General features: G+C 42.6%; 3 protein-coding genes and 1 long non-coding RNA gene across 8 annotated transcripts in view; 3 read left to right on the top strand and 1 right to left on the bottom strand.

Moving 5' to 3' along the window:
• The window catches only part of LOC139564253 (fucolectin-1-like), a 28,631-nt gene extending 4,398 nt beyond the window's left edge, over positions 1 to 24,233 (top strand). For 2 of the 5 annotated variants that reach the window (XM_071383624.1, XM_071383627.1), the window contains exons 2-7: positions 1 to 64; positions 661 to 737; positions 15,742 to 16,036; positions 16,359 to 16,513; positions 23,101 to 23,383; positions 23,973 to 24,233. The exon at positions 1 to 64 is cut by the window's left edge. In XM_071383624.1, the coding sequence (XP_071239725.1) occupies positions 662 to 737; positions 15,742 to 16,036; positions 16,359 to 16,513; positions 23,101 to 23,383; positions 23,973 to 24,144 (981 nt within the window). In that variant the 5' untranslated portion in view covers positions 1 to 64; position 661 and the 3' untranslated portion in view covers positions 24,145 to 24,233. Of the gene's footprint in view, positions 65 to 592; positions 738 to 15,741; positions 16,037 to 16,358; positions 16,514 to 23,100; positions 23,384 to 23,972 lie in introns of those variants that run through there. The other 3 variants (XM_071383625.1, XM_071383623.1, XM_071383622.1) reach the window with 3 other exon arrangements.
• An 8,759-nt stretch (positions 24,234 to 32,992) lies between these two features.
• On the top strand, positions 32,993 to 36,674 carry LOC139564257 (uncharacterized). The gene is made up of 4 exons (XR_011672713.1): positions 32,993 to 33,665; positions 33,777 to 33,925; positions 34,089 to 34,329; positions 36,107 to 36,674. It is a non-coding gene; the product is annotated as an uncharacterized lncRNA (long non-coding RNA).
• A 224-nt stretch (positions 36,675 to 36,898) lies between these two features.
• LOC139564256 (uncharacterized) lies at positions 36,899 to 41,514 on the top strand (the record flags this gene model as incomplete). Its single annotated transcript, XM_071383631.1, has 4 exons — positions 36,899 to 37,130; positions 37,251 to 37,355; positions 37,482 to 37,761; positions 38,020 to 41,514. Coding segments are annotated over 4 exons (738 nt in total), but the record flags the coding sequence as incomplete, so codon positions are not given.
• Positions 41,515 to 43,234: 1,720 nt separating this feature from the next.
• LOC139564003 (protein C-mannosyl-transferase DPY19L1-like) lies at positions 43,235 to 69,957 on the bottom strand. Its single transcript, XM_071383121.1, has 22 exons — positions 69,449 to 69,957; positions 69,084 to 69,108; positions 68,860 to 68,947; positions 68,529 to 68,666; positions 68,312 to 68,432; positions 66,954 to 67,047; positions 66,772 to 66,829; positions 66,226 to 66,317; positions 63,776 to 63,875; positions 63,141 to 63,218; positions 49,064 to 49,150; positions 48,887 to 48,946; positions 48,503 to 48,583; positions 48,195 to 48,296; positions 47,949 to 48,020; positions 46,985 to 47,064; positions 46,817 to 46,841; positions 46,373 to 46,492; positions 45,820 to 45,994; positions 45,458 to 45,557; positions 45,240 to 45,365; positions 43,235 to 44,947 (listed from the first exon to the last, which is right to left on the bottom strand). Exons 1-22 carry the CDS (start codon positions 69,690 to 69,692, stop codon positions 44,776 to 44,778), a joined length of 2,238 nt encoding a protein of 745 aa, XP_071239222.1. The 5' UTR covers positions 69,693 to 69,957; the 3' UTR covers positions 43,235 to 44,775.
• Between the last annotated feature and the right edge of the window lie 2,132 nt (positions 69,958 to 72,089).

The raw sequence follows: 72,089 nt of genomic DNA, 5'->3' as shown, positions 1-72,089 counted from the left end.
GTATATCCTCCCCCTCGGGCTCGTCAGAGTCATGAAAGAAGAAAAAGGATTCTGCTAGTCCGTGGTGAGTAATCGCAGTCCTGATGTTTAGAAGTTATTTTGGGTCAAAAGAGAGGGGAGCAGCTACATTATGTACAAAAATAGTAAAAAAATAAGTTACAAACAACGCAGATAAACAAACAAAAAACACAATCAGTTGGGGGCACGTAAAACGTCTGCCTTCTGCTCCGGCGCCATTTCGTTTTAATATGGTGATTACTTTTGATTAATAAAAACATGGTGGAAAACTGAGAGGGTTGAGCAAAACACATCAGCCCTGTTACACATAGATGATAGGCTAGAAATGTAAAAATATTATATAAATTATGAAGTTGAACATTTGCTCTTTATGACAGTGTTAAAATGAGTTTAAAAGAACAGTAAAAAATAAATAAATGACACTACCCAAAATGCACTCTCTTGGTGTTTATTGTTCTTCTTATTCTTCTTATTATTACAATATTTGAAATGTTTTTCTTTGTTCATGTGAGCTGAATTGATAAAAAATATAAATTATGATTGAATTGCAGCCTAACGGATTGTTTCAGTGTTTGTGTCAATGTTTCTGTGGACTGGTTCCTATCAGACCCATTGTTGACTTGCTCTGGGCTTTTTCTCCAGGATGATGAGATCGACCACGATGTTCCTCTTGTTGACTCTCCTTGGACTGGCATGCTCTATTGGCCCGACCGTCCCAAGTAATCACATTTTTTATTCCCTTTCCTCCTGTTAACTCGAGAGATACAGAGCCTGGTCTCAGAGCATTTCGTATTATTCTGTACATAAATCTGAGACACTTCATTTAGTATGATATGTTATGTTTGGTATGGTTGCATAAGACACAGTTATGTATCGCAAAAACTAAAGTAGGGTGGTTGGTTGTGGTGGATGGATGGGTGGGTGGGTGTATAACATGAACGTCTAACAAGCCAAAGCTTGCGCGTTCGAATCTCTTCATGGACAACTCTAGCATTTTAGCTAATTAGCAACTTTTCAACTTACTACTTTTTAGTAACTTTGCAAATACTTGGCACGTTAGCTAACCCTTCTCCAAACCTAACCTTTTAGCTAACCCAACCCGTAACCCTAACCTTAACCCTTTAACCTAACTCCTAAACTTTACCCTTAACCCTAACACCTAGCCTAGCTAACGTCAGCGAGCTAGCTAATGTTAGCCACCTAGCTAGAATTTGAAAACGTATCATATGTTTAGGAAATTCGTAACAAATCATACATTTTGCAAATTTGTAACATATCATATACATTTATCAAATTTGTAACATATAATACGTTTTGCAAATTTGTAACGTATTGTACGTTTTGCAAATCCGTAACATACAGTGGGGAGAACAAGTATTTGATACACTGGCGATTTTGCAGGTTTTCCTACTTACAAAGCATGTAGAGGTCTGTAATTTTTATCATAGGTACACTTCAACTGTGAGAGACGCAATCTAAAACAAACATCCAGAAAATCACATTATATGATTTTTAAGTAATTCATTTGCATTTTATTGCATGACATAAGTATTTGATGCATCAGAGAAGCAGACCTTAATATTTGGTACAGAAACCTTTGTTTGCAATTACAGAGATCATACGTTTCCTGTAGTTCTTGACCAGGTTTGCACACACTGCAGCAGGGATTTTGGCCCACTCCTCCATACAGACCTTCTCCAGATCCTTCAGGTTTCGGGGCTGTCGCTGGGCAATACGGACTTTCAGCTCCCTCCAAAGATTTTCTATTGGGTTCAGGTCTGGAGACTGGCTAGGCCACTCCAGGACCTTGAGATGCTTCTTACGGAGCCACTCCTTAGTTGCCCTGGCTGTGTGTTTTGGGTCATTGTCATGCTGGAAGACCCAGCCACGACCCATCTACAATGCTCTTACTGAGGGAAGGAGGTTGTTGGCCAAGATCTCGCGATACATGGCCCCATCCATCCTCCCCTCAATACGGTGCAGTCGTCCTGTCCCCTTTGCAGAAAAGCATCCCCAAAGAATTATGTTTCCACCTCCATGCTTCACGGTTGGGATGGTGTTCTTGGGGTTGTACTCATCCTTCTTCTTCCTCCAAACACGGTGAGTGGAGTTTAGACCAAAAAGCTCAATTTTTGTCTCATCAGACCACATGACCTTCTCCCATTCCCTCCTCTGGATCATCCAGATGGTCATTGGCAAACTTCAGACGGGCCTGGACATGCGCTGGCTTGAGCAGGGGGACCTTGCGTGCACTGCAGGATTTTAATCCATGACGGCGTAGTGTGTTACTAATGGTTTTCTTTGAGACTGTGGTCCCAGCTCTCTTCAGGTCATTGACCAGGTCCTGCCGTGTAATTCTGGGCTGATCCCTCACCTTCCTCATGATCATTGATGCCCCACGAGGTGAGACCTTGCATGGAGCCCCAGACCGAGGTTGATTGACCGTCATCTTGAACTTCTTCCATTTTCTAATAATTGCGCCAACAGTTGTTGCCTTCTCACCAAGCTGCTTGCCTATTGTCCTGTAGCCCATCCCAGCCTTGTGCAGGTCTACAATTTTACCCCTGATGTCCTTACACAGCTCTCTGGTCTTGGCCATTGCGGAGAGGTTGGAGTCTGTTTGATTGAGTGTGTGGACAGGTGTCTTTTATACAGGTAACGAGTTCAAACAGGTGCAGTTAATACAGGTAATGAGTGGAGAACAGGAGGGCTTCTTAAAGAAAAACTAACAGGTCTGTGAGAGACGGAATTCTTACTGGTTGGTAGGTGATCAAATACTTATGTCATGCAATAAAATGCAAATGAATTATTTAAAAATCATACAATGTGATTTTCTGGATTTTTGTTTTATATTCCGTCTCTCACAGTTGAAGTGTACCTATGATAAAAATGACCTCTACATGCTTTGTAAGTAGGAAAACCTGCAAAATCGGCAGTGTATCAAATACTTGTTCTCCCCACTGTATATAATATGAATTGTAACATATCATATGAAATGGGTGATCGACATCCACAAATTAATACATACCATACGAAACGTAACATATCATACTAAACTAATTGTCACGAATTTACATACAGAATAATACGAAATGCTCTGAGATTATGTTGAGATATTATGCCCTTTAGATTAACAGGGCTAGATCTCTTACTATGAAAAGTGAGGCTATATTATATCTCAATGTATTTATGACACAAACAGGCAGATTTACAGAGCCTTCGGAAAGTATTCAGACCTCTTTTTCCACATTTTGTTATGTTACAGCCTTGTTCTAAAATTGATTAAATTCATCTACACACAATACCCCATAATGACAAAGCACAAACAGGTTTTTAGACATTTGTGCAAATGTTTTAAACTTAAGAAACTGAAATATTACAATTACATACGTTTTCAGACCCTTTACTCAGTACTTTGTTGAAGCACGTTTGGCATCGATTACAGCCTCAAATCTTCTTGGATATGACGCTACAGTACAAGTTTGGCGCACCTGTATTTGGGGAGTTTCTCCCATTCTTCTCTGCAGATCCTCTCAAGCTCTGTCAGGTTGGATGGGGAGCGTCGCTGCACATCTATTTTCAGGTCTCTCCAGAGAACTTCGATCAGGTTCAAGTCCGGGCTCTGGCTGGGCCAGTCAAGGACATTCAGACTCCTGTGTTGTCTTGGCTGTGTGCTTCCTTGTCCTGTTGGAAGTTAACCTTCGCCCCAGTCTGAGGGCCTGAGTGCTCTGGAGCAGGTTTTCATCAATGATCTCTCTGTACTTCGCTCCGTTCATCTTTTCCTCGATCCTGACTGGTGTCCCAGTCCCTGCCTCTGAAAAACATCCCCACAGCATGATGCTGCCACCACCATGCGTCACCGTAGGGATGGTATTGGCAAGGTGATGAGCAGTGCCTGGTTTACTCCAGAAGTTCAATCTTGGTTTCATCAGACCAGCGAATCTTGTTTCTCATGGGCTGAGAGGCCTTTAGTTGCCTTTTGGCAAACTCCAAGCGGGCTGTCATGTGCCTTTTACTGAGGAGTGGCTTCTATCTGGCCACTCAACCATAAAGGCCTGATAGTTGTAGTGCTGCAGAGATGGTTGTCTTTCTGGAAGGTTCTCCCGTCTCCACAGAGCAATCCTTGAGCTCTGTCAGAGTGACCATCAGTTTCATGGTCACCTCCCTGACCAAGGCCCTTCTCACCCGATTGCTCAGTTTGGCCGGGTGGCCAGCTTTAGGAAGAGTCTTGGTGGTTCCAAACTTCTTCCACTTAAGAATGATGGAGGCCATTGTGTTCTTGGGGCCCTTTGATGTTTTGATACCCTTCTCCAGATCTGTGCCTCGACACATTCCTGTCTCAGAGCTCTACGGACAATTCCTTCGACCTCATGGCTTGATTTTTGCTCTAACATGCATTGTCAACTGTACAGACAGGTGTGTGCCTTTCCAAATCATGTCCAATCAATTTAATTTACCACAGGTGGATTCCAAACAAGTTGAAGAAACATCTGAAGGATGATCAATGGAAACAGGATGCACCTGAACTCAATTTCGAGTCTCATAGCAAAGGGGTTTGAATACTTATGTAAATAAGGTATTTCTGTTTTTTGTTTTTGTCATTATGGGGTATTGTGTGTAGATTGATGATGAAAAAATGTAATTTTATAAATTTTTGTCTGTAATGTAACAAAAAGTGGAAAAAGTGAAGGGGTCTGAATACTTCCCGAATGCACTGTATGTACTAGGATCATAGTCCAGGGCCTTACCGTCAGAAAGTGATGAACGCGTTACAGAGCCGATTAAAGCGTCAAATTTAATAGAGAAGCTCATTGGGATGTATTAATTGTCCCTCACAATGAAATCGGGGAGGGGACTGTGGATCGGTCTCCGTCTGTCCGTCCATCTGTCCTTATCTCAGAGACATTGGGACGATTTAGACGAAACTTTGGTGAATGATGCGTCATGCCATAGAGATCATTGGCCCAAGGAGGGAGATATAGTCATTGAGAGCAAAATGAGGGGGATAAATGGGACCAAAATCATTCTTCTGCAGCAGGTGTTTTTTTTTCTTTGGCACATGAAATGGAGTACAGGGAGTTGATTAGTTAAAGATACTGGTATGAAAGCTAACGGCCTTCCATTTTTGAAGACAGTAATTTTCATAGGGGTCACTTGACTATCTGGTCAATATAATGGATAATCTGTGGTCACACAAGATAAATTAAATTTGTTTGTCACACACGATATCTCAATTTGCTCAATTTGCACTGCATCCTTTGTGGGGGAAGAATATTAGAAGAGGTGCCCAAAAATTGGGGCACAAAACCCCAATGTATTTATTTTTTACATAATCCAATATGGCCGCCAATACTGAATCAGATTTTGTAAATGTGATATTACTGTTGACTTTTTGTAGCCAAATCTTGTGTATTAGTAAGTAGTGGACTAGTCTTCAACAATGTGCCATTATATTTCATAACCCACCTGCCTAAAGTGGCAGAAATGGCCTGGAAACACCTCAAATCAACCTGGAGACCACTCAAATGTTGTTGAACTACTACAAGAATCACTTTAACAAATGTCAAAATGTTTTTTTTTAAATATAGTGTTATCAGCTTAAAAAATTGCCAATACACCCTAGGAGTTACATTATGTAGCTAATTGATATAGCTAAAATAATTTCTCACAGCACTGCAGAAATCTGTACCTCTACCTTTATGAGAGAAAAAAAGTTTCCCACACTGCAGAGGGCTATACTGGTCCGTTAATAAATCAAATCAAAATCAAATCAAATTGTATTTGTCACATACACATGGTTAGCAGATGTTAATGAGAGTGTAGCAAAAAGCTTGTGCTTCTGGTTCCGACAGTGCAGTAATATCTAACAAGTAATCTAACAGTTGCCCAACAACTACCTAACACACACAAATCTAAAAGGGGGTGAATGAGAATATGTACATGATGAGCGATGGCCGAGCGGCAAAGGCAAGGTGCAATAGATGGTATAAAATACAGTATATACATATGATATGAGTAATGTAAGATATGTATACATATGATATGAGTAATGTAAGATGTGTAAACATTATTAAAGTGGCATTATTTAAAGTGGCATTGTTTAAAGTGACTAGTGATCGATTTGTTAAAGTGGCCAGCGATTGGGTTTCCATGTAGGCAGCAGCCTCTCTGAGTTAGTGTTTGCTGTTTAGCAGTCTGATGGCCCTGAGATAGAAGCTGTTCTTCAGTCTCTTGGTTCCAGCTTGTACAGACCTCGCCTTCTGGATGGTAGCGGTGTGAACAGGCAGTGGCTCGGGTGGTTGTTGTCTTTGATGATCTTTTTTGCCTTCCTGTGACATCGGGTGCTATAGGTGTCATGGAGGGCAGGTACTTTGCCCCCGGTGATGCGTTGTGCAGACTGCACCACTCTCTGGAGAGCCTTGCGGTTGAGGGCGGAGCAGTTGCCGTACCATGCTCTCGATTGTGGATCTGTAAAGTTAGTCAGGGTTTTGGGTGACAAGACACATTTCTTCAGCCTCCTGAGGTTTAAGAGGCACTGTTGCGCCTTCTTCACCACACTGTCTGTGTGGGTGGACCATTTCAGTTTGTTGTTGATGTGTACGCAGAGGAACTTAAAACTTTCCACTTTCTCCACTGCTGCCCCTTCGATGTGGATAGGGGGGGGGGGGGTGCTCCCTCTGCTGTTTCCTGAAGTCCACGATCATCTCCTTTGTTTTGTTGACATTGAATGAGAGGTTGTTTTCCTGACACCACACTCCGAGTGCCCTCACCTCCTCCCTGTAGGTTGTCTCGTCATTGTTGGTAATCAAGCCCACTACTGTTGTGTCATCTGCAAACTTGATGATTGAGTTGGAGGCGTGTATGGCCACACAGTCGTGGGTGAACAGGGAGTACATGAGGGGACTGAGCACGCACCCTTGTGGGGCCCCAGTGTTGATGGTCAGCGAGGTGGAGATGTTGTTGTTTCCTACCTTCACCACCTGGGGGTGCCCCGTCAGAAAGTCCCGGACACAATTGCACAGGGCGGGGTTGAGGCCAGGGCCTTCAGCTTGATGATGAGCTTGGAGGGTACTATGGTGTTGAATGCTGAGCTGTAGTCAATGAACAGCATTCTTACATAAGTACAACCTCTTGTCCAGATGGGATAGGGCAGTGTGCAGTGTGATGGCGATTGCATCGTCTGTGGACCTGTTAGGGTGGTATGCAAACTGAAGTGGGTCTAGAGTGGCCGCTAAGGTGGAGGTGATATGATCCTTGACTAGTCTCTCAAAACACTTCATGATGACAGAAGTGAGTGCTACGGGGCAGTAGTCATTTAGTTCAGTTATCTTTGTCTTCTTTGGTACAGGAACAATGGTGGCAATCTTGAAGCATGTGGGGACAGCAGACTGGGATAGGGAGCGATTGAATATGTCCGTAAACACACCCTCAGCTGGTCTGCGCATGCTCTGAGGACGCGGCCAGGGATGCCGTCTAGGCCAGCAGCCTTGCGAGGGTTAACACGTTTAAATGTTTTACTCACGTCGGCCACGGAGAAGGGGGGGGGGGCGCAGTTCTTGTTAGCGGGCTGTGACGTTGGCACTGTATTATCCTCAAAGCGGTTAAAGGTGGTGTTTAAATTGTCTGGAAGCGTGAAGTCGGTGTCAGTGACATTGCTGGTTTTCTTTTTGTAGTCCATGATTTCCTGTAGACCCTGCCACATACGTCTCGTGTCTGAGCCGTTGAATTGCGACTCCACTTTGTCCTTGTACCGGCATTTCACTTGTTTGATTGCCTTGCGGAGGGAATAACTACACTGTTTATATTCAGCAATATCCCCAGACCTCTTTCCATGGTTAAATGCGGTGGTTCGCGCTTTCTGTTTTGTGCGAAAGCCGCCATCCATCCCCGGTTTCTGGTTAGGGTAGGTTTTAATAGTCACAGTGGGTAAAACATCTCCAATGCACTTCCTTATAAATTAAATCACAGAGTTAGCGTATAGGTCGATGTTGTTCTCTGAGGCTGACCGGAACATATCCCAGTCTGCGTCATCAAAACAATCTTGAAGCATTGATTCCGATTGGTCAGACCAGCGCTGAATGGTTCTAGTCACTGGTACATCCTGTTTGAGTTTCTGCCTAGAAGACAGTAGGAGCAAGATGGCGTCGTGGTCAGATTAGCCGAAGGGAGGGCGGGGGAGGGCTTTGTATGCATTGCAGAAGTTAGAGTAGCAGTAGTCGAGTGTATCACCCCCGCGCGTTGTGCAATCAATATGCTGATAGAATTTAGGTAGCCTTGTTCTCAAATTTGCTTTGTTAAAATCCCCAGCTACAATAAATGCAGACTCAGGATATATGGTTTCCAGTTTACATAGAGTCCAGTGAAGTTCCTTTACGGCCATCTTGGTGTCTGCTTGAGTGGGATTGTACACAGTTGTTACGATAACTGACAAGAATTCTCTTGGAAGGTAATATGGCCACATTTGATTATGAGGAATTCTAGGTCGGGTGAGCAGAAGGACTTGAGTTCCTGTATGTTGTTATGATTACACCATGAGTCGTTAATCATGAAGCATACACCCCCGCCCTTCCTCTTCCCAGAGAGGTGTTTATCTCTGTCGACACGATGCATGGAGAAGCCCGGTGGCTGAACCGATTCCGACAACATATTCCGAGAGAGCCATGTTTCCGTGAAACACTGAATGTTACAATCTCTGATGTCTCTCTGGAAGGCAACCCTTGCCCGAATTTCGCCTACCTTGTTGTCCAGAGACTGGACATTGGCAAGTAGTATACTCGGAAGCGGTGGGCAATGTCCATGTCTATGGAACCTGACAAGGAGGCCGCTCCATCTGTCCCTTCTGCGGTACTGTTGTCTTGGGATCAGGCAAGGTCGGCCCGCTCATTAGGCAGGATTAGGTGGCCACCTATGGTAGCAGATTAAAGATGGCGGAATTTTCTGAGCTGAAGTCACCAAGACGCACCTCCAACAAGAGTGTACTATGTACTTATACTATAATAAACTCTGAGACTCGTACTATCCGCCTCCTGTGTCTGCATCTGGGTCTTAGCCTGAGCCGTGATAGTATGACAATGTAATGAGACAGACACTTTTTAGATCATGCAGGTTTCTCCAATCAAATAGCCTAAGCTAAATGGCGCCAAATCAAATGAAAAATGTGCTGACATGTTATCAATGTGGCAGACCAGGGGGTTTGGTCAAGACGTTTACACAGATCAGAAACGGACAAAGTTGGATTAAATCGGTTTCAAGTGTGTTTATTTAAATAACAACCGGAAATAAAAGAATAAGTCTCCTCCAGGAGACCTTCTCCGGGATACCGTGTTCTGAATGAAAGCTGGTGCCGAAGAGGATGGCTGATGTTTTACATGCCCGTAACCAATTGTGCTATTTTGTTCGTTTTTTGCGTTGTTTGTAACTTGTTTTTTTAACTTATTTTGTACATAATGTTGCTGCTACCGTCTCTTATCCTGTTTGGGCTAGGGGGCAGCATTTTCACATTTGGATGAAAAGCGTGCCCAGAGTAAACTGCCTGCTACTCAGTCCCAGTTGCTAATATATGCATATTATTAGTAGATTTGGATAGAAAACACTCTGAAGTTTCTAAAACTGTTTGATGATGTCTGTGAGTATAACAGAACTCATATGGCAGGCGAAAACCTGAGAAAAATCCAACCAGGAAGTGGGAAATCTGAGGTTTGTAGTTTTTCAACTCTTGGCCTTTCGAATACACAGTGTCTATGGGGTCATATTGCTCTAAGGCTTCCACTATCCTAAGGCTTCCACTACATGTCAACAGTCTTTAGAACCTTGTTTGATGCTTCTACTATGAAGTGGGGGCGAATGAGAGGGGATTGAGTAAGTGTCACGGCCGTTAAAGGAAGAGGACCAAGGTGCAGGTTGTGAGCGTACATTTTCTCTTTATTTGGAAAAAGACGCTGAACAAAACAACAAACACTACAAAAACAAACCGTGAAGCTAAAGGCTATGTTCCCTAAACAAAAGTCAACTTCCCACAAAGACAGGTGGAAAAAAGGGCTACCTAAGTATCGTTCTCAATCACAGACAACGATAGACAGCTGCCTCTGATTGAGAACCACACCCGGGCCAAACACAAAGAAATAGAAAACATAGAACATAGAATATCCACCCAAACTCACGCCCTGACCAAACCAAAATAGAGACATAAACAGGATCTCTAAGGTCAGGGCGTGACAGTAAGGTCTCTCCCAGAGTGCCATGAGCTGACCATGCTCGTTCACGTGAGAGTTAGCTTGAGTTCCATTGCATTTCTGAAGACAAAGGAATTCTCTGGTTGGAACATTATTGAAGATTTATGTTAAAAACATCCTAAAGATTGATTCTATACTTCGTTTGACATGTTTCTACGGACTGTAACGGAACTTTTTGTCTGCTCCTAGTGATCGCGCGTCATGAATTTGGAATACTGGGCTAAACGCGCAAACAAAAAGGAGGTATTTGGACATAAATTATTAACTTTATGGAACAAATCAAACATTTATTGTGGAACTGGGATTCCTGGAAGTGCATTCTGATGAAGATCATCAAAGGTAAGTGAATATTTATAATGCTATTTCTGACTTCTGTTGACTCCAACATGGCGGATATCTGTTTGAGTTGTTTTGGTCTCTGAGCGCCGTACTCAGATTATTGCATGGTTTGCTTTTTTCGTAAAGTTTTTTTGAAATCTGACACAGCGGTTACATTAGGAGAAGTATATCTTTAATTCTGTGAATAACACTTGTATCTTTTATCAATGTTTATTATGAGTATTTCTGTAAATTGATGTGGCTCTGTGCAAATTCACGGGATGTTTTGGAGGCAAAGCCAAATGTAAACTGAGGTTTTTGGATATAAATATGAACTTGATCGAACAAAGCATACATGTATTGTGTAACATGTTGTCCCGGGAGTGTCATCTGATGAAGATCATCAAAGGTTAGTGATTAATTTTATCTCTATTTCTGCTTTTTGTGACTCCTCTCTTTGGAGGAAATCGCTGTATGCTTTCTGTGACTAGTTGCTGACCTAACATAATGATATGTTCTGCTTTCGCCGAAAAGCCTTTTTGAAATCGGACACTGTGGTTGGATTAACGAGAATCTTATCTTTAAAATGGTGTCTAATACTTGTATGTTTGAGAAATTTCCCAGTCAAATTTCCGCTAGCGGAACCCCGTTCCCAGACAGGTTATGACAGAAAATAACTTCTGGACATCAGAACTGGGATTACTCACCACGAACTGGAAGAAGCTTTTTCCTTTAACGAGTCCGATGAGAAAGATATACTGCTCTCCCAGAAACAAGCCCAGATCCACGTCATTTGCATGAAAAAAAGACAGAGGAAGAGATGACACAGATCGGGCTGCCTTTTGAGACTCCGTAGGCGAGCGAGTAAACTCCCACTGCCATCAATTCTACTTACTAAAGTAATCATTGTAAAATAAAATTGATTATCTACGATTATGATTATCCTACCAACGGGACATTAAAAACTTAAAAACGACGACACGGATAATATAGAGCTGTCATTTTCAATGCACTGGCAGAACAGAGAAGCTACGTCTGGTAAGACGAGGGGTGGGGGTGGGGGTGTGAGTCTTTTTGTCAATAACAGCTGGTGAGTAATGTCTAATATTAAAGAAGTCTTGAGGTATTGCGCGCCTGAGGTAGAGTACCTTATGATAAGCTGTAGACCACACTATCTACCAAGAGAGTTCTCAACTGTTATTCTTAGCCGCCTATTTACCAACACGGACCGCAGGCACTAAGAACGCATTCAACCAACTCTATAAGGCCTTAAGCAAACAAGAAAATGCTCATCCAGAAGCGGCGCTCTTAGTGGCTGGGGACTTTAATGCAGGCAAACTTAAATCAGTTCTACCACATTTTCCAGCATGTCACATGTGCAACCAGAGGAAAAAAAACTCTAGACCACCTTTATTCCACATAGAGATGCATACAAAGCTCTCCCCCGCCCTCCATTTGGCAAATCTGACCATAATTCTATCCTCCTGATTCCTGCATACAAGCAAAAACTAAAGCAGGAAGCACCATAGACTCGCTCAATACGGAAGTGGTCATGCTACACTACAGGACTGGAATGCTACACTACAGGACTGTTTTGCTAGCACAGACTGGAATATGATCCGGGATTCATCCAATGGCATTGAGGAGTATACCACCTCAGTCATCGGCTCCATCAATAAGGGCATCGACGACGTCGTCCCCACAGTGACCATGCGTACATGTCCCAACCAGAAGCCGTCGATTACAGGCAACATCCGCATCGAGCAAAAGTCTAGAGCTGCCGCTTTCAAGGAGCGGACACCTATATATAATCCGGATGCCTATAAGAAATCCCGCTATGGCCTTAGACGAACCATCAAACAAGCAAAGCATCAATACTGGATTAAGACTGAATCCTACTACACCGGCTCTGACACTCGTCGGATGTGGCAGGGCTTGTGTGTGACTACAAAGGGAAATCCAGACGAGAGCCGCCCAGTGATGCGAGCCTACTAGACGAGCGAAATGCCTTTTACGCTCGCTTCGAGGCATGCAACACTGAAGCACCAGCTGTTCTGGATGACTGTGTGATAACGCTCTCGGTAGCCGATGTGAGCAGACCTTTAAACAGGTCAACATTCACAAAGCCGCGGGGCCAGATGGATTACCAGGACGTGTACTCAAAGCATGCACGGACCAACTGGCAAGTGTCTTCACTGACATTTTCAACCTCTCCCTGACTGAGTCTGTAATACCTACATGTTTCAAGCAGACCACCATAGTCCCTGTGCCCAAGGAAGCGAAGGTAACATGCCTAAATTATTACCTCCCCGTAGCACTCACGTCGGTGGCCATGAAGTGCTTTGAAAGGCTGGTCATGGCTCACATCAACAGCATCCTCCCAGATACTCTAGACCCACTCCAATTCACATACCGCACCAACAGATCCACAGATGATGCAATCTCAATCGCACTCCACAATGCGCTTTCCCACCTGGACAAATGGAACACCTATGTGAGAATGCTGTTCATTGACTATAGCTCAGCGTTCAACACCATAGTGCCCACGAAGCTCATCACTAAGCTAAGGACCCTGGGACTAAACACCTCCCTCTGCAACTGGATCCTGGACTTCCTGACAGGCCACTCCCAGGTAGTAAGTGTAGGCAACAACACATCTGCCACGCTGATCCTCAACACTGGGGCCCCTCAGGGGTGTGTCCTTAGTCCCCTCCTGTAATCTCTGTTCACCCACGACTGCGTGGCCAAACACAACTCCAACACCATCATTAAGTTTGCTTACAACACAACAGTGGTAGGCCTGACCACCTACAACAATGAGACAGCCTACAGGGAGGAGGTCAGAGAACTGGCAGTGTGGTGCCAGGACAGCAACCTCGCCCTCAATGTGAGCAAGACAAAGGAGCTGATCATGGACTACAGGAAAAGGCAGGACGAACAGGCCCCCATTAACATCAACGGGGCTGTAGTGGAGCGGGTCGAGAGATTCAAGTTCCTTGGTGTCCACATCACCAATGATCTATCATGGTCCAAACACACTAAGACAGTCGTGAAGAGGGCACGACAAAACCTTTTCCCCCTCAGGAGACTGAAAAGATTTGGCATGGGTCCCCAGATCCTCAAAAAGTTTTACAGCTGCACCATCGAGAGCATCTCGCCTGGTATGGCAACTGCTCACCATCTGACCGTAAGGCGCTACAGAGCGTAATGCGTACGGCCCAGTGCATCACTGGGGCCAAGCTTCCTGCAATCCAGGACCTATATAATAGGCGGTGTCAGAGGAAAGCCCATAAAATTGTCAGACTCCAGTCACCCTGTCCAGTCACCCTAGACTGTTTTCTCTGCTACCGCACAGCAAGCGGTACCGGAGCACCAAGTCTAGGACCAAAAGGCTCCTTAACAGCTTCTACCCCCAAGCCATAAGACCACTGAACAACTAATCAAATGGCCTACACTGCTGCTACTCGCTGTTTATTATCTATGAACAGTCACTTCACCCATACCGACATGTTCAAATTACCTCAATCAGTCAATTAAATGTATTTATAAAGCCCTTTTTACATCAGCCGATGTCACAAAGTGCTATACAAAAACCCAGCCTAAAACCACAAACATCAAGCAATGCAGATGTAGATTGTTATTGTTATGTTGTTACTTTTATTATTTTTAACTTTAGTTTATTTGGTAAATGTTTTCTTAACTCTTCTTGAACTGCACTGTTTGTTAAGGGGTTGTAAGTAAGCATTTCACGGTAAGGTCTACACTTGTATTCGGCGCATGTAACAAATAAAGTTTGATTTGATGGGTGCCGGGGTCTTGCTGTATCCTGGGGGGAACAAAACTGAGCTCCCTCCATTACCTCTAGGACTGCGCACGACTATACGGGAGTAACCTCTCTTCCCCCAGTCACCTTCCCCGTGTGCTGCTCTCCTGGCAGCTTTATGGGACTCGTCCACCTGGTGAGCAATCAGCCCCTTGATTACTCACAAAGCACAATCAGCACCAATTAGTCCTGGCCGGTGAGCTCGTCGAGACCTGGCACGTCCAGCAGAGGGAGCCATCACCTCGTGATGTAGACTCCATCTGTCACCAGGCCTCGACAATTCTCCCCTTTGTGGCTGACCTGCTTGTAAGCCACAACAAACAACATTTCCTAAAAACAGGACAGCAGTCTTTTTTTGGTACAGGCCAGACTGGCTTTGATTTCAACGTCCATGGACGTAGATTTTTGGTCTGGTCCGGAAATCTAAACCAATCATAGATTACTGTTTGGTTCAGATTTTGTCCAGTCTGGACCAGCCTTGATTTGGTCCAAACATAGACGTCTATAAACTACATATTTTCAACTTTAATTTAGAACTAAAAATGAACCTGATTTCATTGTCCGGAAAATACATATTTCCACCTTTCATTCAGAACCGAAATTTAACCTAACTTCAATGTCTGGAAAATATTATTTTAGACATCTTTTCCATGTCATTTTGATTACAGGGACAATTTTAGTTTTGTGTTGCTGCAATATTAAATACAAGAGTTGTAAAGGCCCAGTGCCCTACTTTTGTGAAAAAAATACATCTTTATATATATTTTATTCAGATTTTTCAGGGGCTGCTGCAGCACCCCCAGGACCCCTTCTTCCCGCGGCTATGTACAACAGCCTACATTCAATATTAATTATATCTAGCTATTCAGATAAAAAAGATGTCCTGAGGAAAAATGGTAAGGGACCAACAGGGAAAGTTGTAAGATGCTGGGTACAGTATGCCCATGCTGGGGTTGCCAACTTCAGAAACAGCAGACTCATTCTTGAAGGCAGCACGCTTGACCAAAACCAGGCACAGTCATCAAGTTACTCTGCTTTCATTGTCATTATGAAAGCAGAGTCAGAACCATTACTACAGTGAAAACAGATTGTTTCTAGCACAAACAGATAAAAAGATATGACTCATATTACCGAGCATACTGTCGGGCATTTGTTTACACCTTGTTCAGTCATGTAACCGCATTAGCTAGTTAGCTAACAATCTGGTTACTGAATTAACAGTATATCCAAACATTTGTTTTTTTTGCTAAAGCCCCGGACTATCAGCAGATTAGAACACGTGTTTATTCTGTTTTGACAGCATCATTAAATTGCTCCTCTATACTCACTCAATGATATGTTTCCCTGCAGGAAATCTTGCCTTGCGTGGAAAAGCTACACAGTCAGACCTCATTGAGAGCATATGGCACGGTTACAGTCATGCCTCCAATGCCATTGATGGGAACCGCGATTCACATTTTCATCATGGGTCCTGCACTGCCACTGAGGAATCCACTAACCCCTGGTGGAGAGTGGACCTGCTTGATACCTACATAGTCACCTCCATCACCGTCACCAACAGAGGGGATGCTGTTCCTGAGAGACTTAACGGGGCTGAGATACGAATAGGAAATTCTTTAGTGGACAATGGCATTCATAACCCTCTGTGAGTCAAGATACTGTGGTTTTTTAAGTTGCATTTACAATGTGTTGTTACTGTTTATGTCCATGAAGAACTCAATTAGAGTGACCAGAATATACATAGTGGACATACTGTAGATAAAAACCCATGCAGGCAGGACAGATAGAATCAAGCAATGCTGGTGAAAAGTTTCAACCCCACTCACAGGTTACCACCAGAACACAGGCACAGTTGTAGATATCAGCATATCATCTCCTGTGTCTTGTTTATTTAGTTTAAATAAAGTTATATAGCATATGATGCAGTATCTTGACAGAGGTCAGTAAAAACCCATTTCTGTCTCCAGGGCTCAAACAATTTCCTCCGTTCCAGCCGGCAGTTCTCTCACCCTGGCTTTTGACCCAAGTTTCGAAGGACGTTATGTGATTGTGGTTCTACCAGGCCAGCATAGACTTCTGACACTCTGTGAAGTGGAGGTTTACGGCTACCTTGCCCCAACTGGTCAGAACTTATATTCATATACACTGCTCAAAAAAATAAAGGGAACACTTAAACAACACAATGTAACTCCAAGTCAATCACACTTCTTTGAAATCAAACTGTCCACTTAGGAAGCAACACTGATTGACAATAAATTTCACATGCTGTTGTGCAAATGGAATAGACAAAAGGTGGAAATTATAGGCAATTAGCAAGACACCCCCAATAAAGGAATGGTTCTGCAGGTGGTGACCACAGACCACTTCTCAGTTCCTATGCTTCCTGGCTGATGTTTTGGTCACTTTTGAATGCTGGCGGTGCTTTCACTCTAGTGGTAGCATGAGACGGAGTCTACAACCCACACAAGTGGCTCAGGTAGTGCAGTTCATCCAGGATGGCACATCAATGCGAGCTGTGGCAAAAAGGTTTGCTGTGTCTGTCAGCGTAGTGTCCAGAGCATGGAGGCGCTACCAGGAGACAGGCCAGTACATCAGGAGACGTGGAGGAGGCCGTAGGAGGGCAACAACCCAGCAGCAGGACCGCTACCTCCGCCTTTGTGCAAGGAGGTGCACTGCCAGAGCCCTGCAAAATGACCTCCAGCAGGCCACAAATGTGCATGTGTCTGCTCAAACGGTCAGAAACAGACTCCATGAGGGTGGTATGAGGGCCCGACGTCCACAGGTGGGGGTTGTGCTTACAGCCCAACACCGTGCAGGATGTTTGGCATTTGCCAGAGAACACCAAGATTGGCAAATTTGCCACTGGTGCCCTGTGCTCTTCACAGATGAAAGCAGGTTCACACTGAGCACATGAGAACATGTGACAGACGTGACAGAGTCTGGAGACGCCGTGGAGAACGTTCTGCTGCCTGCAACATCCTCCAGCATGACCGGTTTGGCGGTGGGTCAGTCATGGTGTGGGGTGGCATTTCTTTGTGGGGCCGCACAGCCCTCCATGTGCTCGCCAGAGGTAGCCTGACTGCCATTAGGTACCGAGATGAGATCCTCAGAACCCTTGTGAGACCATATGCTGACACATGCAAATTTGTGGCCTGCTGGAGGTCATTTTGCAGGGCTCTGGCAGTGCACCTCCTTGCACAAAGGCGGAGGTAGCGGTCCTGCTGCTGGGTTGTTGCCCTCCTACGGCCTCCTCCACGTCTCCTGATGTACTGGCCTGTCTCCTGGTAGCGCCTCCATGCTCTGGACACTACGCTGACAGACACAGCAAACCTTTTTGCCACAGCTCGCATTGATGTGCCATCCTGGATGAACTGCACTACCTGAGCCACTTGTGTGGGTTGTAGACTCCGTCTCATGCTACCACTAGAGTGAAAGCACCGCCAGCATTCAAAAGTGACCAAAACATCAGCCAGGAAGCATAGGAACTGAGAAGTGGTCTGTGGTCACCACCTGCAGAACCATTCCTTTATTGGGGGTGTCTTGCTAATTGCCTATAATTTCCACCTTTTGTCTATTCCATTTGCACAACAGCATGTGAAATTTATTGTCAATCAGTGTTGCTTCCTAAGTGGACAGTTTGATTTCACAGAAGTGTGATTGACTTGGAGTTACATTGTGTTGTTTAAGTGTTCCCTTTATTTTTTTGAGCAGTGTATTTTACTTATACTGTACCAACAGTGGCGGTTCTAGCTTGTATGGCTCCCTGGGCGAACCTCCCCTTCAGCGCCCCTTAACTGTCATTTTTATTCAGACATTTGGAACAACACAAAATAAATAATCATAAAATATATCAAAAAGAAGCAACAAAGACAAATATAAACAAATTGTAGTATATAAATAAAAAAGAGAATCGAATTATTACACTATTATCCTATTGCTAACAAAAACCACACAAATAAAACTAAATTGCACAAATCCTATATCACACAAATACACAAATAGAATAACACACTTATGAAGAAGAGAACCTGATTATTACACTAATGCACTTCAAACAAGAAACACACAAACTAAATTGCACAACTGCCATCTAAACCCTGACCTTTCTTGCCTTCCTTGATGCAAAGTCATTAATTACATCCTCATAAGAAATCTGCCCAACAATTGCATGGTTAATACTGATGACAGCAAGGCCACTAAGGCGTTCCTGTGGCATGGTGGACCTCAGGTAGGATTTGATGAGCTTCAGCTTTGACAAGCTCCTCTCTGCTTCAGCTACGGTCACTGGAAGAGTAAGACAAAATATGAGAGCAGTCCACAAATTTGGATACATTTCTGAGAACTCCCTTTCGTGTATAAATATCAGCAGCTCAAGCAGGGTCATGGTCTTCGAAGGCAAGTCAGGCAAGTTCTTCAGTTCCTGTGCAAGCTCTCTGCCGTCCAAGTCTGAGTGTTCTTTATAGTGCAGTGTTACACTGAGGGCCTCACATTGTTCTGTCAGCTCCTCATTTGAGAGACTTTGGAAGGTTGACAGCACTTCTCTCCCACATTTTCCAATGTGGAAAATCTTTCCTGAAGGGCTGAGGTTGCAGCATCAACAACGACGTTGAACAATGTCACCTCCAGCTTCTTCAGGGCATCACTCAAAGGCTCATCAAAAGATTTGTATGAAAAGTGCCGTTTTGTGGACCTCTGCCTTTTTTGTGGTAGAACGGCCTTTACATTCATACCCTCGCAAATATCCTTGGCTGACGTTTGTGCAGTCATAAAGCCTGTGGCCCTGTAGTCGCTGAGACCTCTCTCTGTCTTTCTGAGAAGACTGCAACATCCACATGCATACTGGGAGACTGCATCAGCTTGCTCACATGTTGGATCTGGCTAAAGATGTCATACCACACCACTGTACAGATGCTGAAGCGGTATGATCCCACCTCCTCTGACAAGGACTGGGCATCAATCTTTATCATAGGGTCTTTGGTTTGATCCCTCACCTAAATCAGTGCCTCTCTCACCACTGCTGCCTGATACCTCAGTGGCTCGACACGTATGATAACAATAGCCTAATATATTCAATATGCTATAAACAATTGTTTTTTAACAGTTTCACTCAATTCATTCTAATAAACATAATAATTATGACACACCCCTCACTATTGTCACTGGTTGCATTAATTGCACTGTTTGTCTACATAACCTGGTTCAAGCATTCATAACATTACTCTGAAGAAGGCACAGTGATGCCGAAACGTTGGTGATTTACCCCAAAAATGACTGGGAGTTTATACAGTATATGGAGTGTGTGGCTCTCTTTATTATTTTTTAGAGCTTATAGTTTATTCGCCGTTAGTCAGCACCTCTTCATATAATCATTTCTCTGGGTGTTCGCCAGCTCATGACACACCTACTCATTCCAGGGTTTTTCTTTATTTGTTCTATTTTCTACATTGTAGAATAATAGAGAAGACATCAAAACTATGAAATAACACATATGGAATCATGTAGTAACCAAAAAGGTGTTAAACAAAAATAGATTTTATATTTGATATTCTTCAAAGTAGCAACCGTTTGCCTTGATGACAGCTTTGCACACTCTTGGCATTCTCTCAACCAGCTTCATGAGGTAGTCACCAGGTGTGCCTTGTTAAAAGTTATTTTGTGGAATTTCTTTCCTTCTTAATGCATTTGAGCCAATCAGTTGTGTTGTGACAAGTTAGGGGTGGTATACAGAAGATAGCCCTATTTGGTTAAATACCAAGTCCATATTATGGCAATAACAGCTCAAATAAGTAAAGAGAAACGACAATCCATCATTACTTTAAGACATGAAGGTCAGTCAATACGGAAAATGTCAAGAACTTTGAATTTTTTTTCAAGGGGAGTCGCAAAAACCATCAAGGGCTATGATGAAACTGGCTCTCATGAGGACCGCCACAGGAAAGGAAGACCCAGAGTTACCTCTGTTGAAGAGGATAAGTTCATTAGAGTTACCTCAGAAATTGCAGCCCAATTAAATGCTTCACAGAGTTCAAGTAACAGACACATCTCAACATCAACTGTTCAGAGGAGACTGAGTGAATCAGGCCTTCATGGTCGAATTGCTGCAAAGAAACCACTACTAAAGGACACCAATAATAAGAAGAGACTTGCTTGGGCCAAGAAACATGAGCAATGGACATTAGACCGGTGGAAATCTGTCCTTTGGTCTGATGAGTCCAAATGTGAGATTTTTGGTTCCAACCACTGTGTCTTTGTGAGACGCATAGTAGGTGAACGGATGATCTCTGCATGTGTGGTTCCCACCGTGAAGCATGGAGGAGGAGGTGTGATGGTATGGAGGTGCTTTTCTGGTGACACTGTCTGTGATTTATTTAGAATTCAAGGCCAGCATGGCTACTACAGTATTCTGCAGCGATACACCATCCCATCTGGTTTGCTCTTGTGGGACTATCATTTGTTTTTCAACAGGACAATGACCCAAAAACACACCTCCAGGCTGTGTAAGGGCTATTTGACCAAGAAGTAGAGTGATGGAGGGCTGCATGAGATGACCTGGCCTCCACAATCACCCAACCTAGACCCAATTGAGATGAGTTGGACCGCAGAGTGAAGGAAAAGCAGATATCAAGTGCTCAGCATATGTGGGAACTCCTTCAAGACTGGTGGAAAATAATTCCAGGTGACTACGTCATGTAGCTGGTTGAGAGAATGCAAAGCTGTCATCAAGGCAAAGAGTGGCTACTTTGAAGAATCTAAAATATATTTTGATTTGTTTAACACTTTTTTGGTTACTACATGATTCCATATGTGTTATTTCATAGCTTGATTTCTTCACTATTATTCTACATGTAGAAAATAGTAAAAAATAAAGAAAAACCCTTGAATGAGTAGGTGTGTCCGAACTTTTGACTAGTAGTGTATATATACAGTGGGGAGAACAAGTATTTAATACACTGCCGATTTTGCAGGTTTTCCTACTTACAAAGCATGTAGAGGTCTGTAATGTTTATCATAGGTACACTTCAACTGTGAGAGACTGAATCTAAACAAAAGTCCAGAAAATCACATTGTATGATTTTTAAGTAATTAATTTGCATTTTATTGCATGACATAAGTATTTGATCACCTACCAACCAGTAAGAATTACGGCTCTCACAGACCTGTTAGTTTTTCTTTAAGAAGACCTCCTGTTCTCCACTCATTACCTGTATTAACTGCACCTGTTTGAACTCGTTACCTGTATAAAAGACACCTGTCCACACACTCAATCAAATAGACTCCAACCTCTCCACAATGGCCAAGACCAGAGAGCTGTGTAAGGACATCAGGGATAAAATTGTAGACCTGCACAAGACTGGGATGGGCTACAGGACAATAGGCAAGCAGCTTGGTGAGAAGGCAACAACTGTTGGTGCAATTATTAGAAAATGGAAGAAGTTCAAGATGACGGTCAATCACCCTCGGTCTGGAGCTCCATGCAAGATCTCACCTCGTGGGGCATCAATGATCATGAGGAAGGTGAGGGATCTGCCCAGAACTACACGGCAGGACCTGGTCAATGACCTGAAGAGAGCTGGGACCACAGTCTCAAAGAAAACCATTAGTAACACACTACGCCGTCATGGATTAAAATCCTGCAGCGCACGCAAGGTCCCCCTGCTCAAGCCAGCGCATGTCCAGGCCCATCTGAAGTTTGCCAATGACCATCTGGATGATCCAGAGGAGGAATGGGAGAAGGTCATGTGGTCTGATGAGACAGAAATTTAGCTTTTTGGTCTAAACTCCACTCGCCGTGTTTGGAGGAAGAAGAAGGATGAGTACAACCCCAAGAACACCATCCCAACCGTGAAGCATGAAGGTGGAAACATCATTCTTTGGGGATGCTTTTCTGCAAAGGGGACAGGACGACTGCACCGTATTGAGGGGAGGATGGATGGGGCCATGTATCGTGAGATCTTGGCCAACAACCTCCTTCCCTCAGTAAGAGCATTGAAGATGGGTCGTGGCTGGGTTTTCCAGCATGACAAAGACCCGAAACACACAGCCAGGGCTACTAAGGAGTGGCTCCGTAAGAAGCATCTCAAGCTCCTGGAGTGGCCTAGCCAGTCTCCAGACCTGAACCCAGTAGAAAATCTTTTGGAGGGAGCTGAAAGTCCGTATTGCCCAGCGACAGCCCTGAAATCTGAAGGATCTGGAGAAGGTCTGTATGGAGGAGTGGGCCAAAATCCCTGCTGCAGTGTGTGCAAACCTAGTCAAGAGCTACAGGAAACGTATGATCTCTGTAATTGCAAACAAAGGTTTCTGTACCAAATATTAAGTTCTGCTTTTCTGATGTATCAAATACTTATGTCATGCAATAAAATGCAAATTAATTACTTAAAAATCATACAATGTGATTTTCTGGATTTTTGTTTTAGATTGCGTCTCTCACAGTTGAAGTGTACCTATGATAAAAAATTACAGACCTCTACATGCTTTGTAAGTAGGAAAACCTGCCAAATCGGCAGTGTATCAAATACTTGTTCTCCCCAATGTATATATGTATATATAGATTATGAACAGTGTGTTATAAGTACAATTGTTGTTACATTCTCTGTAATCATAGTCTAAACATTCATCTCTATGATTACAGTGCATGAATATGCTTACACAAGTTCCAATTATTGTTTGATAAGATGATAGTTAATGTGCATTATGCTCTATTTTGTCCAGGAGATAATGTGGCTCTATATGGAAAGGCCACCCAGTCGTCTTTGTATGGGTTTGGCATTCCAGGCAATGCTATTGACGGGAATCGCAACGCTATTTGGATAGGAGGGTCCTGCACCCACACTCTACAGGACATCAACGCCTGGTGGAGGGTGGACCTTCTGAAGACCTACAAAGTGTTCTCCATCATCATCACCAACACAGTCGACAGTGTTCCCAGCAGACTCAATGGAGCTGAGATTTGCATTGGAGATTCCCTGAAAGACAACGGCATCAATAATCCTAGGTGAATTACTGTAGGAGAGTTGAGGTCCTTTTTATACGTTTTAAAGATTAGTTGAAGCAAAAAATTATGGAAAACCTACCTAACCTATCAGAAGGCAAGGTGGAGCTATGACCATATTAGTACATTTATCCTGCCTACTTTACTTACCGGGTACCTTAAAGGGGTAATCTGCGTTTGGTACATTCATTTTTTTACTTTAAAATTAACGATTTTATACCAATTGATTCTTGAAGTATGTAGCTCATAAATACCTCATGAACTTAGTTCAACACTCATCAGAACCCAAAATATAAACTTGTTTTACTCCAATATTTGTAAACAATGTAGATTTAAATAAACACTGTGTTGTCTCAAAACATTGTTAAAACTATAATTTTGATATCATGGTTGGTCAGTCCTTGCATCCATAGGAATTTGAAAGAGGATACATTAATCCAGCCTCATCCCTCAGCTTTTTACCAAAACAATGGCGGGGTGTCCGCTTTGTTATTGTTTGAACTGCAGATGGACGGCTAGAGATAGTGGCTAGATAGCAATTTGAAGTTGATCAGAAGTTGCTATAGTAGTTTGTTTCTGTGTTATCCTGCAGGTGTGCTGTGATCTCCTCTATCCCTGGTGGCAATTCTAGCACTTTCCAGTGTAACGGCATGGAGGGTCGATATGTCAACGTGGTCATTCCAGGGAGGAAGGAGTACCTGACCTTGTGTGAGGTGGAGGTGTACGGGTCACCCCTGGATGGGACTGGGCCTACATGTAACTAAATCACATCATTAACTCTTAACAGAACCCTGCAATGTTTTGTGGGCTGTATTGTCTTACGAAAACAATTACACTTTTTAGTATACTATCACTATTCTGGAAGTTCTTCTTGCACACTGTTTTTGGATGTTTGGGTATAAATTAGCTAACACTTTTTGTAACACTTTTTAAGAACAACTTTCATTAATTATTATGTGGCCTAATTATTGGTTAGACAGTTATCATTCATACCTTGAAATGCATGTAATGCTGCAATAATAATGCTATTATGTTAGAATTAATGGTCCCGCTTTAAATGACGTTCAGATTATAAAGGCTTCATAAAGCCTTAAAAATGCATTCACAAGCGGTACATAAATGTTTACAAAGCATCTATAACCATCTGTCATGCTTTATAAAGGGTTCATAAATGTGGCATAACTGTGTGACATAATCACCTATATCTTATGTGATATAACCCACTAAGTCAAATATGATATTAACATGTGCTTTATAAAGGGTAACGTGCTGAAGGATGGCAAAAGCTCTAAAGGGATGTCATCTTAGTCACATTACACCTAATCTCGTTCCCAGACACTTCCGCCCAAATGCTCAGAAGGTCTGATGGACCATTGCATCAAACTTGGCCTTCATTAGTCAGGGTTAGGTTTCAAATCACATTTTAACAAGATAAAGTGTGGAAATGGGCAGGGTTTAGCCAAAATGATGACTTTTTGACTCTGTTAAGGAGTGACGATGACAAATACTTTACTCAGTAAGGTCACTGCTATAGAATTCTATGGTCACTCCCACTAAGCCCAATTTTGAATGGTTGATATCCCAGGCTTCAATGTGCTGTGTGAGCAATAGCCTGGGAACAACATTACACAAAGAAACACTTACATTGATGAAAGACCCCAATCTAAAGAAATTGAAAGTGTCTTTCTTCTGGAACCAAGTTACATGTTCCTCAGTACACAAACATGCAAACAACAAAAACGAGCCATACTGCACAGTGCTGGGCCCAGTCAGGTCTTTGACACAACAACATAACGAGCCATACTGCACAGTGCTGGGCCCAGTCAGGTCTTTGACACAACAACATAACGAGCCATACTGCACAGTGCTGGGCCCTGTCAAGTCTTTGACACAACAACATAACGAGCCATACTGCACAGTGCTGGGCCCAGTCAGGTCTTTGACACAACAACATAACGAGCCATACTGCACAGTGCTGGGCCCAGTCAGGTCTTTGACACAACAACATAACGAGCCATACTGCACAATGCTGGGCCCTGTCAAGTCTTTGACACAACAACATAACGAGCCATACTGCACAGTGCTGGGCCCTGTCAAGTCTTTGACACATTCACCCACTTCCCCGCTGAAAGATCAGCCACAAAATGTCTGCACCATTGTAACATGTTGTAATCAAGCCCTGGTCCCCAGCACGGGAACAGAAGAGGACTAGCTGGTGCAGTAGTCTCAGGTTGGACTACTCCAAATCATCTTGGTTCTGACACATAAACACAAGCTTTGCAGGTCCATCAACCCATTTAATACCTCTCGCACCCTTCAGTAACCTGTGGATCATGAGAGAAACTTAATAAACTTAATAAATCAGCAGAACTTTAATCACCTATTTATTAACACTTCATGTAGTGTCCAGTAATAATTAGTTTGAAATGAGACACCTTCGTATGACGCTGTACTTCATTTAAAGTCAATCTACTTTGGTCATTTATGACACATGCATAAATGCCTTATATCATATGACGCTGTACTTACTATAACGTCAGACACCTTTGGTCATTCATAACACATGCATAATGGCTTAATGATGTTAACACAACTGTATTAACACTTAGGGAATTGGCATTAAAAGATAAAACAAGTAAACATTAAAGAAATGTTTAAACCATACAGTACATTTATTTTATTTGTACATTTTTAAAACAATACAAATACATGACATTTCAAAAAGTCCAGCAATGCCATTACATTGAACATTACACAGGGCTGTGAATGGTGTCATTTCATGGTGTCATTTCATGGGGCTCTAAATAATATGGAATGTGGTCGGCCTTTTACTCCACCCATTCTATTGGCGGCCAGATCACATCATGTGTGCTTACTGCACTACAGAAAACCTGCTAACAAAACAACAGTGCAGAGCATGCTCACTGAATTAAAGGGCAACTACACTTAAAAATATAAGTTTCTTCGATTTTTCCCAGACCTCAAAAGTCAAACCCTGATGTGGTTTAAGAATTGTTGTGAACACATACAATTAAACATTGTTTTTCTATTAAGAAAGTGTGAAAACACTGGGGGAAACCAGAAAGAATGGGGAAAATCTGAAACCTGGAAAAACAAAAACAAGAAAACGGAATTTGGGGAAAAAAAGAAGTAGGCAACAACAACAAAAAAAAGAATGTTTTTTACTTTGCATGACTGCACTTTAGAGTCTGTGTTCTCCTGCAGCACAGCATTTTGGGGGAAGTTGAAGTCAAGTCCAATATTGACTATGCACCCAAGAGGGAAAGAGATTGGGCCATTGTAGAAATGATTTAGTGAAATATAATATATAACATTTTGCAGACACTTTTATCCAAAGCGACTTACAGTCATACGTGAATACATTTTTTACGTATAGGGTGTTGAATCGAACCCAATATCCTGCCGTTGCAATGTTCTACCAAGATGTATTACAGGGTTATAAATGCTTTGTGAAGCCACAATTTAATATGATTTATAAGCTCTTTATTAAGCCGTGCTCATGCCACCCTTTATAAAGCACAGGTTTGTATCATATTTGACATAGTGAGTTTTGTCCCCTTAGACATTGGTGGTTATGGCAAACAGTTATGCCACATTTATGAACCCTTTATAAAGCATGGCATACGGTTATAGATGATGTGTAACACATTTATGTAGTGATTATGAAGGCTTTATGAAGGTTTTAGGAAGCCTTTATAAGCTGCACGTAATTTAAAGTGGGACCAAATTAATTAATAAACTTAATTAATAAATCTGGAATGTTTCCATTGTGTATTTGGTTGTTTGTGCTTCTGGTAGGTAAATAGGTCAATAATCGGGCAATATGCGCTCCTTCATCCTTTGAACAACAATCCTCCCTTTGCCACAGTCTGTTCCCTCTGAAGTTGTAACCCTATCTTCTATTAGGGCCCGAAGTTATGGTCGGGATTACTGAAGATTATCTTATTGCATGCAACTTTATTACTTACCGGCTTCATATCATAGCACATGGCGAACAAGGTTTGAAGAACCATAAACATATGAAATTATTGGAGAGTCCATGCCCCAACTAATTTAGGCTGTTTTTAGGGGGAAAGGGGGTGAAACTCATTATTGGGAAGGTGTTCCTAGTTTGTCCACTCAGTGTACATGTGGCCAGTGACCCATAATCCCGTGAGAGTACTTCTAGTAGACAAAACAGGTTAAACATTATTAGACAGCTGTAACAGCTTTTTTCCTGGGAAGAAGGAGAGGACCAAAACGCAGCGCGGCTAGTGTTCAACATGTTTAATAAAGAATAATAATGTGAACACTACAAGCTACAAAACAATAAATGTGAAAACCGAAAACAGTCCTATCTGGTGCAGAACACAAAGACAGAAAACAACCACCCACAAACCAACAGTGCAAACAGGCTACCTTAATATGGTTCCCAATCAGAGACAATGACAAACACCTGCCTCTGATTGAGAACCATATTAGGCCAATCAACAAACCCAACATAGAAACACAAAACATAGAATGCCCACCCAGCTCATGTCCTGACCAACTAAACACAGACTAAACAAAGGAAATAAGGTCAGGAACGTGACAGTACCCCCACCCCCCTCCCAAGGTGCGGACTCCGGCCGCAAAACCTGAACCTATAGGGGAGGGTCTGGGTGGGCATCTGTCCATGGTGGCGGCTCTGGCGCTGGACGTGGCCCCCACCCCACCATAGTTAATTCCCGCTTCCGTGGCTTCCTCTTAACGGCTACCCTCCAAATTAACCCCACTGGACTGATGGGCGCCTCCGGACTGAGGGGCAGCTCTGGACTGAGGGGCAGCTCCGGACGGAGGGGCAGCTCCGGACGGAGGGGCAGCTCCGGACTGAGGGGCAGCTCCGGACTGACTGACGACTCTGGCCGGTTCTGGCTGACTGACGAATCTGGCCGGTCCTGGCTGACGACTCTGGCCGGTCCTGGCTGACTGACGACTCTTCTGGCCGGTCCTGGCTGACTGACGACTCTGGCCGGTCCTGGCTGACTGACGACTCTGGCCGGTCCTGGCTGACTGACGACTCTGGCGGCTCCTGGCTGACTGACGGCTCTGGCGGCTCCTGGCTGACTGACGGCTCTGGCGGCTCCTGGCTGACTGACGGCTCTGGCGGCTCCTGGCTGACTGACGGCTCTGGCGGCTCCTGGCTGGCGGGCGGCTCTGGCGGCTCCTGTCTGGCGGGCGGCTCTGGCGGCTCCTGACTGGCGGGCGGCTCTGGCGGCTCCTGACTGGCGGGCGGCTCTGGCTTGCTCCTGACTGGCGGGCGGCTCTGGCGGCTCCTGACTGGCGGGCGGCTCTGGCGGCTCCTGACTGACGGACGGCTCTAGCGGCTCCTGACTGACGGACGGCTCTGAAGGCTCAGGACAGACGGGCGGCTTTGAAGGCTCAGGACAGACGGGCGGCTCAGACGACGCTGGGCAGACGGGTGGCTCAGACGGCGCTGGGCAGACGGGCGGCTCAGACGGCGCTGGGCAGACGGGCGGCTCAGACGGCGCTGGGCAGATGGGCGGCTCAGACGGCGCTGGGCAGACGGGCGGCTCAGACGGCGCTGGGCAGACGGGCGGCTCAGACGGCGCTGGGCAGACGGGCAGCTCAGACGGCGCTGGGCAGACGGGCAGCGCAGGCGGCAGCTCAGACGGCGCTGGGCAGACGGGCAGCGCAGGCGGCTCTGGGCAGACGGCAGACTCTGGCCTGCTGAGGCGCACAGTATGCCTGGTGCGTGGTGCCGGAACTGGTGGTACCGGGCTAGGGACACGCACCTCAAGGCTAGTGCGGGGAGCAGCAACAGGGCGTACAGGGCTCTGGAGACGCACAGGAGGCTTAGTGCGTGGTGCCAGAACTGGTGGTACCGGGCTGGAGACACGCACCACAGGGCGAGTGCGTGGAGGAGGAACAGGGCTCTGGAGACACACAGGAAGCCTGGTGCGTGGTGTTAGCACTGGTGGTACTAGACTGGGGCGAGGAGGTGGCACCGGATAGACCGGACCGTGAAGGCGTACTGGAGCTCTTAAGCACCGAGCCTGCCCAACCTTACCTGGTTGAATGCTCCCCGTAGCCAGGCCAGTGCGGCGAGGTGGAATAGCCCGCACTGGGCTATGCTGACGAACCGCGGACACCATGCGTAAGGCTGGTGCCATGTACACCGGCCCGAGGAGACGCACTGAAGACCAGATGCGTTGAGCCGGCTTCATGGCACCTGGCTCGATGCCCACTCTAGCCCGGCCGATACGTGGAGCTGGGATGTACCGCACCGGGCTAAGCACACGTACAGGAGACACTGTGCGCTCTTCCGCATACCACAGTGTCTGCCCGTACTCTCGCTCTCCACGGTAAGCCCGGGAAGTTGGTGCAGGTCTCCTACCTGACTTCGCCACACTCCCCTTAAGCCCTTCCCAATAAATGTTTTGGGCTGTCTCTCGGGCTTCCTACCGCGTCGCCGTATTGCCTCCATTCGCCGGTATCCCTCCTCACACTGCTCCAGAGAATCCCAGGCGGGCTCCGGCATTCTCCCTGGGTCGATCGCCCACCTGTCTATCTCCTCCCAAGTAGTGTAGTCCAGATTCTGCTCCCATGTCCATAATTCCTGACTTTGCTGCTGCTGCTGCCGCTGCTGCCCGTTACCACGCTGCTTGGTCCGAGTTTGGTGGGTGATTCTGTAACGGCTTTCTTCCTGGGATGAAGGAGAGGACCAAAACGCAGCGCGGCTAGTGTTCAACCTGTTTAATAAAGAATAATAATGTGAACACTACAAGCTACAAAACAATAAATGTGAAAACCGAAAACAGTCCTATCTGGTGCAGAACACAAAGACAGAAAACAATCACCCACAAACCAACAGTGCAAACAGGCTACCTTAATATGGTTCCCAATCAGAGACAATGACAAACACCTGCCTCTGATTGAGAACCATATCAGGCCAAACAACAAACCCAACATAGAAACACAAAACATAGAATGCCCACCCAGCTCACGTCCTGATCAACTAAACACAGACTAAACAAAGGAAATAAGGTCAGGAACGTGACAACAGCATATACACAGGCCTGAAATATCTCCTACATATTAGTTTTACTCAATGCAAGACTGCTGTCAATGACTAACAAGTTAACAATAGTTAAAACAATTAATAAAACATGATAAGCATATGTAATGCATATTTATGTTATACTGCATTTTACAGCTTTGTTTTAAAGAAACCATTTTAGGCTCTGTTGCTGCACTCTCCTGGAAGTACAGGTCCACATATTGCAGGATGTGGTCCACTGCACTGAGCAGAAAGATGTCCGTGTTCTCATCAATGTCCAGCTAAGATGAGTAGTTCTTCAGTGGGACAATGTAGGCGGTGGACATGCCAAGCAGAGCCCCAATCTTGGTCATCTACACACGTGTGCATGCACAAACATGCACGCACACACACACATTTGTTTTACTATCCTTGTGGGGACCAAACAATTTATTCCCATTCAAAATCCTACTTTCCCTAAACCTAACTCCTAAATCTAACCCATAACCCTAATTCTAATCCTAACTGTATCCCTAAACCTAACCACTAAACCTAAAATAGGCTTTTTCCTTGTGGGAACCCCACTTCTCTGGATTTTCCTCATTTTACTATCCTAAGATTTCTGGTCCCCATGAGGATAGTAAAACCCCCCAAAAAACACACACACACAGTGATTAAATCATACTGTATTCTTGATTTTTGGTTTGTTTAACTTCCAATATTTGAGATGAAATGAAGCTCCTCTTTTCAACCATCTGATGGTGCTGTTGTATTGGAAACATTTCTTCCACTTGGACATGGCAAACCGTGATTCTGCAATGCTGCTATATTTATTCAGTTTATTCAGCCTGGTAAAATGATTAGATAAACATACAACTAGTTTTAAATGACCATTTAGGACTGACTTAGAGGTGGTTTTGGACTATACGCATGTGTACTGTATGCTATAGCATAATAATAGGGCAATGGCCAGGTTGATGTCACCAGGTTGTTCCACTGAGTCTTCACAACACTCAAGGCCGTCTTAGTGTGTCTGTGAAGCTTCCTCATGTCTTATGAACATACTCATGAGCATACTGTACAAGGAATACAAAAAGTGCAGTTCACACAAAAACTACAGAGATTGGAATAAGATGACTAAATGTGACTTGCCTGTGTCAGGGCTCTGTATATGTAATGCTCCATGGCACAGTCTTGTTGGCCACTTTTGAAAAGTAAACAGTTCTTTGTACATTGCGAACATAGTGACTCAGAGGTCAGTGGACCCTTCCTATGTTCAATCCATTTTTGCCAGTCCCCGAGGGCTTAAAGAAATTGATTCCTCGTGTTCTCTATCGTCACCTCCTTTTTAAAGCCCAGTTGTGGAAAAAGTACCCAACTGTCATACTTGAGTAAAAGTAAATATACTGCAGTAAAAAAAGATAGAAGTAAAAGTGTAAGTCACCCAGTAAAATTATCTTTACAAGTGCGTGAATTGGACCATTTTGCTGTCCTGCCTGAGTACTTTTGGGTGTCAGTGAAAATATATGGGAGTGAAAAGTAAACATAAAATAGGAATCTAGTGGAGTAAAAGTTGTCAAAGGTATTTTAACTAAGCTAAAATGTAGGATGAAGGGCAGTGCCATACCTGGGGTTACTGTTACAATTGTTCTCCAGGGAGTTTCCAATGCGGATCTCAGCCCCGTTGATCCTCTCTGCTGAAGTATCTCTGTTGGTGATGATGACTGACGGAGGTGACTTGGTATGTCTCCGGCAGGTCCACTCTCCACCAGGGGTTGATCTCTCCCAAAGTGTGGCTGCAGGAGTGATCTTCGTAAGTCGAGTTCCATATTCTATCAATGGATCTTTTTGCAGTGCCTCCATAGAATGTGGAGGATTGGGCTGCTTTGCCCCCCAGAGCAACATACACTGTGGGCCAGAAGGAGAATAATGAGGATAGCTCAGACCAACATACACTGTGGGCCAGAAGGAGAATAATGAGGATAGCTCAGAGCAACATTCCCTGTGGGCCAGAAGGAGAATAATGAGGATAGCTCAGAGCAACATTCACTGTGGGCCAGAATAAGAATAATGAGGATAGCTATTCAGCACACAGATCAACCATAAATCATGTTACCAGCTGATAATCTTCTTATATGTTATAAAATAGTTTTTAAAGACTGTATTTAAAGATCCACTTTTGAAATAATTACACTATTTTTATGCGTTAACTTTACATACAGAACAATAGAAAATAGATTCCCATGGGACCCAACAAGGTAAGGGGGTTTACCAACCTAATTCATCTTTAGATCCCCTTCCCATTCCCAGAATCCCCAGTAGGGAGAGTATAATAACTTCTTTCATCTTGCTGATAGAAACAAATAGGAGAGGGTCACAGATAAACATCGACAGGTTCAGATGTTCTGTTCAACAGACAGTTCTTTGAAAGGTCACAGATCAGATAAAACATGTGACTGACACATTTTGCAATAGGCTTCTCAAAATGAAGTTACCATATACATTTGGGAACTTACTGTGTATGTAATGTGTTTGCATGCTCTGCATTAGAGGGGATTCCTTTAGGTCCTCAGAGACTGGCAAAAATGGATTGAACATAGGAAGGGTCCACTGACCTCTGAGTCACTATGTTCGCAATGTACAAAGAACTGTTTACTTTTCAAAAGTGGCCAACAAGACTGTGCCATGGAGCATTACATATACAGAGCCCTGACACAGGCAAGTCACATTTAGTCATCTTATTCCAATCTCTGTAGTTTTTGTGTGAACTGCACTTTTTGTATTCCTTGTACAGTATGCTCATGAGTATGTTCATAAGACATGATGAAGCTTCACAGACACACTAAGACGGCCTTGAGTGTTGTGAAGACTCAGTGGAACAACCTGGTGACACATAAGTATGTTGCATAAATTCATAGATCTTTGTACTGTATTGGTAAGTGTAAACCTTCTATTTCCTTAAATACCATGTTGCCTTAAAGAAAACTACTGGTCAATCCTCACAGAACTCCTACATGGGGTCTCTGACAATGTCGTAGATGGAAGACGCCTCTCCATGTACAAAGACAAATCATGCAGCCGCACCAAGTCCCAAGTCAACCCATGGTGGAGGGTGGACTTGCAGCAAACTTAAAACATCACCTCCATAACAGTCACCAACATTGAAGACGTTGATCCAGAGATGATCGATGGTGCTGAAATCCACTTTGGAAACTATCTGCAGAATAACGGCAACAACAATCCATTGTGAGGAAGCTCGTCAGCAAATATTGACTTATTTAAAACACTAAAACACAGAGCGCATTTGATGTTTATGATTTGAGATCAAAAGCCTGATTATACGATTTCCTTCTTTAGGTGCGCTGTGATGTCCTCATATCCCGCGTGGGAGGTCATGACCTTTCAGTGCAGAGGGATCGAGGGTCGCTATGTGAACGTCTTCTTGCCGGGCTGCAATAAAGACCTGTCACTGTGTGAGGTGGAGGTGAATGTGGGCAGCCATCCAGGTGAGGAGCAGACATTATATGGTATTGTCATCAATTAACTGAAGGGGCAATATATGATCACTTCATCTAAGTTTAGAAGCTTGTTAGGGTGACAAAATCATGACATCTGGTCAAACTTGACCTATTCCTCTAAATTACAACAAATGTATTGGTCCTTTTACAGATATAGACAAACATCTTTCCTCTGGTATGTACAGGGTTTTAGTTACCATTTCTCTGATGTGTTGTTGTTGGACATTAACTTGCCAACATGGTAGCTATTAGATGACTTGAAGCCATGGCTAACTGTCTTTTAAGCCTGTGACTCAAACCCTTATGTACTGTAATGTTTCCTGTAGAGAGGAGGGTGCAAGATATGAAGAGAGGGCAAAACATTCTATGCCTACATCATAAGACTCAATATGGTAATACAATATACAATATTTTTACTTTTGTGGTACTATAGAGAATACAACCACTGTTTGAGAAAAAGTTTTCATTGAGATCATTAATTAGTACAGCTACAGTGAGGGAAAAAAGTATTTGATCCCCTGCTGATTTTGTACGTTTGCCCACTGACAAAGAAATGATCAGTCTATAATTTTAATGGTAGGTTTATTTGAACAGTGAGAGACAGAATATCAACAAAAAAATCCAGAAAAACGCATGTCAAAAATGTTATGAATTGATTTGCATTTTAATGAGGGAAATAAGTATTTGACCCCTCTGCAAAACATGACTTAGTACTTGGTGGCAAAACCCTTGTTGGCAATCACAGAGGTCAGACGTTTCTTGTAGTTGGCCACCAGGTTTGCACACATCTCAGGAGGGATTTTGTCCCACTCCTCTTTGCAGATCTTCTTCAAGTCATTAAGGTTTCGAGGCTGACGTTTGGCAACTCGAACCTTCAGCTCCCTCCACAGATTTTCTATGGGATTAAGGTCTGGAGACTGGCTAGGCCACTCCAGGACCTTAATGTGCTTCTTCTTGAGCCACTCCTTTGTTGCCTTGGCCGTGTGTTTTGGGTCATTGTCATGCTGGAATACCCATCCACGACCCATTTTCAATACCCTGGCTGAGGGAAGGAGGTTTTCACCCAAGATTTGACGGTACATGGCCCCGTCCATCGTCCCTTTGATGCGGTGAAGTTATCCTGTCCCTTTAGCAGAAAAACACCCCCAAAGCATAATGTTTCCACCTCCATGTTTGACGGTGGGGATGGTTTCTTGGGGTCATAGGCAGCATTCCTCCTCCTCCAAACACGGCAAGTTGGGTTGATGCCAAAGAACTCCATTTTGGTCTCATCTGACCACAACACGTTCACCCAGTTGTCCTCTGAATCATTCAGATGTTCATTGGCAAACTTCAGACGGGCATGTATATGTGCTTTCTTGAGCAGGGGGACCTTGCGGGCGCTGCAGGATTTCAGTCCTTCACGGCATAGTGTGTTACCAATTGTTTTCTTGATGACTATGGTCCCAGCTGCCTTGAGATCATTGACAAGATCCTCCTGTGTAGTTCTGGGCTGATTCCTCACCGTTCTCATGATCATTGCAACTCCACGAGGTGAGATCTTGCATGGAGCCCCAGGCTGAGGGAGATTGACAGTTCTTTTGTGTTTCTTCCATTTGCGAATAATCACAGAAACTGTTGTCACCTTCTCACCAAGCTGCTTGGCGATGGTCTTGTAGCCCATTCCAGCCTTGTGTAGGTCTACAATCTTGTCCCTGACATCCTTGGAGAGCTCTTTGGTCTTGGCCATGGTGGAGAGTTTGGAATCTGATTGATTGATTGCTTCTGTGGACAGGTATCTTTTATACAGGTAAGAAACTGAGATTAGTAGCACTCCCTTTAAGAGTGTGCTCCTAATCTCCGTTCGTTACCTGTATGAAAGACACCTGGGAGCCAGAAATCTTTTTGATTGAGAAGGGGTCAAATACTTATTTCCCTCATTAAAATGCAAATCAATTTATAACATTTTTGACATGCATTTTTCTGGATATTTTTGTTGTTATTCTGTCTCTCACTGTTCAAATAAACCTACCATTAAAATTATAGACTGATAATTTCTTTGTCAGTGGGCAAACGTACAAAATCAGCAGGGGATCAAATACTTTTTTCCCTCACTGTATGTACTGCATCTTGAACTGACAATGAACCATTTGTAAACCCAATGTTTTTAATCTTGTTTGTTCTGTGAAGAGAGTGCAGCCACTGGCGGGATAGCCAGTCAGTCGTCGCAGTGGGACAAGTTTGGAAATGCCAACAATGCCATTGACCTGAACTGGACCAATTGGTATCTGGAGGGGTCCTGCAGCCACACGAAAGCAGATATCGACTCCTGGTGGCGGGTGGACCTGAGCAAGACCCACAACGTCACCTACGTCACCATTACCAACAGAGGGGACTGCTGCTCCGACAGGATCAGTGGAGCAGAGATCCACGTTGGGGACTCACTGTTCAACAACGGCAATAGCAACCCACTGTGACTTATCTTCGTAACACAACTTCTGGCTGGCTACACAATGCACTATGTGTCATCCCAGTAACACAATTCTCCCTTAAACAACACAGCCATCTCCATAACTCATCATCATCAACTATGAGAATTTAACCAGACTTAAAGGGGCAATCCGGAGTTGAAACAATAACAAACGGTCCTCCCAGCCTAGGGATGGGTCTGGAGAAATGTAACCACTCTTAAATTCATAGACATAGCTATGGATGCAAGGACTGACCATCTGTGAAATTAAAATTATAGTTGAAACCATGTTTTGAGGCTATATAGTTTGTTTACATTTACTTTGTTTAAGAACATTGCATAAAACAAGATGATATTTTGTGTTCTGATGGGCTACGACAGTTGAACTAAGCTCATGAGGCATTTCTAAGTTACAGTAAATTCTTCAAGAATCCATAATTAATTTATACATCCCAAAATGGATTTAGCCACTACAGATTGCCCCTTTAAGCTTTCAGGAAATTCATCCCTGATCCCTTATTTTGATCAAATACTGTTTGTCCCGCAATCTTCTCATAAAATATAACAATGCTCAAGTTTACTATACCTGTAGGTGTGCCGGGATTCCATACATCCCTGCTGGGCAAACCAGGACATTTCCGTGCGGTGGGATATCGTGGCGCGATGTCAACATTCTCCTCCCAGGGAAAGAGAAGTGCCTGACTTTGTGTGAGGTAGAACTGCACGCAAGCACCTTTCAGGCAGGTATGGGCTCCATCATTCAGAATGTACACCTTCTCCAGCAGATGCCTTTTTTAATTCTTGTTTACGGATACAATTTTTTTTACTCTACTCCCTTTCTCCCTGTGCCTCTCCTTTTTCCAGCCCTGCCTTCAACTGCCACTGAGACAGCTGTTACAGCTCCAAACCTAAACCTGGCCTGGCTGTGGGATCTTCTGAGATCCCTCAGAAGACTTGCCATTCGGAGAGGTCAGCTACTCCTACATCCAATGATACAGTACCCTCCAGGCTAAAATTGGGACCAGAAATCAGAAATGTTTAACCAGAGGCTTGTAATTTTTCTGAGCAAACCCCATCCCTCTTGTTTGAATGAAGGCAACGTGGCGCTGATGGGAAGAGCGACCCAGTGGTCCAAGCTAAGCCGTCTGACCCATGCCGAGAACGCCATCGATGGTCGCCTGGATGCAGAGTGCCTCTCTGGCTCCTGTGCCCACACCTGGCTTCAGAGCGACCCCTGGTGGAGGGTGGACCTGGCTGTTCGCAAAGTCACCTCCATTACCGTCAATAACAGAGAGGACTGCTGCCCCTGGAGGCAGGACGCGGCAGAGATTCTCATCGGAAGCTCCCTGAAGAACAACGGCAACAGTAACCCTCAGTGAGTAGGCTGAGCAAATATGTTGACAATAAACTACTCACAACTCTGTACTTCTACTAAAGTACTAGTACATGAAAAGCACAATGCAACCAAAGAGAACTACTAACACAGTACTAAAGTACTACTATAATTGCCACACTGCTACCATGTAGTTACTGTAACAGTACTATTTCAGAACCAATGGGATCACCTAAATAAAGGATACATAATATAAATCCTGTAGGCTATTGTATGAATGACTCCTAATCTACCTGACAGGTGTGCTGTGATCTCATCCATAGCGGCTGGGGACTCTGTCACCTTCCAGTGCCACGGGATGGAGGGACATCATCCGCCCGGGCTGCTTCAACCCGTGCTTGGTGGGTATATGATGGATTAGAATTGGGGTAAATTCATAGAGATGTACAAAAGAGCTCTTCCCCTATCTTTGCAATGGCCACTTCTGTGAGAGCATGGGCAGCGCCATTGAGGGCTGTCCCCATTTTAAAGTTGTCCATTTCTTCTTCTTCTACTTCTATGAGTGTATTGGCAGTACCAAAATGAACTGAAAAGGTGCATACCACTACCTACTTTGCTGGAATGTGTATAGTTTGAACAGATAGATTTACTGCCACCTGCAATTATGGAATGTTTCCTCAGGTGTATAATTCATTGGCTGAACCCTCCTACTGACCTACTGTGATCCTTCCTTAACCCATTGCAAGTCCCACCCAGTTGACTACTTCAAAATGGTGAAAATCCAAAATGCACATGCTAAAACAGGTTTTGGGACACATGCTCCCTCTAACCAACTCAATGGGTCAATTACATTTCAACACAGTTGATTCACGGAAGGCCCAATCCTAACTACAAATCGATGTATTTACCTCAAGTTTCATGCATTAGGATTAGCCCTGAAATGAGTTGACGTGGTAGTTTCAACCCTGCTTTTGCATTGATTTCCCTCACTTCTCGTCTTCTATTTCTCCACTGACGAAGAGACCTATAATCAAAACAGTACAGACGAAGAGACGTTTGATCATGAGAAAATATCAATTGAGACACAATATCCAGTTGATACAGTGCATGGTAAGTTACCCACATAGTCTGCAAACTGCAAGCAAACCCTTTTGCTTTCGTTGTGTGTCACTAAGGCTGTTTACATAGGCAGCTCACTTCTGATAATTTTTTCACTAATTTGTCTTTTGACTAATCAGATTAGCTCTGATTATGATCTGATGTGAAAAGATCTGATGTGATTGGTCAAAAGACAAATTATTGGGAAAAAGATCAGAATAGGGCTGCCTGTGTAAATGCAGCCTATTACACTTACAGTGCCTTCAGAAAGTATTCACACCCCTTTGACTATTTACACATTTTGTTGTGTTACAGCCTGAATTTAAAATAGATTTAAAAAATATTAAAATGTCACTGGCACAATATCCTGAATATTTGTCCTGAATACAAAATGTTATGTTTGGGGCAAATCCAATACATTACTGAGTACCACTCTCCATATCTTCAAGCATAGTTGTGGCTGCAGTATGTTATGGGTATACTTGTAATGGTTAATTAAACTTCTTTGGGACTGGGGGGCAGTATTGAGTAGCTTGGATAATAAGGTGCTCAGAGTAAACTGCCTGCTACTCAGGCCCAAAAGCTAGAATATGCATATAATTAGTAGATTTGGATAGAAAACACTCTGAAGTTTCTAAAACTGTTTGAATGATGTCTGTGAGTATAACAGAGCTCATATGGCAGGCAGAAACCTGAGAAAAAATCCAACCAGGAAGTGGGAAATGTGAGGTTTGTAGTTTTTCAAGTCATTGCCTATCAAATATACAGTGTCTATGGAGTCATATTGCACTTCCTAAGGCTTCCACTAGATGTCAACAGTCTTTAGAACCTTGTTTCAGGCTTCTACTGTGAAGGGGGAGAGAATAAGAGCTGTTTGAGTGTCTGGCATAATGCCATGAGCTCAGTCAGGCGCACGCCCGTGAGAGTTAGCTGCGTTCCTTTTCCTTTCTAAAGACAAAGGAATTGTCCGGTTGAAACATTATTGAAGATTTATGATAAAAACATCCTAAAGATTGATTCTATACATCGTTTGACATGTTTCTACAAACTGTAATATAACTTTTTTGACTTTTCGTCTGAACTAAGCGATCGCGCATTGAGCATTTGGATTACTGGGATAAATGCGCGAACAAAAAGGAGGTATTTGGACATAAATTATGGACTTTATCGAACAAAACAAACATTTATTGTGTAACTGGGATTCCTGGGAGTGCATTCCGATGAAGATCATCAAAGGTAAGTGAATATTTATAACGCTATTTCTGACTTTTGTGACACCTCTCCTTCTTTGGAAAATGGCTGTATGTTTTTCTGTGGCTAGGTGCTGACCTAACATAATCGCTGTGCTTTCGCCGTAAAGCCTTTTTGAAATCTGACACAGCGGTTGCATTAAGGAGAAGTTTATAATTCCATGCAGAATACTTGTATCTTTTATCAATGTTTATGATGAGTATTTCTGTAATTTGATGTGGCTCTCTGCACTTTCACCGGATGTTTGTTTGAGACAATGCATTTCTGAACATAACACACCCATTTCAAATGAGGTGTTTGGACATAAAGATTAACTTTATTGAACAAAACACACATTTATTGTGTAACATGAAGTCTTGTGAGTGCCATCTGATGAAGATCATCAAAGGTTAGTGATTAATTTAATCGCTATTTCTGACTTTTGTGAGCCCTCTCCTTGGCTGGAAAATGGCTGTATGGTTTTCTGTGACTAGGTGCTGACCTAACATAATCGTTTGGTTTGCTTTAGCCGTAAAGCCTATTTGAAATCGAACACTGTGGCTGGATTTACAAGAAGTTTATCTTTAAAATGCTGTATAATACTTGAATGTTTGAGGAATTTTAATTATGGGATTTCTGTTGTTTTGAATTTGGCGTCCTGCAATTTCACTGGCTGTTGTTGACGCTAGCGTCCCACATATCCCAGAGAGGTTGGGCTGGGGAGTTTTTCTGAATAAAAAATAAATGGAATGGACCTAATTCTAGAAGAACCTGGTTCATTCTGCTTTCCACCAGACACTGGGAGATGAATTCTCCTTTCAGCAGGACAACAACCTAAAACACAAGGACAAATATACACTGGAGTTGTTTACCAAGAAGACAGTAAATGTTCCTGAGTGGCCGGGCTACAGTTTTGAATTAAATCTACGGCAAGACAAATATATGGCAAGACTTGAAAATGGTTGTCTAGCAATGATCAACAACCAATTTGAAAGAGCTTGAAGAATTTTGAAAAGAATAATGGCTAAATGCACAATCCAGATGTGTGGAAGCTCTTAGAGCAGGGTTCCCCGACTTGTGGCCCGCAGATGATATTCCCCAAATTTGGCCCGAGGGTTATATTATTTGTTTCCCCACGTTTTCTGAACAAACAAAATAATATACAGTATCAGTCAAAAGTTCAGACTGTGGTCCATTCAAGGTTTTTATTTAATTTTACTATTTTCTACATTGTGGAATAATAGTGAAGACATTAAAACTATTCAAAAACATATGGAATCATGTAGTAATCAAAAGTGATAAACAAATCAAAATATATTTTGTATATTTTGATTTGCACACACTTGGCATTCTCTCAACCAGATTCATGAGGTAGTCGCCTGGAATGAATTTCAATTAACAAGTGTGCCTTGTTAAAAGTTTTGTGGAATTTCTTTCCTTCTTAATGCGTTTGAGCCAATCAGTTATGTGGGGTGGTATACAGAAGATAGCCCTATTTGGTAAAAGACTAAGTCCATATTATGGCAAGAACAGCTCAAATAAGCAAAGAGAAACGAAGGTCAGTCAGTCCGGAAAATTTCAAGAACTTTGAAAGTTTCTTCAAGTGCAGTCGCAAAAAACATGATGAAACTGAATGCTAAATAAATCACCGTCAGTGTCACCAGCAAACCCCCTTACCTCTATGCTTCACGGTGGGAACCACGCATGCGGAGAACATCCGTTCACCTACTCTGCATCTCACAAAGACACGGCGGTTGGTTCCAAAAATATCAAATTTGGACACATCAGACGAAATGACAAGATTTCCACCAGTCTAATGTACATTGCTCATGTTTCTTGGCCCAAGCAAGTCTCTTCTTATTGGTGTCCTTTAGTAGTGGTTTCTTTGCAGCAATTCGACCATGAAGGCCTGATTCATGCAGTCTCATCTGAACAGTTGTTGAGATGTGTCTGTTACTTGAACTCTGTGAAGCACTTATTTGGGATGAAATCTGAGGTGCAGTTAACTGTAATGAACTTATCCTCTGCAGCAGAGGTAACTCTGGGTCTTCCTTTCCTGTGGCGGTCCTCATGAGAGCCAGTTTCATCATAGTGCTTGATGGTATTTGCAACTGCACTTGAAGAAATGTTCCACATTGACTGACCTTCATGTCTTAAAGTAATGATGGACTGTCATTTCCCTTTGCTTATTTGAGCTGTTCTTGCCATAATATGGACTTGGTCTTTTACAAAATAGGGCCACCTTCTGTATACCACCCCAACTGATTGGCTCAAACGCATTAAGAAGGAAAGAAATTCCACAAATTAACTTTTAACAAGGCACACCTGTTAATTGAAATGTATTCTAAGTCATTACCTCATGAAGCTGGTTGAGAGAATGCCAAGGGTGTGCAGAGCTGTCATCAAGGCAAAGGGTGGCTGAAGAATCTCAAATATATTTTGATTTGTTAAACACTTTGTTGGTTACTACATGACTTCGTATGTGTTATTTTATAGTGTTGATGTCTTCACCATTATTATACAATGTAGAAAATAGTAAAAATAGAGAAAAACCCTTGAATGAGTAGGTGTGTCCAAACTTTTGATTGGTGCTGTATATATAATTTTTTTAATGTGGACATAAAATACTGTAAAAACACCAGCAAATCAGCTCCAAGTGATTTTAGTTTTGGAAATCTGTTCCAAAGTATTCCCACGCATAAGAGATATTTGTGACCGTATACAAATGAAAGCATGGTTTGAAAATGTTTTAATAAAATATCTGTTTGTTCTTCTTGCAGTCAATTTGTAATTATGTCCCTGAACATCCGCTCAAGTAAAAATCACCCCACGGGTGAATATAATTGATGATCCCTGTCTTAAAGACTTACCAAGAAAGACTGACTGTTGTAATCGCTGCCAAAGGTACTTCTACAAAATATTGACTCAGGGGTTTGAATACTTATGTTGAGATATTTCTGTAAGTCAGTCACTATCGCTTGTCATACCCAGTGGAACCTCAAATGTTTTTCTTTGTTGGGGGTGGCCGTCGCACTATAAAAACAGTCACATTTGTATTCAATTGTGTATTCTAGTAATAAAGGCTTGTTACTGTGAATCCAGAAACCATTTAATGAATGAAATATCCAATTCTCTCAAATGATCAACTAGCAAACTTTTACTCACTGTTAAAAACAAGAGAAAGAAAGAGGCTGATGAACATTTTATTTTGAAAATACAGATTAAATAGACAAGCATTAGACAAAGCTAGGTCTGTCACTCAAATTAGAGATATTTCAGGTTGGGTGGTCACCGCCCCACCACTAAAAATGGGCACTTTGCTTTCAAGATCACTTCAGTACCTTACTGTATATCTTGGACATAACCAAAAATAAACTTAGCATAAAACACCATAAGCATCTGCTGTGCTATTCATGAAATAGCAGAATACATTGAAATAAACTTCTAGCTTTCACCTTGCATTTAATTGAAACCGTCGCTTGATACTATTACAATTGATGAATGTTGTATAAAATGTATAAACCTTAAACAGTCTTTATGAGTAACTAACTATGCTTATTGCTAAAAAGCCTCACCTGTATTGGTGAGATGATTTGTACCCAACAATACTGTAGCTTTTAAACTGGGGTTGTTTTAAGTAACTTCAATGCCACACTGGTAAAAGGCAGAGTGAGTCACAGGGATAATGAGAAGGACACTCCGGTTAAGCAGAGCACTCTCCTGTTTGACCCTTGACCTCATCAGAGTGGCAAAGGGACTTTCACAGCTGCATGAACAAAAGGGGACAGTGGTTTTAAGTGGGTAGAGCACACCAGTGCTATCGAGTGTAAAGTGGAGTCCACAGAGTGGTGTAGTCTTTCACAGCTATGTCCCCAAAATTAAATGATGGGGAAGTAACCGCAAGCAAAAAAAAAAAAATGTTGGGTCATAATACATTGTTGAATTCTAATATGTTGCCGTTGTGACATGTGCAAAGGCCACTTTTTGAGGTGCAAAAAAGGCTACAAATTCATGATGTAACTTCCTGTGTGGTGGAGTACAAAGCAATGATGCTAAATTGGCATGACTTTAACAACTCCAAAAGATGCCTAAGTGTTTTCTGTATGTCAATACAGGGTCCTAAACCACGGATATTTGGTGGTAGGTCATTACGCTAATGCTTAAAATAACGCACTGCTACAAGTTGCAATGGCTTGTTGGGAAAAATCTTTTTGCAGATTATCATATTCCGCTTCTCTTAAAGGACATTTCAGGTGTGCTACATTAACCTGACACTTGCAGCTGTAACACTAGTAGTTATACTAACTACACTTTGCTTTGGCAAATAACAAAATTATTACACACATCAGTGAATAAAAAAATAACACTGTCTAAATAATGACCATTCTTAATACGCAAAAAAAAGGGCATAAAAGTACAAAAACGAAATATGCCTGACATCCAAAATGTACTAATACACACTAAAATAAAAATGAATTCAGTCATAAAGAACAACTTTCAGTATAAGCTCGCATAAAATAAATTGCTTATACAACACGAGTGGGGACTCTTATCTAGCCCATCACGTCAGTCCACTGCTCTAACAGAGCCTCAAAAAAGGGAGACGTAAAACGCAGCTGTGGCACCTCCAAAGGGAGACAGACCAACAGGAAAAGGAACTATATAAAAACACGCACCAGGTCGGTGGAAATACTAGAAGGTAGCACCAAAAACAGGCCGACCCTGCTGTTATCTGGGCTCTTTATCTGCTTTGGGAACTTTTAGAACTTTGTAAACGTTGTTGTGAAAGACTGTGGCAAAGTGGGGCCTGGAGTCCCTGGACATGAGCGTACAGAGGGGGACTTTCCCAGCGTTCTGAGGGTCCTCCACATCCCAGATCTCAGGCATACTGCAGCCAGGCCTGGGGAGAGCACAGAGAAAGCCAGGAAGGGAGAAAGAGAGGGGCAGCGAAAGAGAAATATTTCAGCAAAGAAACAAACTAAACAAAAACATTGTGTGATTAACAGACTGCGAAACAGATTGTTCAAAAGGTCACTTGGCAGCAGAATTGGGTTCAGTTCAATTCAGAGTCATTTCAGAGTGAGTTGGAAAAATACCCTGTACTGACTGGAATGACTTGTTGACAATGTCACAAGAACATATGACAGTGTTAACAGCAGTGGATTACTGACGGGAAAGCCACCCAGGGTTACCTGGAGCGGCGAGTGCACCACGAGTCCTCCAGGACGAAGTAGTCCACCTCCATCTGCATCAGGTTCCTCTTCACCACCTCGGCAGACTTGCGGCTGTACATGGCGTACACCAGCTTGGTCCTCTCCCTGAGTGGAACAGACCATAACGTTTATACAACGCTGAATTGGTGTTAGCCTAGCACATAGCTAGTGCAGTAGTATCAATGTTCTGTCCACACCTCAGTCCAGCGTCCTCGTAGTGTGGGTGATTGACGATGGGCCGGCCGGCTGACAGCTTCACACTGGCCATGGTGGGCATGGCTCCAGCAAACACAGCGTCTGCACCACACACAAAACAAAGTACATCTAAGGGAAGAGTCCACAAAGGCATGGGTGATCTGAAAGGGACTGGATACCTGAAAGTGAGGTTACCAGCCAATTGCTTTCACCAATCCAACCTAGTCAGATTAGTCAATTCCATAACGAAGGATGCTATTTAGCATGATTTTTTTTATTTTTTAATATATATCTTTTTTTATAAATACGTTTGTCTCAAGTGCCAGGGGGTTGGTTTCAGACGTAGGATGAAGACAGCACTCACTGGGTCGGGTGTTGTCTTTGATCCAGTCCAGCAGCTGCTCCTGGGGTAGGTTGCTGAATTCTCCCATGATGCCCCACTGGGCCTGCAGGTTGGCCGCGCCCTGCATGGCCATGATGGACAGGATGCCAAACACCATCATGTGGAGCTTGAACTTCTCCCCTATCCAGCCAAACAACTGACACAGACAGACAGACAACACATGAGCATCACAGAGAACACCGGTCTGTAGTGTCTGTGATGAAGGTCTCTGGTGGTGTTGTGATCCATCTTTGGTAACGTTATGTAGGGGCGGCAGGTAGCCTAGTGGTTAGCGCGTTGGACTAGTAACCGAAAGGTTACAAGATCGAATCCCCGAGCTGACAAGGTAAAAATCTGTCATTCTGCCCCTGAACAAGGCAATTAACCCACTGTTCCTAGGCCGCCATTGAAAATAAGAATTTGTTCTTAACTGACTTGCCTAGTTAAATAAAGGTAAACAAAAAAAAAATCTGTGGTATGTGTGTGGTGTCAGTGCTAAATGTGTTGTGATAATCTCGTTGTGTCAGGGACTGACCTGTTTGGAGCAGATCAAGGAGGCCATGATGCACATGTGGGGCGTGAGGAAGAGCTTGAGACGCATGATGAGCATCGCCAGCACTGCAAACGCTATCAACTGTAGGCTATGGTACACCAGCTGACACCATGACAGAGAGAGAGAGAAAGAGCCCAGGTAGAGAATGAGGGTTGAAGGGCACAGGGAGAGAACAAGATTGGGGGAGGGATGGATGGAGGAAGCAAGAGAAAGAAATGCTTAGAGCTAGAACTGATAATAAAGCGAGCACAATTTAACTGGCAGGAGAAAATTGCCTCTGTATGCAGGTAATGATCATTATTGTAGCTGAAGCAGATAAACATTACCGCATTTAAGAAAACAGAAGGCTTGAATCATATAACGTGAGGAGACTCAGCCACGGTGTATACAGCAGTAACATTCAGGGAAATCAGGATGCTTGCTTACCTCTCCTTTTGCCAACATTTCTGGCCTGTGAAAGATTTGAAAAAGTTATGAGAAGTTGTGTGGTCTTTATAAGAATGAATGGGCAAAATATACACAGAAGTTTACCTTTTGACTTGTGCTGTTAAGAGGGTGAGTTTTACAGAGAGGACAGAGGGGAAATATACTCACTCTTCATCGTCGTCATCGTCTTCAGGTTTGACAGAATACTTCTCTCCTTCCCTCAGGAACCTCACAACATCCTGGATCGTCTGTACAGAGTAGGAGAAGGGACAAACAGTGTCACAAATAAAAAAACGAACCTCAGAAGGGATATAACGTTGAGCAGGATGACTCCGCCTTCTATTATATGCTAAAAGTGAGCATACTCACAGCAAATATTAAATAATTAACCATTTTCACCAGTGTCACTATTAAGAAGCCCTACATTTCTATATTAGCAAAGCAAGTCAAGCAGAATGCCCCTTTTTCTCCCCAATTTCGTGATATCGAATTGGTAGTTACAGTCTTGTCCCATCGCCGGAACTCCCATACGGTCTAGGGAGAGGCGAAGGTTGAGAGCCATGTGTCCTCCGAAACACAACCCTGCCAAGCCGCACTGCTTTGCTTAACCCGGAAGCCAGCCGCACCAATGTGTCGGAGGAAACACTGTACAACTGGAGACCGTGTCAGTGTGCATGCGTCCGGCCCGCCACAGGAGTAACTAGAGCACGATGGGACAAGGACATCCAGGCCGGACGACGCTGGGCCAATTGTGCGTCGCTTCATGCGCCTCACAGTTGCGGCCGGCTGCGACAGCCCTGGATCGAATCCGGATCTGTAGTGATGCCTCAAGCACTGCAGTGCCTTAGACCGCTGCGCCACTCGGGAGACCCGGACTTGTCTTATTGATTCTGCATTTGACACACAATTAGATCAAACTGACACATTTGGACACGCTCGAGGAGATTCTTGAATATTTTTGCAACATAATTCTCTTGCCGTTTCTTCAAGTCTGCCTCAAATATGACAAATTGAGCTCAACAGGCAAGTCCAGAGCATAACGGGAGAAATGACATGTAAAGGTTGCCTGCCTTGTTCACTAACAGTGGATTGTGTGGAGCGCCTGGTGTATGGCACACAAATTAAGTCTTACCCGTCCTGCTATGACAGCAACCACCAGCATGTTGATGGGGAGCAGCAGTGTCTTGATGTAGCGCAGTGGGGTCTGAGAAGAGCAATGTTACACACGTCATATCGACTGGAGAAAAACATTTATTTCTGACACACCACACACACATTACATGACCTTTACAAAATGAGCTGCCAAATACTACGAAAGGATCCCTTCTAACACTAGTGCCGTGTTCCTATGCCAAATAGGCCCAAGTGTCTTTCATACCTCAATTTCCATGAAGTCAAACTCAGCAGCACAGGTATACATCATGGTGTCAAAGTCCTTGTAGCTGGTAAACTTGGACTTTATTAAGCTACTGATGTGAGCCTGGGAGAGAGAAAGTTGAGAAAGTTGTAGTAGAAATAGCTGCAATTTCAAATACAGTTAGCATATTCCTGTTAACTTTTATTACTATTATACTATTGAGTGATGGCTTGTTTCAAAATGCAGTGATTCTTCCAGAAAAGGAACCAACATGTAAGGCAATATAGCTAGCTTGTTTCAAATGCTCAGGGATATTTTCAAAGACTTACATCATCAGAGGCTCCAAAGATGGCTGACAGCATGAACTTGAGAATGACAGTGGAGACAACCCATACCAGGCCCTGCATGACCTGAGAGCAGACATAGGTCAACCAGAAGACACACAGACATGTGCCCGCGCACACACTCGCAGTCTTGTTTTACTAACATTGTGGGGACACACAAATGATTCCCATTCAAAATCCTATTTTTCCTAACCCAACCCCAAAACCTAACCTTAACGCTAAACACTAACTCTACACCCCCCCCTAGAAATATACTTTTTCCTTGTGGGGACCGGCAAAATGTCCCCAGTTTTTGATTGTCCACACAAGTATCATGTCCACACAAGTATAGTTAAACATGTCCACACACACACACTTATGTCCTCTTACCCATGTGATGAGGCCAGGTTTGAAGGCTTCTGCAAATTTGTCCCGCAGGGCAATTATTCCCTGCAACCAGGAAGGAACTGATTTCAACACCATACCGTTTTCAACATCACACCATGCTTAACATAAAAGACATCCTCTACACATGGAAAGCATGAGGAGAGTGTTAGTCCAGCTCACCCAAATGGAGACCAGCGAGGAGGCGTAGAATGATGTCAGCAGCATGGAGTTTCCAAACATCAGAACAAAGCACACGGCAAGTGTGATCTGGAGATGGAGTGGGGTGGAAAGAAGTTTGGTGACATAGTCCGAGTCGATATTCACATAATAATAAGGAATTCCCCTCGACCACACCAACAAATTGGGGAAAACAAACATTCTTTCCCATTGACCCCAGTGTAAAAGAGACAACTTCATCATAGATTTGATGGTATACAGAAAAAGCTGCTGTGTTGTTCAATGTACATGTAACCAGGTCAAAAACCCCAACCTACGGTTCGCAATACTTCCACGTAGGGAAATAGAGCCTGCGAGAAGAGCCCTATGACTTCAGGCTATTCGGTGTGGGACAGTGGGAAATATGGGGACCCAGTGTCCAAGTACACTATACGTAGCTACTAGTAGCTGTATCGTCCTTTATAGTCCGTTTGTAACTCCACTCAATACTAGTAGCTGTATCGTCCTTTATAGTCTGTTTGTAACTCCACTCACTACTAGTAGCTGTATCGTCCTTTATAGTCCGTTTGTAACTCCACTCACTACTAGTAGCTGTATCGTCCTTTATAGTCCGTTTGTAACTCCACTCACTACTAGTAGCTGTATCGTCCTTTATAGTCTGTTTGTAACTCCACTCACTACTAGTAGCTGTATCGTCCTTTATAGTCTGTTTGTAACTCCACTCACTACTAGTAGCTGTATAGTCCTTTATAGTCTGTTTGTAACTCCACTCACTACTAGTAGCTGTATCGTCCTTTATAGTCTGTTTGTAACTCCACTCACTACTAGTAGCTGTATCGTCCTTTATAGTCCGTTTGTAACTCCACTCAATACTAGTAGCTGTATCGTCCTTTATAGTCTGTTTGTAACTCCACTCACTACAAGTAGCTGTATCGTCCTTTATAGTCCGTTTGTAACTCCACTCACTACTAGTAGCTGTATCGTCCTTTATAGTCTGTTTGTAACTCCACTCACTACTAGTAGCTGTATCGTCCTTTATAGTCTGTTTGTAACTCCACTCACTACTAGTAGCTGTATCGTCCTTTATAGTCCGTTTGTAACTCCACTCACTACTAGTAGCTGTATCGTCCTTTATAGTCTGTTTGTAACTCCACTCACTACAAGTAGCTGTATCGTCCTTTATAGTCCGTTTGTAACTCCACTCACTACTAGTAGCTGTATCGTCCTTTATAGTCTGTTTGTAACTCCACTCACTACTAGTAGCTGTATCGTCCTTTATAGTCTGTTTGTAACTCCACTCACTACTAGTAGCTGTATCGTCCTTTATAGTCCGTTTGTAACTCCACTCACTACTAGTAGCTGTATAGTCCTTTATAGTCTGTTTGTAACTCCACTCACTACTAGTAGCTGTATCGTCCTTTATAGTCTGTTTGTAACTCCACTCACTACTAGTAGCTGTATCGTCCTTTATAGTCTGTTTGTAACTCCACTCACTACTAGTAGCTGTATCGTCCTTTATAGTCTGTTTGTAACTCCACTCACTACTAGTAGCTGTATCGTCCTTTATAGTCCGTTTGTAACTCCACTCACTACTAGTAGCTGTATCGTCCTTTATAGTCTGTTTGTAACTCCACTCACTACTAGTAGCTGTATCGTCCTTTATAGTCCGTTTGTAACTCCACTCACTACTAGTAGCTGTATCGTCCTTTATAGTCTGTTTGTAACTCCACTCACTACTAGTAGCTGTATCGTCCTTTATAGTCCGTTTGTAACTCCACTCACTACTAGTAGCTGTATCGTCCTTTATAGTCTGTTTGTAACTCCACTCACTACTAGTAGCTGTATCGTCCTTTATAGTCTGTTTGTAACTCCACTCACTACTAGTAGCTGTATAGTCCTTTATAGTCTGTTTGTAACTCCACTCACTACTAGTAGCTGTATCGTCCTTTATAGTCCGTTTGTAACTCCACTCACTACTAGTAGCTGTATCGTCCTTTATAGTCTGTTTGTAACTCCACTCACTACTAGTAGCTGTATCGTCCTTTATAGTCTGTTTGTAACTCCACTCACTACTAGTAGCTGTATCGTCCTTTATAGTCTGTTTGTAACTCCACTCACTACTAGTAGCTGTATCGTCCTTTATAGTCCGTTTGTAACTCCACTCACTACTAGTAGCTGTATAGTCCTTTATAGTCTGTTTGTAACTCCACTCACTACTAGTAGCTGTATAGTCCTTTATAGTCCGTTTGTAACTCCACTCACTACTAGTAGCTGTATCGTCCTTTATAGTCTGTTTGTAACTCCACTCACTACTAGTAGCTGTATCGTCCTTTATAGTCTGTTTGTAACTCCACTCACTACTAGTAGCTGTATCGTCCTTTATAGTCCGTTTGTAACTCCACTCACTACTAGTAGCTGTATCGTCCTTTATAGTCTGTTTGTAACTCCACTCACTACTAGTAGCTGTATAGTCCTTTATAGTCTGTTTGTAACTCCACTCACTACTAGTAGCTGTATCGTCCTTTATAGTCTGTTTGTAACTCCACTCACTACTAGTAGCTGTATAGTCCTTTATAGTCTGTTTGTAACTCCACTCACTACTAGTAGCTGTATCGTCCTTTATAGTCTGTTTGTAACTCCACTCACTACTAGTAGCTGTATCGTCCTTTATAGTCCGTTTGTAACTCCACTCACTACTAGTAGCTGTATCGTCCTTTATAGTCTGTTTGTAACTCCACTCACTACTAGTAGCTGTTTCGTCCTTTATAGTCTGTTTGTAACTCCACTCAATACTAGTAGCTGTATCGTCCTTTATAGTCCGTTTGTAACTCCACTCAATACTAGTAGCTGTATAGTCCTTTATAGTCCGTTTGTAACTCCACTCAATACTAGTAGCTGTATCGTCCTTTATAGTCCGTTTGTAACTCCACTCAATACTAGTAGCTGTATCGTCCTTTATAGTCTGTTTGTAACTCCACTCACTACTAGTAGCTGTATAGTCCGTTTGTAACTCCACTCACTACTAGTAGCTGTATCGTCCTTTATAGTCTGTTTGTAACTCCACTCACTACTAGTAGCTGTATAGTCCTTTATAGTCCGTTTGTAACTCCACTCAATACTAGTAGCTGTATCGTCCTTTATAGTCCGTTTGTAACTCCACTCAATACTAGTAGCTGTATCGTCCTTTATAGTCTGTTTGTAACTCCACTCACTACTAGTAGCTGTATCGTCCTTTATAGTCCGTTTGTAACTCCACTCACTACTAGTAGCTGTATAGTCCTTTATAGTCTGTTTGTAACTCCACTCACTACTAGTAGCTGTATCGTCCTTTATAGTCTGTTTGTAACTCCACTCACTACTAGTAGCTGTATAGTCCTTTATAGTCTGTTTGTAACTCCACTCACTACTAGTAGCTGTATCGTCCTTTATAGTCCGTTTGTAACTCCACTCACTACTAGTAGCTGTATCGTCCTTTATAGTCTGTTTGTAACTCCACTCACTACTAGTAGCTGTATAGTCCTTTATAGTCTGTTTGTAACTCCACTCACTACTAGTAGCTGTATCGTCCTTTATAGTCTGTTTGTAACTCCACTCACTACTAGTAGCTGTATCGTCCTTTATAGTCTGTTTGTAACTCCACTCACTACTAGTAGCTGTATCGTCCTTTATAGTCTGTTTGTAACTCCACTCACTACTAGTAGCTGTATCGTCCTTTATAGTCTGTTTGTAACTCCACTCACTACTAGTAGCTGTATCGTCCTTTATAGTCCGTTTGTAACTCCACTCACTACTAGTAGCTGTATCGTCCTTTATAGTCTGTTTGTAACTCCACTCACTACTAGTAGCTGTATAGTCCTTTATAGTCTGTTTGTAACTCCACTCACTACTAGTAGCTGTATCGTCCTTTATAGTCTGTTTGTAACTCCACTCACTACTAGTAGCTGTATCGTCCTTTATAGTCTGTTTGTAACTCCACTCACTACTAGTAGCTGTATAGTCCTTTATAGTCCGTTTGTAACTCCACTCACTACTAGTAGCTGTATCGTCCTTTATAGTCTGTTTGTAACTCCACTCACTACTAGTAGCTGTATCGTCCTTTATAGTCCGTTTGTAACGCCACTCACTACTAGTAGCTGTATCGTCCTTTATAGTCCGTTTGTAACTCCACTCACTACTAGTAGCTGTATCGTCCTTTATAGTCTGTTTGTAACTCCACTCACTACTAGTAGCTGTATCGTCCTTTATAGTCCGTTTGTAACTCCACTCACTACTAGTAGCTGTATCGTCCTTTATAGTCCGTTTGTAACGCCACTCACTACTAGTAGCTGTATCGTCCTTTATAGTCCGTTTGTAACTCCACTCACTACTAGTAGCTGTATCGTCCTTTATAGTCTGTTTGTAACTCCACTCACTACTAGTAGCTGTATCGTCCTTTATAGTCCGTTTGTAACTCCACTCACTACTAGTAGCTGTATCGTCCTTTATAGTCCGTTTGTAACTCCACTCAATACTAGTAGCTGTATAGTCCTTTATAGTCCGTTTGTAACTCCACTCAATACTAGTAGCTGTATCGTCCTTTATAGTCCGTTTGTAACTCCACTCAATACTAGTAGCTGTATCGTCCTTTATAGTCTGTTTGTAACTCCACTCACTACTAGTAGCTGTATAGTCCGTTTGTAACTCCACTCACTACTAGTAGCTGTATCGTCCTTTATAGTCTGTTTGTAACTCCACTCACTACTAGTAGCTGTATAGTCCTTTATAGTCTGTTTGTAACTCCACTCACTACTAGTAGCTGTATCGTCCTTTATAGTCTGTTTGTAACTCCACTCACTACTAGTAGCTGTATAGTCCTTTATAGTCTGTTTGTAACTCCACTCACTACTAGTAGCTGTATCGTCCTTTATAGTCTGTTTGTAACTCCACTCACTACTAGTAGCTGTATCGTCCTTTATAGTCTGTTTGTAACTCCACTCACTACTAGTAGCTGTATAGTCCTTTATAGTCCGTTTGTAACTCCACTCACTACTAGTAGCTGTATCGTCCTTTATAGTCTGTTTGTAACTCCACTCACTACTAGTAGCTGTATCGCCCTTTATAGTCCGTTTGTAACGCCACTCACTACTAGTAGCTGTATCGTCCTTTATAGTCCGTTTGTAACTCCACTCACTACTAGTAGCTGTATCGTCCTTTATAGTCTGTTTGTAACTCCACTCACTACTAGTAGCTGTATCGTCCTTTATAGTCCGTTTGTAACTCCACTCACTACTAGTAGCTGTATCGTCCTTTATAGTCTGTTTGTAACTCCACTCACTACTAGTAGCTGTATCGTCCTTTATAGTCCGTTTGTAACGCCACTCAATACTAGTAGCTGTATCGTCCTTTATAGTCCGTTTGTAACTCCACTCACTACTAGTAGCTGTATCGTCCTTTATAGTCCGTTTGTAACTCCACTCACTACTAGTAGCTGTATCGTCCTTTATAGTCCGTTTGTAACTCCACTCACTACTAGTAGCTGTATAGTCCTTTATAGTCTGTTTGTAACTCCACTCACTACTAGTAGCTGTATCGTCCTTTATAGTCTGTTTGTAACTCCACTCACTACTAGTAGCTGTATCGTCCTTTATAGTCTGTTTGTAACTCCACTCACTACTAGTAGCTGTATCGTCCTTTATAGTCTGTTTGTAACTCCACTCACTACTAGTAGCTGTATCGTCCTTTATAGTCTGTTTGTAACTCCACTCACTACTAGTAGCTGTATCGTCCTTTATAGTCCGTTTGTAACTCCACTCACTACTAGTAGCTGTATCGTCCTTTATAGTCCGTTTGTAACTCCACTCACTACTAGTAGCTGTATCGTCCTTTATAGTCTGTTTGTAACTCCACTCACTACTAGTAGCTGTATCGTCCTTTATAGTCTGTTTGTAACTCCACTCAATACTAGTAGCTGTATCGTCCTTTATAGTCCGTTTGTAACTCCACTCAATACTAGTAGCTGTATAGTCCTTTATAGTCCGTTTGTAACTCCACTCAATACTAGTAGCTGTATCGTCCTTTATAGTCCGTTTGTAACTCCACTCAATACTAGTAGCTGTATCGTCCTTTATAGTCTGTTTGTAACTCCACTCACTACTAGTAGCTGTATAGTCCGTTTGTAACTCCACTCACTACTAGTAGCTGTATCGTCCTTTATAGTCTGTTTGTAACTCCACTCACTACTAGTAGCTGTATAGTCCTTTATAGTCCGTTTGTAACTCCACTCAATACTAGTAGCTGTATCGTCCTTTATAGTCCGTTTGTAACTCCACTCACTACTAGTAGCTGTATCGTCCTTTATAGTCTGTTTGTAACTCCACTCACTACTAGTAGCTGTATCGTCCTTTATAGTCCGTTTGTAACTCCACTCACTACTAGTAGCTGTATAGTCCTTTATAGTCTGTTTGTAACTCCACTCACTACTAGTAGCTGTATCGTCCTTTATAGTCTGTTTGTAACTCCACTCACTACTAGTAGCTGTATAGTCCTTTATAGTCTGTTTGTAACTCCACTCACTACTAGTAGCTGTATCGTCCTTTATAGTCCGTTTGTAACTCCACTCACTACTAGTAGCTGTATCGTCCTTTATAGTCCGTTTGTAACTCCACTCACTACTAGTAGCTGTATCGTCCTTTATAGTCTGTTTGTAACTCCACTCACTACTAGTAGCTGTATAGTCCTTTATAGTCTGTTTGTAACTCCACTCACTACTAGTAGCTGTATCGTCCTTTATAGTCTGTTTGTAACTCCACTCACTACTAGTAGCTGTATCGTCCTTTATAGTCTGTTTGTAACTCCACTCACTACTAGTAGCTGTATCGTCCTTTATAGTCCGTTTGTAACTCCACTCACTACTAGTAGCTGTATCGTCCTTTATAGTCCGTTTGTAACTCCACTCACTACTAGTAGCTGTATCGTCCTTTATAGTCTGTTTGTAACTCCACTCACTACTAGTAGCTGTATCGTCCTTTATAGTCTGTTTGTAACTCCACTCACTACTAGTAGCTGTATCGTCCTTTATAGTCCGTTTGTAACTCCACTCACTACTAGTAGCTGTATCGTCCTTTATAGTCTGTTTGTAACTCCACTCACTACTAGTAGCTGTATAGTCCTTTATAGTCTGTTTGTAACTCCACTCACTACTAGTAGCTGTATCGTCCTTTATAGTCTGTTTGTAACTCCACTCACTACTAGTAGCTGTATCGTCCTTTATAGTCTGTTTGTAACTCCACTCACTACTAGTAGCTGTATAGTCCTTTATAGTCCGTTTGTAACTCCACTCACTACTAGTAGCTGTATCGTCCTTTATAGTCTGTTTGTAACTCCACTCACTACTAGTAGCTGTATCGTCCTTTATAGTCCGTTTGTAACGCCACTCACTACTAGTAGCTGTATCGTCCTTTATAGTCCGTTTGTAACTCCACTCACTACTAGTAGCTGTATCGTCCTTTATAGTCTGTTTGTAACTCCACTCACTACTAGTAGCTGTATCGTCCTTTATAGTCCGTTTGTAACTCCACTCACTACTAGTAGCTGTATCGTCCTTTATAGTCCGTTTGTAACTCCACTCAATACTAGTAGCTGTATAGTCCTTTATAGTCCGTTTGTAACTCCACTCAATACTAGTAGCTGTATCGTCCTTTATAGTCCGTTTGTAACTCCACTCAATACTAGTAGCTGTATCGTCCTTTATAGTCTGTTTGTAACTCCACTCACTACTAGTAGCTGTATAGTCCGTTTGTAACTCCACTCACTACTAGTAGCTGTATCGTCCTTTATAGTCTGTTTGTAACTCCACTCACTACTAGTAGCTGTATAGTCCTTTATAGTCCGTTTGTAACTCCACTCACTACTAGTAGCTGTATCGTCCTTTATAGTCCGTTTGTAACTCCACTCACTACTAGTAGCTGTATCGTCCTTTATAGTCTGTTTGTAACTCCACTCACTACTAGTAGCTGTATAGTCCTTTATAGTCTGTTTGTAACTCCACTCACTACTAGTAGCTGTATCGTCCTTTATAGTCTGTTTGTAACTCCACTCACTACTAGTAGCTGTATCGTCCTTTATAGTCTGTTTGTAACTCCACTCACTACTAGTAGCTGTATAGTCCTTTATAGTCCGTTTGTAACTCCACTCACTACTAGTAGCTGTATCGTCCTTTATAGTCTGTTTGTAACTCCACTCACTACTAGTAGCTGTATCGTCCTTTATAGTCCGTTTGTAACGCCACTCACTACTAGTAGCTGTATCGTCCTTTATAGTCCGTTTGTAACTCCACTCACTACTAGTAGCTGTATCGTCCTTTATAGTCCGTTTGTAACTCCACTCACTACTAGTAGCTGTATCGTCCTTTATAGTCTGTTTGTAACTCCACTCACTACTAGTAGCTGTATCGTCCTTTATAGTCTGTTTGTAACTCCACTCACTACTAGTAGCTGTATCGTCCTTTATAGTCTGTTTGTAACTCCACTCACTACTAGTAGCTGTATAGTCCTTTATAGTCTGTTTGTAACTCCACTCACTACTAGTAGCTGTATCGTCCTTTATAGTCTGTTTGTAACTCCACTCACTACTAGTAGCTGTATCGTCCTTTATAGTCTGTTTGTAACTCCACTCACTACTAGTAGCTGTATCGTCCTTTATAGTCCGTTTGTAACTCCACTCACTACTAGTAGCTGTATCGTCCTTTATAGTCCGTTTGTAACTCCACTCACTACTAGTAGCTGTATCGTCCTTTATAGTCTGTTTGTAACTCCACTCACTACTAGTAGCTGTATCGTCCTTTATAGTCTGTTTGTAACTCCACTCACTACTAGTAGCTGTATCGTCCTTTATAGTCCGTTTGTAACTCCACTCACTACTAGTAGCTGTATCGTCCTTTATAGTCTGTTTGTAACTCCACTCACTACTAGTAGCTGTATAGTCCTTTATAGTCTGTTTGTAACTCCACTCACTACTAGTAGCTGTATCGTCCTTTATAGTCTGTTTGTAACTCCACTCACTACTAGTAGCTGTATCGTCCTTTATAGTCTGTTTGTAACTCCACTCACTACTAGTAGCTGTATAGTCCTTTATAGTCCGTTTGTAACTCCACTCACTACTAGTAGCTGTATCGTCCTTTATAGTCTGTTTGTAACTCCACTCACTACTAGTAGCTGTATCGTCCTTTATAGTCCGTTTGTAACGCCACTCACTACTAGTAGCTGTATCGTCCTTTATAGTCCGTTTGTAACTCCACTCACTACTAGTAGCTGTATCGTCCTTTATAGTCTGTTTGTAACTCCACTCACTACTAGTAGCTGTATCGTCCTTTATAGTCCGTTTGTAACTCCACTCACTACTAGTAGCTGTATCGTCCTTTATAGTCCGTTTGTAACTCCACTCAATACTAGTAGCTGTATAGTCCTTTATAGTCCGTTTGTAACTCCACTCAATACTAGTAGCTGTATCGTCCTTTATAGTCCGTTTGTAACTCCACTCAATACTAGTAGCTGTATCGTCCTTTATAGTCTGTTTGTAACTCCACTCACTACTAGTAGCTGTATAGTCCGTTTGTAACTCCACTCACTACTAGTAGCTGTATCGTCCTTTATAGTCTGTTTCTAACTCCACTCACTACTAGTAGCTGTATAGTCCTTTATAGTCCGTTTGTAACTCCACTCACTACTAGTAGCTGTATCGTCCTTTATAGTCCGTTTGTAACTCCACTCACTACTAGTAGCTGTATCGTCCTTTATAGTCTGTTTGTAACTCCACTCACTACTAGTAGCTGTATAGTCCTTTATAGTCTGTTTGTAACTCCACTCACTACTAGTAGCTGTATCGTCCTTTATAGTCTGTTTGTAAGTCCACTCACTACTAGTAGCTGTATCGTCCTTTATAGTCTGTTTGTAACTCCACTCACTACTAGTAGCTGTATAGTCCTTTATAGTCCGTTTGTAACTCCACTCACTACTAGTAGCTGTATCGTCCTTTATAGTCTGTTTGTAACTCCACTCACTACTAGTAGCTGTATCGTCCTTTATAGTCCGTTTGTAACGCCACTCACTACTAGTAGCTGTATCGTCCTTTATAGTCCGTTTGTAACTCCACTCACTACTAGTAGCTGTATCGTCCTTTATAGTCCGTTTGTAACTCCACTCACTACTAGTAGCTGTATCGTCCTTTATAGTCTGTTTGTAACTCCACTCACTACTAGTAGCTGTATCGTCCTTTATAGTCTGTTTGTAACTCCACTCACTACTAGTAGCTGTATCGTCCTTTATAGTCCGTTTGTAACTCCACTCACTACTAGTAGCTGTATCGTCCTTTATAGTCCGTTTGTAACTCCACTCACTACTAGTAGCTGTATCGTCCTTTATAGTCTGTTTGTAACTCCACTCACTACTAGTAGCTGTATAGTCCTTTATAGTCCGTTTGTAACTCCACTCACTACTAGTAGCTGTATCGTCCGTTTGTAACTCCACTCACTACTAGTAGCTGTATCGTCCTTTATAGTCTGTTTGTAACTCCACTCACTACTAGTAGCTGTATCGTCCTTTATAGTCCGTTTGTAACTCCACTCACTACTAGTAGCTGTATCGTCCTTTATAGTCCGTTTGTAACGCCACTCACTACTAGTAGCTGTATCGTCCTTTATAGTCTGTTTGTAACTCCACTCACTACTAGTAGCTGTATTGTCCTTTATAGTCTGTTTGTAACTCCACTCACTACTAGTAGCTGTATCGTCCTTTATAGTCTGTTTGTAACTCCACTCACTACTAGTAGCTGTATCGTCCTTTATAGTCTGTTTGTAACTCCACTCACTACTAGTAGCTGTATCGTCCTTCATAGTCTGTTTGTAACTCCACTCACTACTAGTAGCTGTATCGTCCTTTATAGTCCGTTTGTAACTCCACTCACTACTAGTAGCTGTATCGTCCTTTATAGTCCGTTTGTAACTCCACTCACTACTAGTAGCTGTATCGTCCTTTATAGTCTGTTTGTAACTCCACTCACTACTAGTAGCTGTATCGTCCTTTATAGTCTGTTTGTAACTCCACTCACTACTAGTAGCTGTATCGTCCTTTATAGTCTGTTTGTAACTCCACTCACTACTAGTAGCTGTATCGTCCTTTATAGTCTGTTTGTAACTCCACTCACTACTAGTAGCTGTATCGTCCTTTATAGTCCGTTTGTAACTCCACTCACTACTAGTAGCTGTATCGTCCTTTATAGTCCGTTTGTAACTCCACTCACTACTAGTAGCTGTATCGTCCTTTATAGTCTGTTTGTAACTCCACTCACTACTAGTAGCTGTATAGTCCTTTATAGTCCGTTTGTAACTCCACTCACTACTAGTAGCTGTATCGTCCGTTTGTAACTCCACTCACTACTAGTAGCTGTATCGTCCTTTATAGTCTGTTTGTAACTCCACTCACTACTAGTAGCTGTATCGTCCTTTATAGTCCGTTTGTAACTCCACTCACTACTAGTAGCTGTATCGTCCTTTATAGTCCGTTTGTAACGCCACTCACTACTAGTAGCTGTATCGTCCTTTATAGTCTGTTTGTAACTCCACTCACTACTAGTAGCTGTATTGTCCTTTATAGTCTGTTTGTAACTCCACTCACTACTAGTAGCTGCATCGTCCTTTATAGTCTGTTTGTAACTCCACTCACTACTAGTAGCTGTATAGTCCTTTATAGTCTGTTTGTAACTCCACTCACTACTAGTAGCTGTATCGTCCTTTATAGTCTGTTTGTAACTCCACTCACTACTAGTAGCTGTATCGTCCTTTATAGTCTGTTTGTAACTCCACTCACTACTAGTAGCTGTATAGTCCTTTATAGTCTGTTTGTAACTCCACTCACTACTAGTAGCTGTATCGTCCTTTATAGTCTGTTTGTAACTCCACTCACTACTAGTAGCTGTATAGTCCTTTATAGTCTGTTTGTAACTCCACTCACTACTAGTAGCTGTATCGTCCTTTATAGTCTGTTTGTAACTCCACTCACTACTAGTAGCTGTATAGTCCTTTATAGTCTGTTTGTAACTCCACTCACTACTAGTAGCTGTATAGTCCTTTATAGTCCGTTTGTAACTCCACTCACTACTAGTAGCTGTATCGTCCTTTATAGTCCGTTTGTAACTCCACTCACTACTAGTAGCTGTATCGTCCTTTATAGTCTGTTTGTAACTCCACTCACTACTAGTAGTTGTATAGTCCTTTATAGTCTGTTTGTAACTCCACTCACTACTAGTAGCTGTATCGTCCTTTATAGTCTGTTTGTAACTCCACTCACTACTAGTAGCTGTATCGTCCTTTATAGTCCGTTTGTAACTCCACTCACTACTAGTAGCTGTATCGTCCTTTATAGTCCGTTTGTAACTCCACTCACTACTAGTAGCTGTATCGTCCTTTATAGTCCGTTTGTAACTCCACTCACTACTAGTAGCTGTATCGTCCTTTATAGTCCGTTTGTAACTCCACTCACTACTAGTAGCTGTATCGTCCTTTATAGTCCGTTTGTAACTCCACTCACTACTAGTAGCTGTATCGTCCTTTATAGTCCGTTTGTAACTCCACTCACTACTAGTAGCTGTATCGTCCTTTATAGTCCGTTTGTAACTCCACTCACTACTAGTAGCTGTATCGTCCTTTATAGTCTGTTTGTAACTCCACTCACTACTAGTAGCTGTATCGTCCTTTATAGTCCGTTTGTAACTCCACTCAATACTAGTAGCTGTATCGTCCTTTATAGTCTGTTTGTAACTCCACTCACTACTAGTAGCTGTATCGTCCTTTATAGTCTGTTTGTAACTCCACTCACTACTAGTAGCTGTATCGTCCTTTATAGTCCGTTTGTAACTCCACTCACTACTAGTAGCTGTATCGTCCTTTATAGTCCGTTTGTAACTCCACTCACTACTAGTAGCTGTATCGTCCTTTATAGTCTGTTTGTAACTCCACTCACTACTAGTAGCTGTATCGTCCTTTATAGTCCGTTTGTAACTCCACTCACTACTAGTAGCTGTATCGTCCTTTATAGTCCGTTTGTAACTCCACTCACTACTAGTAGCTGTATCGTCCTTTATAGTCTGTTTGTAACTCCACTCACTACTAGTAGCTGTATCGTCCTTTATAGTCCGTTTGTAACTCCACTCACTACTAGTAGCTGTATCGTCCTTTATAGTCCGTTTGTAACTCCACTAACCCCAATGGAAAACTTAAAGCCTTCAGTCACAGTCTTGATACTTCTACTTGTAGCTCTATAGTTCTTTATAGTCCGTTTGTTCGTGTTGTTGTTCTCGGTTAGCTTAATGTTCTGGTCTGTAGCCGGTGGGTAGCACTCACTCACGTGGCTGCTAGCACAGTCATGACAACGGGCATGAGGGAAGCTCTACAATATGATGTTTTTCTAAGTAGTGAAAACACTTGGAAGTAGGCAATTTTGAAAAGTAATCTTTAGACATACTTTTTTGTTGTTGTAATTGACTAAAACAGGTAAACAACAAGGAAAAAGCATTTACGTTTCAGCTGTGTGCCAAAGGGGTAACCTAGGCAACCACAGGTTGTTTTCCCCCACAGGTGGGCAGGGCCACGACATTCAATCTAATACCAACTGGGACTATTTTACTGTTGTCATGGCACACAGACACGCACACCAAACTTGTTACAGACAAAGTGGGCTTAACAATGCTGTAGGTCGTCAAGGACACAAGCCTGTGAGTGTCCCGTTTTCTTCACGCTGCCACTTCTTGCCAGGCGGATGAATTATTCACAGCCATATGTCCTCTCTTCTCTCCTCCTCCGATGACACAAATCTCCAGCATCATCTTAATACAAAGGGCCTCTTCTCTTATCTCCCCAGCACACTGGCCCCAGCCCGCTACGCTAGCCACGCTAACAGCCTGTGTTGCTGAGAGGATTAGGAGAGCTGGAACTGAGGTAGCTACAGACTGAATCACACACACAAACACACTCCTTGGCAAAACGCACAGCCCTGTTTTACGATGCACGTCCACAAGTGCAGGTTAGATAGGAACCATAAAATACATTTACCATGTGTGTCACTAGGAGGGACTGAATTTTGGTGGGGCTGATGTATCCCAGGATGTACGAAGCAAAGAGAGAGGCCACCTGAAACAAGTAGTCAAATGTGTAAACACAAGCAATAAGTAGTGTATACAACAACTGTGAAATGATTGCAATAAAGGGTACATGCTTATTTTGAGCATAACACATTGATGTTATAAGTACTTAGATTACAGTATGTTGTAAAATCCCTATATATAAGGCTCTGATTAGGATAGGGAACTGTAGCTAGCTGAGGGACATTTGCTATTATAATCTAGCCAGACTGCTTAGCAACAGCTTTGCTATCAAAGATGCCAGCAGATCCGTGTGAAAGACTAACCAGACACTTGTCTGCCTCCGCTCCTCCTCCAGTCTTATTCTCCATCCGTCTCACACCCTCCCTCCTTTTTCACTGTCTGTGCTCTTTTTTGTTATCCTCGTCTCCATCTTTTACAATGTCCCTTTAACAGTTTACTCTTCTCCCTTTCTCTCTCCATCTCTTTCTCTTTTTCTCTCTCTCTCTCACAGCCTCCCTTCTCTCTATCCCCATCTCTTCCTCTCCCCTCTCACATACTCTACCTTTCCCTCCACCCTTCTTTATGTCTCTTTTTTTCTCTTACCTGGGTAAGTAGCACAAACTGGGCAAACTGCCAGGGCAGCATGAAGCACAAATTGGAGATGCCCAGCACCCACATGGTCTTTCTGCTGGGGTTGCGTGTCCTTTGGAGAGATAGATGTGGAAAAGGGCAGGAGGCGAGAGTTAAGGAAATCCATTAACACAGGAACACACTCTAATGCTCCCATTCAGGCTGCCTCTAGACAGAATGTATCAGCCACCAAGCCTTCCACTCACACTGACAGCTTTAGAGAACAAGTTAACATGGTCGAATAGCAGACACTTTGACTCAAAGTGAATTAGAGTTAATACAAAATGTGAACAATGCGGGAATGGAACCAACAACCTTGGTATTGCAAACACCAAGCTTTACAAACCAGATATCTGGACAACAATGAATTGAGATCATAACAATTGCAGAGCTCTCAATATAATCTACAACTGGATTTGCCTCGGGATCCAAATTGAACTAGGTTGTCTCAGTCGCGACATTCGCATAGTGAAAAAGAATCGCCAAAATCCAATCTTGAAAAAAACTGAATATTATATTGATAGCTAATGTAGCAATTATATTCCCAGCCAACTCTTTCATTGTCAATAATTACATTTTGCCCATATTCTTGATGAAGAATGTTAATAAAGTCACCTCACTGGCTTGAGAACACAAAAATCAACCAAAATAGTGCTGTTAACTTCTTTATGATAGGGGGCAGCATTTTCACTTTTGGATGAATTGCGTGCCCATAGTGAACTGCCTCCTACTCTGTCCCAGATGCTAATATATGCATATTATTATTACTATTGGATATAAAACACTCTGAAGTTTCTAAAACTGTGTGAATGATGTCTGTGAGTATAACAGAACTCATATGGCAGGCAAAAACCTGAGAAAAAATCCAAACAGGAAGTGAGAATTCTGAGACTGGTCAATGTTCAACTCATCGCCGATTCAATTCCCTATAAGATATGGATCTGTTTGCACTTCCTACGCCTTCCACTAGATGCCAACAGTCTGTAGAACATGGAATGAAGCTTATGCTGTGTTGTGGGGCCGGATGGGAGGGGAATGAGTCAGTGGTCTGGCAGATTGCCAGTTCCTGGTCACGCGCTTTCCTCATGATATCGCCTTGCGTTCCATAACTTCTACAGACATGAAGGAATGCTCCGGGTGGAACGTTATTGGATATATATGATAACAACATCCTGAAGATTGATTCTCTACTTAGTTTGACCAGTTTAGTCGACCTGTTATATAACTTTTTGAAGTTTTCGTCCGAGTTCGCCTGCATTTGCGCGAGCGTTTGGACATGTGCACTAAACATGCAAGCAAAAGTAGCTACTTAGACATAAGTAATGGACATTATCGAACAAAACAACAATTTATTGTGGAACTAGGAATCCTGGGAGTGCATTCTGATGAAGATGATCAAAGGTAAGGGAATATTTATGATGTAATTTTGTATTTCTGTTGACTCCAACATGGCGGAGAAATGTTGTTATGTTTGAGCGCCATCTCTGATTATTGCATGGTGTGCTTTTTACGTAAAGTTTTTTTGAAATCTGACACAGCGGTTGCATTAAGAACAAGTGTATCTTTAATTATATGTAAAACATGTATCTTTCATCAAAGTTTATGATGAGTATTTCTGTTATTTGACGTGGCTCTCTGCAATTTCTCCGGATATTTTGGAGGCATTTCTGAACATGGAGCCAATGCAAACCGAGATTTGTGGATATAAATATGCACATTATCGAACAAAACATAAATGTATTGTGTAACATGATGTCATATGAGTGTCATCTGATGAAGATCATCAAAGGTTAGTGATTCATTTGAACTCTATTTCTGCTTTTTGTGACTACTATCTTTTGCTGGGAAAATGGCTGTGTTTTTCTGTGGCTATGTACTGAGCTAACATAATCGTTTGGTGTGCTTTCGCCGTAAATCCTTTTTGAAATAAGACATGTTGGCTGGATTCACAACATGTCTAGCTTTAATTTGGTGTCTTTCATGTGTGATTTCATGAAAGATTGATTTTTATAGTCATATATTTGAATTTGGCACGCTACATTTTTTCTGGCTTTTGCCCAAGTGGGACGCTACCGTCCCACATATTCCAGAGAAGTTAATAGCTCTATATTGAAAATACTGTGATTTAAGAAAAAGTGTTCAGGGATTAAATTATAAAAACATGCAAGTACATTATCAGTTCTTCACACTTTCTACCTGGTTTAAGTTCAGACTGGAGTATTTTTCTATTAAAAAAAATAATAAAATTTACTCAGACACCCGTGAACCATCAAAAACCTTCGCGACCAAACTTCGCGACCACCAGTTGAGAATCGCTGCTCTACATTACATATGACTAGCACATGAAGAGGCAGCCAGAGGGTATTGAAAAGAGAAGGAGAGAAAGGAAGGAGAAAGGAGAGGAAGGAGGGATGGTGAGTTACCGGAGGATGTGGGTGAGGAGTAACATCTGCAGGACCAGGAAGGGATAGGAGAAGCTCTCCCTCAGGGGTGGAGTCCACATGACCCGGGTGCTCTGACACAGAAACACACAGAAACAAACACAATCCTACTTTATTTTGCGACAACAAATTGCTGCGTAGGAGGGGATTTTCTGTACCGCTACGCAATCAATGACAACTGCAAAGAGCTATTTGTACATAGACGCATCCAGTAATCTCATCCAGTACATTTAGTCATCATCCTACAACCCACACTACACCAATGCTCCTATCATAATGATGCGGATACATTCACACTTCTGCATTGAAACCAGCACAGACAGAGAAGGTCAAGGAGACAAGTGGGTGGCGACTGTGGAGAGGAGACAGGAGAGCTGAGAGTATGACTGAAATGTCAGTATCGATTGGTGTGAAGAATACAATAGAGCAACCACTCAGCCTGTCTGAGACAGATATCCTTTTGATGGCTGCCTGCATTGTATCCATCCCCCATCCCCACCTTCACGGTCCTGTACGCTACACACTCACCTCTCCATGGTTGAAGAAGAAACATAGCACCGTGACCATACCCCCGAGCCGACTGCCACTAGAGAGATGAAGGGAGGGAGATGATGAATCTTTTCTTATTTTGTTTGAACATTAGTCACTAAATTACTTTAAAATCTGAGCCCAACCGATGCAAAATCAAAGGAGGGTAAAGGTTAAGTTACCTGAGGTAGGTCCCGTAGATGAAGAACAGACTCATCATCAGACCATTGAGGAAGAACACAAAGGTCACGTAGAAGTATGCGGGGTCACCCATACCTGACACACACAGACAGAGAGGCTATTAGGATTGAGACTGGCAATGGCAAGGACCTCGAATAGCCAAAGGCCATAACTTCAAAGCACTGATTCTCATGACCAGAGATTCTATTAAAATTACTATATGTTATTCTATGGCCATGACCTGAAGTCCTGAACAAAAATGAGAGTGAGAATATTGTTTGCTTGTTGTATTGCTGTAGCACACAAATTACCTTCCTTTTAGAAAATGTTAAGTCGACTGATGGAATGGCTCAAAACAAGATGTTTGAAAGCATGGTGGAATAATGATTGATTGACACCTCACACATGGCTCGCTCATAGTGAAAGACATAGGCCTAAAGGAAACATTGAAGCCTTCAGTCGCCGTCTTAATGCTTTCCTGAAGTGGGAGGCTTTCTCATTTCACTACCATAGAACTGGTGAGGATAAAGGGCTATTTTGAGTCTGCTCTAATTTGCTGTGCACTCAGCTAGCGGCACTTACATGTACAGCAGCACCTTCAAACTACATTGTGTGTGCTTTCACATAATTCACACCTTTAATTAGAAAGAAGTGTAACTTGCGCCAGTCTTAACTATATAACACTGAAGTACTACGCATATAATATACTATGGAGTGCTGATGACAAGTCAAGAGAACAGTTCAACAAGTAGAAAAGGGGAACAACCTCCCCTCACAAAACACCTCCCCCTTATTCATAGATTTCATTGAAGTTGCCCCGGATACATGTGAAATGTGTTATGTGAAATAAGAAAGCTTTTCCTTTGTGCAGCAGCTCAATAAAAATGCAACAAAAGCAAGAAATAGCCTCATGGATTCTAATTATTCATGAGCTAAGCAACTGCATGGCATTCCTGTGGGAAACAGATCTCTATTTTCCTGAAATTAACTGATATTCAGTCAAACTTGCACATTTGGAAATCCACAATTCAGAAAAATAACATTGATCCAGTGCAGTGGAATATATATATATATATGTTGAAATTAAAATCAAACAGTTTGGCTTTGTGTCATCATGCAGTTTTCTCCCTACGGAGTGGAACACTGGTGTTATGCCAACTTTCAATTTCATATGCAGCACTAACTAGTTTATTTTATTTTATACAACTAATATTTCAGATGAACCACTGCAGCGGGATGGCACAGGAATAACACTAATTTTCTTAATTATTTCCCATACTGCTGGTTTGATTGCATCCGGCCTAGAGAGGTGTGTGTGTCTCTGTGTGTGTGTTCAGGTCAAACAAGACTGCATTGGTACCTTCACAGCCATCCACCGGAGCCATACCCTCTCCTCTATTGATGGACCAACACATCTTGGTGGGGAGTCCAAAGAATCCCATTATATCTGTGTAGATTCTGTACCAGCTGGCCAGGACCACCTAAAGAGCAGTGGAGGAAGGATTTCAGCATGAAGACCCTGAACAAAGTCTGTTGTCCAATCAAATTCCAAGGATGTCCATATCCACAAATATTACCTCTGGATAGAGATTGAACCTCTTCAGTGTGTTTATAACCAGTGGGTACTCTGTAAGCCGATCGTTCATGACCAGATACAGGCCGTTGAGAAAGGTTGGTGCCTCAATGATCGTCTTGAAATAGGAGTAGTATAAACCCTAAAACAGGATCATATAACAAATGGATTAAATTCCCACACAAAAGCCCTTATCAGGTATTGGCTCATGGCCTGCTATAGAAACACAGCTCTAAGATTTTGCAAGACACAGTATCACACACAATCATATAGAATAGGTCATCATTATTTCATTCGTTTCTCCTTCTGTCATCTTTCAATACCACAAGACTTACCATTTCTGTCCGAAATGCCATTTCCTTTTCTAGTCCTGACAGATGTGAGAAGTGCCTGTCATTTTCAAAGAGGCGTGAGAGATGGTACCTACAGAAACAACAAATAGGCTTTAGGGATATCTAGCTAAAGTTAGTTATCTACAATCAATGTACACAGGAAACGTGCAAGACTTTGAAGTGCATGTCATTGACCTGAAATGTTAGAGGTTAGCTACTTAACTTACCAATGTAAATACCCAGCCAGAGCAGCTATGAAGAAAATACAGAGAAACATAAATATAAATAGTTAATGATATTGGGAAAGTTGTGGGGTTTAATCATTGTTCTATTATTAGTTAGCTAGCTAGCGTTAGTTTTAATAATATAACTTCCGTTAGCTAACTACTGTAGTTACAGTAATGTTAAAGTTGCTAGCCACCAATGACCGGGGCACAGCCTGGGATAGCAACCTCAGTAACGTTAGCTGTCGTTGTGCTGTTTGAGCTAGCGTTGGCTAGCTAACGTAACGTAAGCTAACTAGCTACGTTAGCATCATAGTTACAGTACTAGTAGCTAGCTAACTACTGTATATGTGTTGTGTGACACTTACCAAGAACCAGAGTGATTCCGAGTTTCACAAAAGCAGACGGAGTAAGGCCAAGCTTACTTCTGATGAATGAAAACCCAGGAAATAGTCCATTCCTATTGTGAAGCAAGCTGTTGAAAGGGGTGCCTTTGCCTGCTCGTCTACTTTTCCCTGTGCCTGGCGATACAAACGGACTCCTGTCTCTGTCGTCGACGTTGGGCTGCGGCGGTTGATCCTTCACGTTTTGTTTTCTAGTTTTTACAACCATGTTTTCATAATCGTAAATCTTCGGCTGTGAAAGACGTTTTGTAGAAGTAACTGGATGGGTACCTTCTATCCACCGCTCAGGGTCTACACCTTTTGCTAGCTACCTGAGTGATGCTGTGTTCACTGCACAAATCTTTGAAATGTTCGCCCCCAACTGGAGTTAATACAGACTGCATGCGTTAGTAGCCATGGTAACACAAATATGTCAGTTGGTAGCTAGAACACTTACATTCAAAATGTTGTTTTTCTAACGTAAATATAATCCTAATGCGACAGTGGCACATGCCAGCAGAATCCCCCCCATCCCTCGGTCTCTCGCTCTGTCAATTTCAGTTCAATTGAAAGGCTTTCAATTCAATTTAAGGGGTTTATTGTCATGGGAAACATATGCTAACATTGCCAAGGTAAGTGAAGTAGATCATTAACAAAAGTGAAATAAATAATAAAAATGAACAGTAAACATTACACTCCAAAAGTTCCAAAAGAATAAAGACATTTCAAATGTCATATTATGTCTATATACAGTGTTGTAACGGTGTGCAAAATAGTTAAAGTACAAAAGGGAAAATTAATAAACATAAATATGGGTTGTATTTACAATGGTGTTTGTTCTTCACTGGTTGCCCTTTTCTGTGGCAACAGGTCACAAATCCTGCTGCTGTGATGGCACATTGTGGTATTTCACCAAGTAGATATCAGAGTTTATCAAAATTGGGTTTGTTTTATAATTCTTTGTGGATCTGTCTAATCTGAGGGAAATATGTGTCTCTAATATGGTCATACATTTGGCAGGAGGTTAGGAAGTGCAGCTCAGTTTCCACCTTATTTTGTGGGAAGTGTGCACATAGCATCTCTTCTCTTGAGAGCCAGGTCTGCCTATAGCGGCCTTTCTCAATAGCAAGGCTATGCTCACAGAGTCTGTACATATTCAAGCTTTCCTTAATTAAGTTTGGGTCAGTCACGGTGGTCAGGTATTCTGCCACAGTGTACTCTCTGTTTTTGGCCAAATAGCATTCTAGTTTGCTCTGTATTTATGTTAATTATTTCCAATGTGTCAAGTAATTATCTTTTTGTTTTCTCATGATTTTGTTGATTCTAATTGTGTTGCTGTCCTGGAGCTCTGTGGGGTCTGTTTGTGTTTGTGAAAAGAGCCCCAGGATATTTCCCTGTGAATTATGAATGCTAAGCACAGGTTTACATTTGCATTACTAATGCCACTACATTTTCCAGAAATTGACAAACTACAGTAATGGCATCCCTTGACCAGCAGATAATGGTTTACGCTTGTCTTGGTTTTAACCACTAGATGTCACTACAGTTTCGGGTATGAATTGAGAACATTCAAGTTTGCTACAAAACCAGGCAAAATGGCATTCCATTTACTACACATGTACTGTCTGACCTGATAATGTATTCCTAATGGCCTCTGTATCTCACAAAAGACTACAAAACTATAAACACTACTACTTTATGAGAGTTTATTGGACACATGTAGTATTAAATCATTTGTGCTACTTTTGTTTATCGCTCTTTCTAGCTTTTTCATTTGAATAAATCTGCTGTAGTGGTCACAATGGTTCAATTATGGTTAATTAAATGTATTTATTTCATTATAAGTCTTCAGATTAATCTTGGACTGATCAAGATGTCTTCCTCTAGATACAAAATGTTCTTGGTTGAAGGTTATCAGATAAAATAACTGACCAATAATGTGCAGAACTATATTTGCTGTCATACCAGAGATACCACCTTTATGCCAGGTGACCAGATTAACTGTGTATCTTTAGAGCCACTCTGTGGCCGCGACAACCCTCGAGGACAGAGACATGGTTGCCAAAGCTGCAGCGGAGTGGAGTAATGGTGGCTGGTCACACAGACAGGAACATCAAGAAAGATGATCTGATCTCATCTGTTTGGCTTGGAAAGGGACAGAGAGCACTAGAGGGAAAAGCTGCCTTCTAGTGATGACATCATGACAGCTTCTCACCATCTCCACAAACAAACATGTCGGCTTGGTGTGCTTTTTCTCGGTGGGGGGTGAGTGGGACAAGAGGATGAGGGGCAGGAGGGAAGCGCTCTGTTTATTTTCCCTGGTGTTCTCCGTCGTGTTGGCCCTGGGACCCGGGAGCCTCCTGCTTTATCTGGGAATCACGGGTATGGAAAAGCGAGGACCCCGACCGGCCCACATGGAGGCCTGCCGGTTACAGGTGCAGAATGAGGGAATGTTGTACTGATGCTGACAGGCTATCAGGCTGCTGAGCCTCAGAGTATTCTAATGTCCTTCAATGGAAGCAACCCTCAGAATGTTGTCCTACATTCTTAGAACAAAGGGTTCCAAAAGGGTTCTTAGAACTCTCTAGAGAGCATGTATCAGAAGTTCCGGCGCCGACAGAGATGG

The sequence above is a fragment of the Salvelinus alpinus genome, chromosome 35, assembly GCF_045679555.1.
Source record: "Salvelinus alpinus chromosome 35, SLU_Salpinus.1, whole genome shotgun sequence".
In the NCBI taxonomy this organism is placed as follows: Eukaryota; Metazoa; Chordata; class Actinopteri; order Salmoniformes; family Salmonidae; genus Salvelinus; species Salvelinus alpinus.
This window is presented reverse-complemented; position numbering and strand designations above follow the sequence as displayed.

Coding starts and splice junctions, on each gene's coding strand:
- LOC139564003 (XM_071383121.1), bottom strand. CDS start 69,692: ATGGTTGTAAAAACTAGAAAACAAAACGTGAAGGATCAACCGCCGCAG. Junction 63,876..66,225: donor CTCCTCACCCACATCCTCCG/GTAACTCACCAT, acceptor ATCTCTCCAAAG/GACACGCAACCCCAGCAGAA. Junction 45,558..45,819: donor CAAAGACAACACCCGACCCA/GTGAGTGCTGTC, acceptor TGTGTGGTGCAG/ACGCTGTGTTTGCTGGAGCC.